General features: G+C 51.6%; 2 protein-coding genes across 3 annotated transcripts; one reads left to right on the forward strand and one right to left on the reverse strand.

The window, feature by feature from the left end:
• Positions 1-19,117: 19,117 nt before the first annotated feature.
• LOC124985802 (putative protein TPRXL) lies at positions 19,118-39,605 on the reverse strand. The gene is made up of 5 exons (XM_047554406.1): positions 39,601-39,605; positions 38,791-39,312; positions 22,989-23,029; positions 22,133-22,300; positions 19,118-21,852 (listed from the first exon to the last, which is right to left on the reverse strand). Exons 1-4 carry the CDS (start codon positions 39,603-39,605, stop codon positions 22,200-22,202), a joined length of 669 nt encoding a protein of 222 aa, XP_047410362.1. The 3' UTR covers positions 19,118-21,852; positions 22,133-22,199.
• Emx2 (empty spiracles homeobox 2) lies at positions 39,070-46,095 on the forward strand. Of its 2 annotated transcripts, XM_047552548.1 has the most exons (3): positions 39,085-40,345; positions 42,256-42,440; positions 44,591-46,095. In XM_047552548.1, exons 1-3 carry the CDS (start codon positions 39,937-39,939, stop codon positions 44,756-44,758), a joined length of 762 nt encoding a protein of 253 aa, XP_047408504.1. In that variant the 5' UTR covers positions 39,085-39,936; the 3' UTR covers positions 44,759-46,095. The 2 variants fall into 2 exon arrangements, with proteins under 2 accessions (XP_047408506.1, XP_047408504.1); XM_047552550.1 differs by lacking the exon at positions 42,256-42,440 and having other exon boundaries at positions 39,070-40,345; positions 44,591-44,694.
• Positions 46,096-70,104: the final 24,009 nt, after the last annotated feature.

Below are 70,104 nucleotides of genomic sequence, written 5' to 3' on the forward strand. Positions count from 1 at the left end.
CACCCGCGTTATTGTGCTCATTCTCCCGCAACCGCCCAAGTCCACATTCTGCTCATCTTCATCTTGCAGGTGACCGAGGATAGGTCGTCACTCACCCAGGGACACTGCCGGTTGCTTTGCAGTTCACTCTCAACCATTGGGAAGATAGAGTCTGCTGAGTGGATGCACCACAGATCCTGTCAACCTCAGGGACTATCTAGTCCAGAGAACCTGTATGAACCCCAAAGCCCACGCACAAAGCAGCATCCTGAGCTTGGCATCCCCCACTAGAGTTGCGAGGTAACCACAGGCATTTATTTTGCCTTCTATATTTGCATCAGTCCCGGCTGACACTAGATTCTTCTGCAAGATTTGTGAAAACAACCATTTTTCTCCTGCTTTAAGAGTTTTGTCAACTAATAGAAGGTCCCGCGGGAATCACTGGTCTCTCTTGATGTGAATTGTGACTTCTGCAGCTCTTAGCTGGTGTCCCTGGTCTGGCTAGTCAACCTGCAAGCTGGTTCGTCCATTGGGAATAAGGAAGTAATGCTATTCTCTTAAAGATCCCTTGGATGCCAGGCCAGTGCTGCTGGTGCAAGCAGGAGCTGCAGATGCAGGTCGCCTGTGTAATTTTAGATTTTCTAGTGGCCACATCAAAAAGAGGTAAAAAGAGGTGAATCGACACACCCGCACACACTCACCACCTTTAATTTTCATAACTTGTTTCACTTAACTCACTATCTTCAAAATATCAGCAGGCCAACATCTGGCCCATAGGCAGCTGTAGTGAGATCCTTATGTTTTAATTTCGCATCGAGTGTTCACGATCTGGTGTGTAGTTTGCACTGACAGCACATCTGGATTTGCACTAGCCATGTTTGGAATGCTCCACAGGCACACGTGGCCAGTGGCTACCATTTTGGAAAGTCCTGTTCAAGGCCCTTCTCTGGCCTCTGCAGGTCACTGGGCTGCCTTTGGAAACCTTCCCTGCCCAAGTTACTCTCGCCCGGTGTCACCGACGGGACTTGTGTTTTCCCTGCCAACGTCCATCTCGTCCTTCGTCTCACTGCGGCAGGAGTTTTTGTAACGAGCACAACAGAGTGAGATACCGGGAGGTGGGAAGGCCTGGGAGGGGGAGGTGATGGGACAACGGGAGAAGCCAGGTCATCCCCGAGGATGGGCAACCCTGGGGGTCCCTGAGCCAGGGCTCTGGGCACCGTACGACCTGGACAGTAAACCAACTCAGAAGGTCCCCTCAGCACACCCTGCTCAATCTGTGGCCTGAACAGAAACACCCTCATTACAAGGGAGCCCCACCTCTGTGGCCATTACTTACATTTGATAATTATTAGGTGGAAGGGCTGCAATCGTGCATGGGCTATGCTCAGAGAGACATAAAAGGGCCCAAGCCAGGCTTCCACCTCCAGGGGTTGGGACCGGAGTTGGAAGCCAGTGTTGCCTGGCTTCTCCTGACCGCAGCAGTCCCTGGGCCTCCTGGAAAGGGCCAAGGTCAGGCCAGTGGTGCTGCAGCCCTGGAGGACCGATGAGGACCAGGAGGGCCCCTGTAAGACTAGACTGGGACCAGTGGGAAAGGTGGTGGGCCTGCTCAGATGCCAGGCTCACAGGCCCTCCAGCACATCTGGGGATGGCAGAGACCTTCACTCTCCCTTCACCCCAAGCCCCCAGATGGTACCTCCTTTTTTCTGGAAGGCAGTGGCTGGAGCAGAACTCTGCATTTCAGATGGCCTGGGTTCAAATCCTGGCTCTTCCACTCACTATGTGAATTCAGCCAGTACCTCTCTTAGCATTGGTCCTCCTCTGACTCCTTGCTGGGGTTTTCTGAGCATTAAATGAGGCAATAAATGTGAGGCTTAGCATCACGCCAGGCTACCATTATTATATTTTACAGGGGAGCAAGCTGGTTCCCCAGTACTTTAGCCTGTCCAGGATAGAGGCATCCTATTATTTTTTTCAATTAACTCATTTTGTGAGTTAAAAGCACAACACTAATAAAAAGCTATGCTGATAGAGAACAATTTGAAATACATCGTTAAGTTAAAAAAGGAAGTCCAGGTTACTCTATGACACGAGCCAACATGGCGCCATATATATGCCTTGCATTTGAAAGGTGGACGCAGCATTGGTAAGGGGTGACGGGGAGGCGAGCCGGGGACAGGGTGCCCGAGAGGTTGACTTTCCATTATCCAGGTCCTAGTACTTACATTTTACTAGGAGTGTGTATTACTGCTTTTTGAGGATGCATTACTCCTTCAATTAAAAATAAACGTTAACCTCTCACACCCATCACAAACGGTCGCTGTGGAAAATGTCCAAATTCTGAAGAAAGCACGGGGAAACGCAGGGCCATTCTACTGTGCAGTGTTAGAAGATCCAGGTCCCCCGGGAGAGATGGCTTGTTTGTCCCTAAGTTCATTTTCCACGTTTCATCCTTTCAGCATCTGTCAGGAAATAAATCAGGCAAAAAGAAAACATCAAAGGAGCCATTCATACGTGTACATGTAACCTGCCTGGGCTCGCTCGTGCATGTACATACAACACACATGCACCCAACAAACAGAGCACGTCCCGTGCTCTCACTCGGGCAAGCTACACATGCACCCCTCAGTCAAACCACATCACACCACATAGCAGCAGCGGGTCTACCTCCACTTCACCCGCCTGTGTCCCAGCCCCCCAACGCACTTTGCACCCACAACTACACACGAATTCCAACTAAGCCCTGCATCACACGCCCCTCCACCAAAGCACCCACACACACCCCAATAACCAAAGCACTTCATACATGCACCAATAGCCAGGGCCATACCTACACACACACACACACACACACACACACACACACACACCAATAACCAAAGAACTTCTTACATGCACCAATAGCCAGGGCCATACCTACACACACACACACACACACACACACACACACACACACACCAATAACCAAAGCACTTCATACATGCACCAATAGCCAGGGCCATACCTACACACACACATACACACACACACACACCCCAATAACCAAAGCACGTCCCCATCACTCATCCACAACCAGAAGAGCTTTGCTCCCCCAAGCGAAGTGCTCCAGTCCTCCCCCAGCAGCCAAGATGGTTCCTGCAGCCCCCCACAGCCCCAGCGCGTGGGTTTGCTTTCTGCAGCGGCAGATACTTGAACACTAAGACACTAGGCTGCGACTTTCTTTTCAGATTAATGAGCAGAAAAAGATTGGAAGAAGGGGGGCTGAGAGTGGCGGGAGAGAGCAATTACACCCAAATCTTTTCTCTGTTGATTAGGGATTCCTTCTCCAGCCTGCTTTGGCTCTGGCTAAATCTTTTTCTAATGAGATGTGGCTTATCCAGATCAGGGCGCTGAGAAAAAAGTTGCAATTAACTTTAGGAAGAAAAGGAGTGAGTGAGAAAGAGGAGGAAGTGGGGGGGGCAGGGCCTGTGAGTGGGGGCAGGGCGGGCCAGACAGGCAGTGCCAGCCACGGAGGGGCTTCTGGAAGATGGAGGGGCACAGGCCAGGCCCACGGGGGCCACTAGCCCCTCTGAGGCCATGGTTTTGGGGTCTTGGATTCCAGAGCTAGAGAACCCCCAAGAGGCCTCCATGTGGCCTGACCCACTTCAGGCACAGGTAAGGCTGGGCAGATGGCAGGTCTTCTCGGGTGGGGTGCCTCCTCCGGAACGCCACCTCGCAGTTGCTTCTCTCCCTTTTGCTTGCCCACACTCGGAAGACAGGGCCCTTGGTCACCTGACAGGACAGCATGGCCTCTTGTCTCAGGAGCTGCTGGGGTCTGGCTGCCCCTGGCAGCCAGGAGCAATGGTCCAGGAGAGGCCTGGGGTACAGGAGCTGCTGCTGGGGTTGCCCAGGCTGCCTGGCTCTTCCCACCTGGGAGTGGGGTCCTCAGTTTCATTTTCATGAGCCACGTGAAAGGGCAGAGAGGGAGCTGGGGACGTAGCTCCGTGGGTAGAGTGCTTGCCTCGTATGCACAAGGCCCTGGGTTCAATCCCCAGCACCAAAAAAAAAAAAAAAAAAAAAAAAGGGGGCAGAGAGGGGCTAGGACCCCAAGTGGAGAAAACGCCTGCGACTCCAAGAGCCAGCAGAGACCACCTTGGCGCGCCTTCCCACGTAAGGCTCGCGGGGGCCACGCCACAGCTGCCCACCAGCGGCTGCTTTTCCTGGCGCCACGGTCTTCATCTGTAAGAAGGACAAAGGGGAAAGGCAGCGGGCTCCATAGCCTCCACCAGTCCTGACACCCCTCGAACAAGCAGAGCCATGGCTTCTGTGTGTCCCCACTTGAGTCACCAAGCCTCTGTCCCCTGACTTCCTTTCTCTGCTTTGCACATCTATGGGAGACTTGTACCTTCCTGCAAGTTCTTACCCAGGAGGAGACCCGGTTGGTCCCTAACCAGTCATAAAAATCCAGCAATGCCTAAGGGTGGGCTCCAGCCTGGCACTCGTGTGGCCTCGGGGGTCTCCTGTACTAGGTGGATGTGGGTATGCAAGTGGAGCTGGGGACCTCGAGTTTGGATCAACTGGAATTGGGCAAGAAGGGGTGGGTGGAAGGGAGGAGTGGGGCGCCGGCTTCATCCTCTTCAGTCACACATGAACACACAGCCATGTGTGCTAAGGGTCCAGGCAGGTCATCCAAGGCGGGACTCTATTCTCCTAGTCACGGCCTCGGTTCTTCCCATCCCCATCATTTTATCGATTGACTTGCTGGTGACTCCGTTGGAGCCAGTGAAGCTGCCCCATCTGACGAGCTTGTTAGATGTCCAAAGAAGGGCCCCTGCGTGTGTGTGGCCACCCAGGGACACACGTCTCCCTCAGTGGCCCCAGACTGTGGGACACAAGCTGAGCCCATCTTTCCTATGGCTGCGTTCTGAGAATCCGTGAGTCCCCACGCACCTTTGAGCCTTGCAGCCTGGTACCCGAGTCTGGTCAGCCCTTCCCTCTGCCCAGCCCTCCGTCGCGGGAGCTGTGGGAGACGCTCCCGGCTTTCTCCCATCTCTCTCTGGCCATCGTCAATCCAGTGATCATATGTGTTAGAAATACTAGCTGGAGCGCTAAGTTAGAAATTCTTCTTAAACATATAGCAAGGTCAGATGAAGGGAAAAAAAAAAAAAAACTCAGAAAACAAAACACAAAACCCCGAAACAGAAATTGGACACAGAAGGGCAGATGTAGACTGAACAGGAAGTGCTGGCCCTGAGCTAAATGAAACAGCTGTCACCATTGTTCTGGACCTGGGCCTGCCTTTGCAGGCTCCATGCGGCCCGGCTCAGAAAGCAGATGTTAATAATTACAGCACATGAAACGAAGGGCACAGGATTAGGCAAGTGACGAAAAAGAAATGGTACCAGTAGATTTATAACTCGCTCAGCAAATCTGCCGGAGTTGGGGTGGGGGGTGGGCCAACCCCCTTCCCAGCTCAGCCTGTCGGGTCCCAGGATGGTCTCAGGACGGGGGGTTGTTTATGTTGTTTTATGGCGGAGGTCTCTCCTAGCTGCTGTTCCAGGGACCCCGTGACGGTAGGACCACAGCCAACTGTCTCTAACCTACTGGAAACAGTTAAAACCTGCGATATTCAACCTAAGCGCCAAAAGGGGATCTCAGTTTGGGCCTGTCGTTGGGTGGCTTACTGCTAAGCGGCGACTTCGGAGGACACGGGGCTTTCGCTTTTACTGCAGGGTTTGTGTTCAAGATCCAGAGCTGAAGTTCTTTGCAGTTCAAGCTGATTCAAGTTTTCAAGTTGGCCAGCGGCTCGTGCCTGGAGGAGGCCAGGTAGCGCTGCGCGGGGTGGGGACACAGCTGGGACAGTTGCAGAAAGGAAACGAGTCAAGTTTGTGGGCTAATTACATACGTAGGAAAAGCAGAGTCTCCACATGTTTTCTGAACATTCCTCTGTGCTTTTCCACGTGAGTTGTAAAAAGCAAAACACAACAACACAGTCACATCTACCCTGAATCCTCCCCTCCCGCCACCCGCTAGCAAGGACGTCTCTTGAAAGGTTAGAATGAAGGTAAGGCATGTGTTTGCCATCTTTCTGCCTGATATGGAAACCATATGCTTAAATACACTAGCAAACATACTTAATATAACACTCTCTTTTATTAAATGTGGTTTTATAAACGCTCTCCCTAGCCAGGGCACCTTTGCTGGGCTGGGGGCTGGAGCTTGGCAAAATAATCTTCCCGCTGTTCCATCTATTGATACACATTTTTGGAAAATGAGTCTCGGACCCTTGGAAAATAGACTGGTTCTGATTATTATTGCAGGAGGGAAGGGCACGCGAGGGCATCTTTTTTCCTCTGATAAATTAAAAGAACTGTAATGGGTGCGTTCTGCAACCTGCAAAAGGACAGAGCCATCTGTGATTCATTTAGCAGCCCCTTACCGAAGATTTATTTGATTAATTCAGTCAGAAGAGAGAGAATATGGATTTTCCCTCTTCTCGGAAAAGCACATACACACTCGCACACGCACCCACCCATGGGTAGATATCTTAGGAATGAAAAATGACTAATCATGTTATTGGAACCGGGGATCATGGGGCCTTGGTGGTGAGATAGCAGGCTCCCGCCCTGCTGATGGGAGGGCCGGCTTCAGAGTGGATTTAATATTCTCAGGCCCAATGCCACTGGAGAGGGCCCAGAGAGTAATGCCAGAAGGCTGGAGGGCTTGGGTTAGCCATGATCACTGGGTGCCACGCACTGCACTGAGCTCTGTATGATTATCTCACCACCTGGTTCCAATGTCCTTGCCAGAAGGTCAGTGGGGGTGATAACCCCACTGTTATCATCATCACTATCCAGTCAGGGAGACTGCCCCCTTCCCAGCATGCCTCTGCTCCAAAGTTCTTTCGCTTTATTTGGATGGTATTTTGCTTTCTCTGTCCTCCACCTACACCAGGCTCACGGTGTGGAGCTCAGGAAGGGGTCATCTACATTATCTGCTTTCTGATCTGTGGGTTTCAGTTCAGTGTTGACCAGAGAATGCCTCTCTTTTAGGCTTATTTCTGGTCTCCAGGAGAGCTAGCCTCCCGCAGCCTTGGTGGTCTGTAACTTATGAGACCCGTCCTTTCAAACACCATAGTCACTTCCTGGTGGATGGGTCCTCAGAGCAGGCACAGAAAGCAGTCAAAGCAGGAGAAGTTATAAAATCATACAAGATAAATGTACATGGCTGGCAAATGTGCCCCTTCTTCCTCTCCTTAGCTCAGAGCAGACATTACTAATTGATCCCAGCTAGCCCTCCACTCTTCTCAGCCCAGCCCTCTGGGTGGCCTCAACCAACAGGTCAGAATCAGCACCTGAGCTGAAAGCCGGAAGCAGGGCTTTTGGTTGAATGTTTCATCTCATAGAGGGAGAAACGAGCCCGGGGGAGAAGTTGGCTACAAAACCAGGTAGGAAGTAAGTGACCCCAAGCCTCCCTTTCCTTTCCCACCCTCTTTCTGCGGCATCTACGCCAGTGAGCTGGGACCGAGTCAGGCACAGTGCTTGTAAACCTCTGGGTTTTGCTGGGTCTCTGCTCCCTTTCCCAGTAGAAAGGCACTGGAGCTACTTGCAGACCTGGTAAAATCTTTCTCCTGGAAGAATGCAGAAGACTGAAGTCTCTTTGTTATTTTAAAGTAATTAACCCCCACACCAAGATGGGGCGGGGGGCCTGAGCCCATAACATTATAGCCCAGAGTCTAAGATTCTAGAAAGAAATGGAAGATTTTACTGAGGGAAACTCTGGGGTCAGCAGACACTCCCCACTCCCTCAATCGCCTGACCACAGGAAATGCCAGGATCAAAGGCAACCGAGACTCAATAGGCTTAAGGTATTGAGGGCTTATAGCCGCTCCTGACTTTTCTGCTGGGCAGTGTGTCTGTCTCTCCGTGGAAAGAACAACAGGGTTTTGAGAAAGGAAGAGGGCGTCTCCACATCCAGATTTCCCTCCCCAGCCCCTTTCCTGCTGACCCCGTCTGGGACCTGATGGTCACTGCTCCTTAGCCTGGGGCAGCTCAGGGGGACTTGGGCTTGCTCCCTGAACGTCTGATTGGCAGAACAAAAAGACTTTTCACAGGAGAAGGGACACTGTGAACCAGGGCTCTGGTCCTAGAAGCCAGAGGGTGAGACTAAAGGGCACCTTGAGAAAGGAGGTGTTGGTGGTCAGCTCACTGTCCTGCTTGGCCAGGTTGCTGTGGGTGGGAGGGGACCTGCTTGAAGCTCAGATGTGAGTTTGGGGATCATCCTCGCAGTGCCTGGGAGCTCAAGTGGCTCCTGCTGTTTCTGCCATCCCTGAGGAGGCTTGGGAACACGGTGTTGAAGTCTGATCTCTACAATCCTGTTTATACTCTGAATTTCCATTTTCTATGAAGAAAAGTGTGCCAAACGAGTCCCGCACTAGCTCAGCCCAGTCTCTTGAAAAGAGCACAGGTATTGAGTTAGTAAGGTCCTAAAGAATGAAGGATTTTACAGGGATCAAATAGAACCCCTTAAAGGGTCTTGCAGACCAAACATCATTTGTTGAATAAAGATGTCTGTCTCTATGGCAGGAGTGGTTTTCTGGAACGTTCCTGACTGAGGGGGTGATTGGACAGCTCAGAGAAGGAGCCAGATTGAAGGGGTGGGTGATGAAGAGAGGTCCTTGTGCCATTTTGGATTCCACTTGGGAATAATGAGTGAACTGAAGTGTGGATGAGTCGCCCCCTCCAGCAATGAGAGTCACAATCAAACTCAGGAGCTAAGCAGATATTCACTAGCCGTGGGACCTTGGGCAAATTAGAAGACGTCTCTGTGCTTCAGTGTCCTTCTTGGTAAATAGGGGTAATCACAGCACCTACCTTATAAGTTTGTCATGAGGATTAAATGAGGTGAAGCACTTAGAATAGCGACTGACACGTAGTATGAAGAACACATGATCTCCTGAGTGCCCACCAAGGACATGTGGACAGGGAATGTGGGATGTCCATACGATGAGATTTTATTCACCCAGTGATGTATGGACACACCCCAGAAAGCATTACATTAAATCAAAGAAGCCAGACACTAAAGGCCACATACTATCCTGTTCTGTTTAGATGGAAGATCTAGAATAGACAACTCCATAGAGATACAAAGCAGATCAGTGGTCACTCAGGGCTGGTGGGGAAGGTGACAGCTTATGGCAGGTGGCTTCCCTCTGAGGTGATGGCGGGTGCCCACCTCCAGGTTCACCACTGACTGACACTGTATCTGGATGAACAGTGTACTCTGTGACTCTCTGGATAAAGCCATTATAAGAGGATCCTCCTTTGGATGGTAACAGGGGTGTTACCATGATACCTTTATAATAATAAGAAATTCACAGTTTTCTAAAGATACTTTCATTCTCACTTTTCATAAGGTTGCAAACACATCTACATCAAATAATAACATGATTATTTTTTTAAAACTTGAGGTGCCCTTAATGGGAGGATCTGATCCCTGTGAGGCACCCATAGGTGTGTTCAACCACCCTTATTAGAATTAAGTACTTAAGGCCAACAACTGTGTTATAACGGGCACCAGAGAACCAAGGGCTGGCTGGAACTGACTCTGCCGCTCACCAACTGCACAACTCAGGAAAATAACTTCCCTGGAATTCCATGTTTTTAGCCATAAATGAGAAGATGGTGGGTGGGTTCCCTCTCTGGGTGTCCTTCAAACCAAACTCTTCAGAGTCTACGATAGTGGCCTAAATCCTTATCACTGGCCAAGGGAGGCAGACCTGTCTCCTACAGACTGGAACGTGCCCCTTCTGTCCCAAGGGTCTTAGGCTCTAGAATCTCAGCTGGAGAGGAACTTGCTATTACAGCCAACAGATTCTCCCCCAAAATTCTGTCCACCAGAACCTGTGGATGTGACCTTGTTTGGAAGTAGGACTTTTGAAGATGTAACCTAGTTGCCATGAGATCATTAGGATGGACCCCAATGACTCAGGTCCTTCTAAAGGGATGAGAATTTGGAAGTAAGGACACATAGAGACAGAGGAAGACGCCTTGTGACCAGGGAGGCAGAAATTGGAACAATGGAGCTACCAGCCCAGCAACACCAAGAATGGCCAATGCCCACCAGCTGCTAGGGGAGGCGGGTAGGGCAGATTCCCCCTCGGAGATGCCAGAAGGAACCAGCTTTGGTCTTGAACTTCCAGCTAAGGGTGTACCAGTCCAGGGCTCAGGGTTGGTTGAGATTGTTCTGTAGATTCTTGAGCATTTTTGCAATTTCTGAGTCTAATGGAGATGGTGGAGTCCCTCCCAGCAGGATCACTCGAGATTCCCGACACGTCACATTCCTTTGCAGTGATCTGAAATGACATCAGCTGGACACAGCGATGCGATTTCTCCCGAGGGGTCAGAGCTGCCCAGATGGCAGCACCGCAGCCAGAATTTACTTCTTCCAATCGCAAAGCTGTTAGCACACGATGACTCCTCGGACAGACGCTTCCAAACTGCAGAACCCAACGGTAGGGAGAAGCGAAGTAATTGAATGTGATCTTGGTCCCTGCTCCTTTGGAGCCGATGCACTTGCTGCAGGAGAAAGACAGTCCATAGGGACACAAAAATGACCTTCTTAGGCACTTACTAAATGGTCCCTATATAAACATCCCACATTAGGGTGCTGGTTTGATGTATTTTAATACACCCACCCACACCTCGGACTTCTGGGGGGTCACTAGAACCACAGATGTTAAAGAGCATCTATTGGCAGAAACGTGCTCATGGTTCACTTATTCATTCAACAAGTGTTGGTTGAGCACCTACTTTGTTACGGCCATATCCTGGGTTCTGGAGACAGCAAGGAGCAGCTGAGACCCATGCAGGCAGATTCCATGCCGTTCCAGAATTTATATCCTATCTGGGGAAACGACTACCAGCCAACAAGAAAAGGTCAGATGGAGGCAACACACAGGGTGCCATGGCTGACTAGCAGGGAGAGAGGAGGGAGCTGCTGGAGCGGGTGGTCAGGAAAGGCTGCCTGGAGGAGGTGACCCTAGAGCTAAGACTGACCAAGGGGTGATGGGCAAGCCGTTGAGCAACCCCTGCAAACGATTGTCTTTCGAGGGGCAAGAGAAGAGTCAGGAGGCTGGATTTAAGCCTAGACCTGGCAGGTCAGAGCGTGGCGGGTACCCTAGGACGACTAGCTTTTTTTTAGGGCTGTGGAGGCTGAACGGAGGTACTGCAGTCTGTCTTGCAGCTCTCAGGAGGTCAGTGGCAAAGCCAGCGCAGAACCCTGGGCCGGGCTCCCTGGACCGTGCCCTTCCCAGGCTGTGTACCTGCCTCTCAGGAGATGTCCCCACTGAGTGCGTCTAGGGACATACAGAGGGCGTGTGTCTCCGTCAGCAGGGTCTGGAGCATTTCTGGAATTCCTGTGGTGTGGATGGTGCTGCGCTCAGAGCCAGCAGGGAGGCAGCAGAGGAGCCACGAGGGCCCTCGCCAGCCCAGGAAGGGCAAGCAGAACACCAGAGAGCATGCGCGGGAGGCCTGTGGACTCCCGGGAGGAGAGGCCGCTGCGGCCGGGTGGGGGAGTCATCCATTCCCAGGCAACTTCTCCACCCCTGTGCCTTTGGCCCCCAGGCCCTGGCACGGGATGGGGCCGGTCCTGACGGCTGGAGCCCCAGGCCTCCGCCTTGGGCCTCCAGAGAGGCCCCGCCTGTCAGCCCAGAACGTGGGAACGTGGGAGCAGCCGGGTCCTGCGCACTTCTGTTCCTTGTTGCTCCGCCATCCGCTGCTGGCTTTGATCTTCGCCCCACTCGGCTTGGCCTGGTTTGGAGGTCTCCTGCTGCGACGCCTCAGGACTGGTCTCCAGCTCCCGGGACTCTCCCTGCCTCTATCATAGTCCAGATCTGGCCTCCTGCTTGCTGGCTGCTGAAACAGGACCCCTCTGGGGCCCAGGGGGCGGGAAGAAAGAGAAAGGTAGCTTTGGGCGAGATTGGGGAGGGTTCTGCAGCCAGCGCTGCTCTGCCATGCGCTGTGATGGCAGCCGCCGCCCTGGCCAGCCGAGTGGAGTGTGGGACCGGATGGCGGTGGCTGTGAGCAGGGGTCAGGAGTTTCCAGTTTAGACCATTTCTTCCCTGGGAAACCATGGTCAAGCTCATAAGCCACTTTGTGCCTCAGTTTGCTGATCTTTAAAATGGGGATGAGAATAGCCACTTCCCTGGACCAATTGCAGTAATACATGTGCAAGCGCCTGGCGCAGGGCCTTGCTGATTTTGTTGCTGATGCCTCAGTGGGCCTTGGGAGGAATCAGGGCCAGACCCCAGGAGCAGAGCCGCAATGGTTCTCGGAACCTCCTCTCTGCCCTCTGCGTGGTAGGACTCTACCTCCCCTTTCCCAAGTCCACTATCTTCCCCCGCTGGCCCCTGACCCAGTGGGGTTGTGACAGCCTCAGAGACTAAACACAGCTGCTTCCTTCATCCCTGCCCAGTCCTCCAGGCTCTTTATGCTCCAGCTTCTCCTGTTTGCAATTGCCTGATGGAACTTGCAGATCCGCTCAAAGTCCTCCATGGATCTCAGGGACTGCAGAGGAAATAGCCACCTCCCCAGTCTTTATTTAAGACCCTTTGTAATCTGACCTTTGTCTTAGCATCTCAATCTTCTGTGGGCCTGGGAAAGTCCAAGCCAGTGCTTGAAACTGAGTTTCACCGCACTGAGCCGTGAAGCCTTAGGAAATGCGTACAATCTCTGTGCACCATGGTTTTCTTATTTCTAAAATGGAAAAGATTATACCTGCCTCGTCAACTTCACAAGAATGCTTGCGGACGCCACGAGGGGAGCTGTGGGTGCTGTTTGTAACCTGGAAAGCCACTCACTGTGTCTGGATCACACCGTGGTTCCCTCCCTGGGTGACCCTCAGCTGCCACTGTCCAGGTGGGGCTATCATTCCGAGCCCGGGGCGGGGATCAGTGTCTCCGGGGAGGTCGACCTGTTTCCTCCACCGGAAGTGCCCTCTTTCCCGTGTCCTGCGTGGCACCTGCCCCACTCCCTGCCTGTGTCCAGCCGGCTCCCTCCTTGGGTGGGGAGCTCCTGGGGGCAGGGCCGCACTGGCCAGCCCTTGCTTTCTCACGGCAGGTGCGGGTCTCCCGAGGCCTGCTTAGTGACCCTCCACGTCTGTCTAACGGGTAGCCGGTTCAATGAGTGACCCAAACGTTCACACGCACAGCTGACCAGAGTGTCTATGTGGGAGGGACCCAGGGCAGAAACCTGAGCCCAGGTCAGGGACGGGGCCTGACTGGACGCTGTGCTATGCTGACCGGGTACGTTAACACACACACACACACACACACACACACAGTGCCCCTCTCCCTTGGGGACATGGGAGTGTGTGTGTCCCACAACCAGCCCAGGAGGTGGGGGTCAGTCAGTGCAATACCTCATCCTGCTAGGGAGTCTCCTAAAGTGCCTTCCTGGGGTGGGGACGGGAGACCGGGTGCAGGGCAGCTGGGAGGGGCCTCCGTGTGACCTGAATCCTGTCCCACATGCAGGAGCCCTGACGCATTATCAGGGACTGGAGGACAAAGAACAGAGGCCCTGGGGACATCTGCGACCCCTCTGTTCCCTCCCGTTCTGGGCGGCCAGCGCTCCCGCTGGTTCTCAGGGTGTCTGGGTCTCGGCGGGAGCCCCTGGCCCGCCCCCGCTGGGATTCCAGGGCCACACATTCCTGAGGCAGCGGAATCCCGGGTGTTTTAATGCCTGATATCTATCACCGCATGGAGTTTTGTTTTATCATGAGGCCACTGGAAAGTTTTTTGATATCTCTTTGAAACAGATGTCAGCAAAAGCTCCCAGCACAGATCAAGGGCAGGTTAAGGGCTTTGAGATGGGTCTGAATGTCCCTTTAACATCGTTCAATCTAATACCCAAATATACCTCGAGTCATTACCCTGTTTTTATAAGAAGCTCTGAACCATATGTTCGGGAACTAATTAAGCATACAAATCAAACCCCGGGATCAGGTGGCGCTCTGTTTAAATATCTTAACCTTTTATGATTATCTTAATTTAGAGAAAATTCAAAACACATTCAGAAGTCTTAGAAAATGAACTCAGTAGGAATTTACTGGCCGGCTGCTTCTCTTGATGTCAGGATCCTTTCTTCCCAGCCCAGCCCAGGTTTCTGGGGAAGTCCTGGACACTTGCTCTGGCTCCCCAGATGGTGGGAGAAGGGGCCACACCTGACTTCACCTCCCGGGGCGGGGGCTTTTCCCAGAGGCAACCCCCACCTCCTGCTGCCACCCCCATGTCCCCGCGCCTGTTGGAGGAAGCAAGGAGCAGGCTCTGCACTTGGAAGTTTTATCTTCTTTTTTAATAAAATAAAACATGAAATTAGTTGGTGGGAAATATTTCTGCAGCCCGTGGTGTGCAGGGAGCTGTGACAGGGAACTTGGGGACTGAGATGGGAATCGCGTGGGTCTGGCTCCATAGTTCCACATTGGTTGCAGGTGGCTGAGGGGGAAGACCAGAGCAGAGGAGTCACCCTCTTTCTTGATTCTATTTCTTCCACAGTGGGAAGTGGGGGCTGAGGCTCCATCTTCTGCCCTCCTCAGGCAGAGGAGATGCTCAATCCAAAAGGCACATCTGAAATATATATCTTACCAAATCCAACGTCTAATGACAAGTCTTACAGCCTTTCAGCTGCTCCTGCTACACATTTAATTGAGCACCTACTATCTGCCAGTTCTATTCTAGGAATAGTCTGTACAAGGGCACTAAACTCCCCTCTGGTACAGGTGCCGAGTTAGTGCAGCAGGACTGGGTTGGGTCTCTTTTCATTCTTAGGACAATTTAACTCTTCCAGTAGGACTTCTGGACAAACTATGGGATGCCCGATCAAATTGAAATTTCAGCTGACCAGTACATACTCTTTTGCTTTAAGTATATCCCAAATATCACATGGGACAGAATCATAGTAAATAACTATTCATTAATTATCTAAAGTTCAAGTTTAACTGGATGTCCTGTGTTTTTATTTATTAGATCTTGCAATCCAGCTTTAGAAAAAGATCAGAGTCCACGGGGATGAAATCTCCATCTTGGATGCTATATACTAATTCTGGAGAAAGGCAAGCAGAGGCAACCTCATACCAAACCACTCTGCCTGTGTACTTCCCTTAGACCTCCCCACCAGTCCCAAAGGTAGGTTCTGTTACCATCCCCATTTTGCTGATCGGTGATCTGAAGCTCAGAGAGGTTAAGTGATCTGCCCAAGGTTGCCCAGCTGGACTTTTTAGCCCAGCTCTGCTGGACTTCAAAGCCTGGACACTCATTTCAGGGCACCCCAGTACAAAACTGATGTTATCTTTCCAGCTTTCCCTGGCTTCTCTCCACTTCTCCTCTTTTTCCAAAATGTTCAAGGAGAGATGCACTCCCGTCAGATCAATGTCGCTGCCCTAATGAAAACCACCACCCAAGCCCACGAAGGACGAGCTCTGTCGGACCCTAATGAGAATGGTTCCGATTATGCAAAAAGCAACCTCATGGTTATTCTAATGTTACCAGTAAATATAAAACATTTAGAAATACTTGGCTTGGGAGGCTTTTTTTTCAAGTACAGATGTCTGACTCTCTGCCAGTTTGTTATTAAAAATGCTACGGTGGTTTGGGTACAAAGATTGCTGTAAAAATAAAAGCTGATGTACCCCGAGCATTCGCTTTGACTTTGCGGGGAAGTCGGCAATGCAGAGGCCGGAGCAGATGGTGAATAGCGGTGGCCCTAAAAGTGGGGACCCTGATGTTCATAGCTCAGTCCCTGCCCCGCTGAAGACCCTCCAGGGGTCTCCCCTTGCTCCTCCAGCCCCGTCTGGTGACTCACCTGCATCTGCACCCGCCCCGCCTCTGCTTGGCAGGCTTCTCCCAGCTCCCCTTTACCTGGCCCCTCTTTCCCGTCATCCTCTGCCTCTGCCGACCAGCTCCTGTGGCTGGGTCTCCTGCTCCTGCCTCCCATCCCTCTGTTCCATCGCTCTGCTGGTTTCCTTTGTTCCCCTCGTGTCCCTCTGAGATCATCTTGGTCTTTCTCACCAGTAAGTAAACCCTGGGGAGGCCTTTTCCTTACTTGTTCTGTTCACCAAACACCGAGAGCAATGCTAGCCACATACTAGTTGCTCGATAAACATTTGCTGAACCAATGAATGAATCTATGGAAGCACCCGAAGTCTCGCCCTGCCTCGTCCCCTCTGGGGTCACGGACCACAAGAAAAGTGGCAGCTTCTACCGAGTTTAATCAACTCGTGGAAAACCCTGGGAATTGAGGAGTCCTAAACCTCTGAGAGTGATGGTTTTGAGTCCTGCAGGAATTTCCAGGTCAACATTCCAAATTGCAGCAAGAAAAATACTTGGTCGCCCCGGCATTGGCCTCCGTGTAGGAGAAGTTGAGAGAGAAGATCTGGGGGTTGCAGTGCGTGGACATCATCCTGTCACTCTGCTCATCCTCCGGGGACGTCTGGCTCTCGGGGGGAGGCTCTTCAGGGCTGGCTTCTCAGCCGGGCTTTCGAGGCTCTCTCAATTCGTGCCTCGCCCTCCTGCCCCGCTTCCTCCTGACGCCTGTCTAGCAGCCCGCCTGCCCTGGTCCCGAGGACCACGTGCGCCCTCCCTTCCTGCCTCCCCATGCCCGGCCCGGGTCTTGCTGTGTCTTCCCCCGTCCCTGCATGTCCAGACGTAGCCACCGTCGCCACCTGGCTCACCGTTCACGTTCCCCGCCCCCCACCACGGCCACCCCGTCCTGGTCGCCCCTCTTCTCTGAAGGCCCCAGGCAGTTTTCCTTTTCCTTATCACCGTCCTGGCTTCAAGCTGCTTCGGGGCAGGAACTGGGCCTCACCTTTGCGTCTTCCCTGGCCCCTGGCAGGGTCGACTCTGGACGAATGAGCTGAGGCTGTTGCTCAGGACATGCCAGCTTGGTCACTAGCTGTGGGCAATAACCGTGTAGTGTCCGATGGCCGGAGTCCATCACTTCACCTCCCCGTCCCCACAACCAGAAGCAGCGACGTGGCTGGTGCACTGGGCACTCTAAGCAGTGTCTACACCACCCCTGTGTCCAGATGAAAGGCCCAGAAAGCAGCCTGGCCCTTCCCTGGCCCACTGAGACGTTTTCCTGTTGGGTGGCCAAAGCCTGAAACTGCTGAATTCCCGGGCGCTCTGCAAACCTCTCCCGTTCCCAACTTTCTCAACTGTTTTATTCCAAAACTCGGTCCAAGCAAGAAAGTCCCTCCAGAAACTCAAGTGCTAACACCGAACACATGAGTCAGAGAGCCAGAGAGCCACGTGGAAACAACGCCCTGCTTTTGCAGGTAGGTGTTGTCAAACGTGTGAGCAGGCAGATGTTGATCCCAAGTGGGCTCTACACAGAGGACGCCTGTCACCCGGGATCCCAAGCCACTTGCAAAAGAGGGTAACCGGTTTTGGAGAATCACACACCCGGGAAGCAGGGACCCTCCCTTCCAGCCTGACCTAGAGATGTGGAAGGTTCTGCAGGCTATGTGGCTTGAAAACGAAGCCCAGCGCCAGCCTTTGATCTGTCCAGGAGAGTGTGTGTTCACGACAGCAGGCCGCAGGTCGCAGCCGCTGGGCTAAATTTAAACACTCCCCTGGTGCACAGAATCTGGATTCATTACTGTGTTTCGGGACACACGGATCATTCGAATCTCTACATATAGGACACAGAGATGGGTGCAACAGGAACAGCTTTTGTAAGGCTAACCCGTGGGGTCTCAGCTGCCTTAGGACCATACTCCCATTCCAAAAGCGCTCGCTGCTGGAGAGAGCGGGTGAGCTGGGAGAAAGGTGTCCCTGCGCTCACAGAAGACTGCGCCAGGAGGAAGCACTCCATCACTGGCGAGTGACACTAATATATTCCATTAGATTTGCTTATCATGTTAAAGAGCATATTAAAAGGAAATGTTTGGAAAAGGGATGCCATGACGCGGGATGATGGATAGAGAATTCCTAATTTGGAAAAAATGTGCTAAGACGACATGATTGATGTGAGTGACCTACTTTATTTTATAAGAAAGTCTTGAGTTGCCTCGGGCCCATTGGTACACATATTTGGAAAAAGTTGTTTTTTTTCCACATTAAGTTTTTATTAACATTTTCAAAAGAGCAAAAACACCATAGAAGGATATAAGTTTTGACTTGTCAAGGCAGATGTGTTTGTAATCATTTGCTGCTTGGGAAAAACGTGTCCCCTCGCTAGAAGTTCTTCTGAATGAGGAGTGTCTTGCCAAGGGAACACCTGATGCGGAAAACATGAAACCCTTTCCTGTGATAAAAAGTGACAGGGGGAGGGTGTTTTTATTTGAAACCACACGGATCCTCTGCCACTTGGAAGTAGTGACTGACCTCTCACAATGATGAATACCTCCTGGAGACCTGCAAGGGGCAAAGAATCAGGACTGAGTCAACCATTCTCTTCCAACCTCTGATGATGGAGCACAAAGCTGAGAATCCCCGACATCAAAGGAAACTCCTCCAGAAGTCAGGACCTCTGGGGTTTGTCCCGGCAGCAGAAGGGACTGCTGGAATCCTCCAGGGGATTGGTGGCAGACAACACCCTGTTACCCCCAAACAATGTCCCCAGTGGGTTTAAGAATCTAAGGAATGCCTGCGGTGATAGGTTTACTGCAGAAAGTGGGCTGTAAGGAGAGAACAGCATTCAAAAGAAAAGGTGGGAGAATCAATGCAGCTGGGCCTTCTAGAGGACATTTGTCAACTGTCACCAAAGCCCTGATTGCTACATATCTGGTTCTAGAAATTCTCTAGGAGATGGAATCATGAATCACCACAGAGATTTAGCCCACAAGTTGTTCACTATACAACTATTTATAGTAATAAATAATAATAAAGGATGGACTCAACCTAAATGTCAGAAGCTAAGGAACTGCTTAAATAAATTCATACACTAAATGCAGCCATCGAAAAGGTAATCTAGAAGAATAATGTGGAAAAACCTTTATAGCATCGAATTAAGTAGGAAAAGTGGGTTACAAATATTATGCATGTTATAATGCACTTTGAAAATCTATATGCACATATATTTACTGCAGCAGTTAGATTTAAGATGTAGGTATTATGATACTTTTTTTTTTTTTTTTTTTTTTTTTTTTTTTTTTGCGGTGCTGGGGATCAAACCCAGGGCCTTGTGCATGCAAGGCAAGCACTTTACCGACTGAGCTATCTCCCCAGTCCTATACTTTTTATAGTATATATGTGTATGTATACGTATTTTAATGAAGGACAAAAATGAATGTTAAGTGACTGTGAAGAGTAGGTTTTATAAATACTCTTCCTTTCTTTCCTTCTGGATGTTTTCATTTTCTACCCGAGACATGCTTTACGTTGGTAACAAGTAAATCAGTTAAAATGGAAAATCTAAGAGATGCACCAGTTACTTAGTGCTCACAAGAGAGCTCACAAGGATTCCTAGACACAACCTAAATGGTTTTCTCATACAATAATAATAATTTATAAATACAAAATGGAAAATTAGTCCATTCTGGATAGCAAAACCAAAGGCTAAATCATCCACAAAACTGAAAATATAATGACTCATTCATACAAGATCCATCTAAGACTATTTAGTATCAAATAATGAAACATATCAAAGAAACTCTAAATAAATTACTGTTTCTGTTTTGGATAACTAAATATTGTGAAGGTTTCGATTCTCTCCCAAGTTTGTTTATAAATTTTAGACAATTTCAGGGAAGTTTCTGATTAAAATAGCTGGCAAATGGATTCTAAACATTATTTCAGAATAGATACATAAAAACAATTTTTCTGAAAAAAGAAAAACCAAGAGGAAGCTTGCTCTATTGAATTTTAAAAGATATTACCAAGTGAGAGTAATTAAGCAGAGATAATCTAGGAATACCAAACAAATAATGAATAAAATAGAATGCAGAATAGAATAAACTCATGGAATAAAATATGGATACCTAGACTTTGATAAAGATTGAATTTCCTGTCCATGGAGAAAGGCTCAATTGTTCCATAAATGGCTTTGAAATAATTGATTACTCATTTGGAGGGGGAAGCAAAAGTTTTGTTGTTTTGTTTTTACTTCATGCCACATTTACAGAAAAAAAATGCCAAATGTATCAAAGATACATTGTTAAAAATTATAAAAGTTATAAAGGAGGCTAAAGAATAATAATTTCATAATCTTGAGGATGAGAAAATCCTTTCTTGAAAAAAGACGAAACTCAGAATTCATAAGGGAAAAGTTAACAATTCTGCCTACAAAAATATTTAAATATTTGGTCAAGGAAACACACATTATAATCAAAGGATAAATCAGGGAGGAAATACAAGTAGTAGATGAGGGTCTTTGCTATATAAAGTGCTGTTCTAAGACAAGAAAAAGACCATCATATGCATGAGGCCCTGGGTTTGATCCCCAGTACCACAAACAAACAATAAAAAACAGAAAGAGATCGTTTCAACAGAAGTATTGGAAAGATACAAGCAAGTTTCTTACACAAGAAGAAATACAAATCATCACTAAACACGCTAATAGTCAATTGAAATATTGAACAGCAAAATGTTATTTTACTTACCTCTGTTCATTTTAAAAAGGAATAAGAGTCAACATATTTAGGACTTGGAGAAAGACTTTTGATACAATGATTTCATCCCAGGGAATTGACCCTGTGGGGACTCACCAGATGATCTGGCAGAGCCCGGTGGTACCAGGCTGTTGAAAGAATGAGCCAGAACTATGCTCTGGTGGAGGGAAAGTCTGAGAGATATTGACAAGTAAAACCAGAGAGTAATGAATCTTTGCAGCCCCAATCTCTCTCTCTTTCTCTCTCTCTTTGGTACCAGTGATTGAACCCAAGGGGCTTAACCACTGAGCCACATCCCCAGATCTTTTTTTTTTTTTTTTGAGACAGTTCTCACTAAGTTACTTAGGGCCTTGGTAAGTTACTGAGGCTGGCTTTGAACTTGTAACCCCCTTGCCTCAGCCTCCTGAGCTGCTAGGAGTAGGCATGTGCCAACATGCCTGGCTCCATGTCTCTTTAAGAAGCAGATGGACTATTTGTTTTTGTTTGGATAATTTTTGTAGATTTCGACTTCATTTTGACTTTTTATTTTTTGTCATGGTTTTTTAGGGTCATGGAGGCTTTTATAATAAAACCAACACACATCTGACAAATTTGCCCGTGGGGGCGGGGGTGACCTGCCCACGGTTGACAGCATGTGAGGACCAGAAGGAGCTGGCTCTCCTGATGCCCAGGTTCCTGGTGCTCAGCAGAGTCCCTCCGTCCTTCTGAGGGGCCCACAGGGCCACAGCATAGCCTCTTAGCCAAAGGAGCCCCAAATGCCCAGAAGACGCCACCAGCAGCCACCTGTCAGCTTGCAGATCACCCCAGACTCCAGGCACTGGCGACTAGGAGGTGCACATGCCAAGGCAGGGGTTTCCTAAGCCCCAGGGGGAGGCCTGTGCCTCAGTGGTGACTGGCTGCTCAGCCCCTGCTGGTGTCAGCTGGTCCACATGCCTTGTGCAGGTGTCTCTGGGCCCTGCTGGACCCCTGCAGCCCAGGAGTGGGGACCGGGCCAGGGATTCGCATTCAGCACACTAGGAACCCTCCCACAGTGGGCAGGGAAGGCCTTGGGGGGCCAGGCACGAAGGGGAGGTGGAAAGGGGCAGCAGCAGGCAGACCCATCTCTGCAAGTGTCCAGCATCGGCTTGTATTTCCAAGGGCCTTGTCTTCACTTGTCCACCCACCTCCTCAGCTGACCTTCAGGATCATTCATCTCAGGAAGAACAAGAGTAACTCTTACTATTCCATTTTAGAGACCGAGAAACTGAGGCCTAGGAGGAGGTTGAGCCATTTGCCTGCTTGCAGAGCTGGGACCTGTGGATGAAGAATGAAAGGCGGGGTCAGCCGGGAGCTGCTCCTCCGCTCCTGCCACACGCCTCTTCTCTTCTCTTCTAGGTAAACACACACCCACCCTTGACTGTGGGTGCTTCTCCCACCCACACCCTGGTTGATATGCCTGACATTTCATTGATTCACACCCGCACTCCCACAATCTAGCCAAGCCCTGGGTATACAGCAGGTGCTCAGCAAGGTTGCTAAATCAGTGCACTGACCAGAAGGACCCTGAGTCCATCTCAGTTGTCCTGGAGCTCACCGTGACCTTGCGTCATCCTTGCTCCCACCTGAGACTTCTCCCGTGCTGTGACATGGGTACGACGGAGTCACTGGGCCCTGAAGCCACCTGGCAAAGCAAGGGGCTCTACCAATTTTGTTTTCACAAGTAAGAGGCTAGAGGACCAGCGGCCGGTGTTGCCCAAGAGATCTAGAGGCAGAGACGGCAGGGAAGTGGGGAGGATCCCCATGGTCAGTTCTGAGTTCATCTTTCTCTCAGTTTCACCAGCTTCAACATCTCCTCTCCAGTGACTTGCTTTGGCCATGAGCAGCCCCTGAAGGACAGGGACCTTGCCTCCTGTTCCTGTCCCTAGCACATGGCAGGTGCATATGAATGAAGGCATGACGGTGAGCTCTTGTCACAGCTCAGGACTGGAATGACATGGTAGGCCACACTGTCCAACTCCCTCCCTTGGAGCCCCAGACATGGCAGACTTGACCAAGGGTGCAGAGAGAGCTGGGACAGATCTGGGTAGGAGGCCTGAGCTGGTTTTCAGAGATCGGATCAGCCAAAGTTAAGGCCAGCTGGCGTGGTGTGGTTCGGGAATCAGGGGGACCTTGCTGGAAGTCACCTATGTGTATTAGAAACCCCATACTGATTATCCCAGAATCTCCATCACCAAGGGGAGAGACATAATGCTCTCATAATGACGTCATACCTATCGCAAGGATCCTTGAGGCTACTTAACGGTGAAATAATTATAGGTGCCCCAGAACTGGGAGAGCAAGCGTTTCTGTCCAACATCCCATGATGCTCTTAAAAAAGGTTTCACTATAAACTGCAGGTGGGGTGGGGAGAGGCGAGATTTCCAAGCCAGGATACCATGTTTTAAGTCTACCTTTTATGTGTTGGCACCATCCCAGCTGTGTGTCTGTATTGCTGTAGAGACACATTAACACAACATTAAAGGAGATTAAAAGAGTAACAATTGTCATCTGTAATCATATTGCTATAACTAAATTGAACTCACATGCATGTGTCTCCTTGTTTAATGACACCCACGATAGGCAAATGCATTATCATCAGCAGCAATTAAACAATCAAGAAGGACACACTGCACTCAGTAAAAATGCCCAGTCCACGCCAGACACACCCGTTCCCTTCTTTCTGGAAGAAACACAGTTGTCAGCTTAGTGGCTGACAATTACAAGTGTATCTTTCCAGAACTTTCCTTCGAGTTCACATCTAAATATACATAGGTAGCTACATAGTGTGCAAATACACAGATCCACAGACGGTGTTTATTTCAAACATTAACAGGATCGTATTATGTCTTGTTCTAGAACTTGCTTTTCCCCCTTCCTAGGTCTTAACAGAGCTTTCCATGATACTACAGACAGTCACTTCCCCCTTTATAAATAGCTACATAGTTTTCTGTAGTATGGAAACATCCTAATTTTTTTAAAACTAGTCTCTATTAAGGGACAGTTAGGTTGCTTCTGATTTTTCAATATTCCAAACAAGGACTACGTAGAGCCTCATCCTGCTTTAGGCTCCCTGCCTCCTCCCATGGCTGATCAGTCTTTTCATTCACATCAGCTGGATGTCCTGTGGGGGAACATCAGCTCCCACCAGGGCAGAGGTTTTGCTCTATCCCCAGTGCCCATACCCATGCCTCGCTCAGCACATGGACACAAGAAATGTTTGTTGAATGAATAATCAACTGGCAAGGGGAAGATGTAGCTGCAAATCATTTTAGCAATTACTGCTCGCCTAATTTCTACACTTTACAAAGCCTTTCGACTCCCTCCCTAATGCCATCCGATGCTCAGAACTGCTTGTCAGGTTGGCAGATCCTGCGCTGTCATTGCCCCTGACCTCCTGATGAATCCTGGCCTGGAGTCAGGGCTTAGGAGTCAGAAGACAAAGGTTCAGAACTCTGTGCTGTCATTTCTCTGTGTGTCTTTGGAGAATTTACTTAACCTCCACGAGCCCCAATTTTTTAACCTGTAAAGCAAAGATACACATACTTCCCCTTGAAGGGTTTTACGACAGTTACTGTGATTGCCATGCAAAGTATTTGCACACAGCAAGCACTCAATAAAAGATTGTTCCCTGTTGTTCCTTTCTTGCTGTCTGGGGCAGCCACCTATCTCTTGCTTGTCACGTACCTACCAATAACAAAACACCCCGCTGTTTTCCTTAAAGGATCTCCTGGCAAACCTACAGGAATTTCCTGGGAAGAAACACAGGAAATATTTGCCTGTCTCTTTAAAAGGTGATGTCAGCACTGTTTTCCTGAGCATTTTATATTTGAACACTTATCACATGAAATAACACTGAGTTGACTAGTTCCCCAACTAGTTATTGAGAGAAAGAACCACAATCGATTAACTTTGTTAAATGCAGGTCAATCAACTGCAAGTTTCCTTATAAATGGTAAATGCTCAATATGGGTAGGATAAAGAAATGATCCACAAACACCACAAAAGTCTGGTCCTGTATTCCAGACTCCTGAGGGACAGGCCTCCCGACCCACTCTGCTCTCAAAAGCCTCCCGGAGCCAGGCTCCCCATCCAGTGGCTGGTGGAAGGCACTGGCCGCCTCTCTGCTCAGCACTGGGTTCATGCTTTAGCCTGCTCGCAACTCAGCCAAGCTGCCTCGGGCCTCCTTCTGCTGGGCCTGTGAGTCTTTTAAACGGCCTTTCCTTTTCCCTTTGGCATTGCAAGTCTTGCCCATCTCTAGTCCCTTCAAATAATTCGAAAGTCCAAAATAATCAACCCACCCTAGTAGAGACTGGTATGTACGCCACTGGAGCTCTTTAAGGGCTGGTATCATGGGATTTGTCATTATTGAATCCCAAAAGCCAACACATGCCTGGCATGGACAGGGGTGTGTTTGGGGGAACACTTATATTGCTTTTCAGTCAGTTTTCTTTTTATTTTCACGGCACACCACCTCTATAACCCAAGCCCAATTTACTTGTGTTCTTCCCAAGCTTCAAATTCTATATTTTTTATGAGTAGGTCTTTAACAGGTCTTTTGGGTGGAATCTGAATCGCCTTTAATGGCATTATTTTTATGAGGGACAACATGCTCAATGCCAGATGATGACTAGAGAGCAACTTTTGGAATTTGTGTGAAAGTTAAGGTTTCCTATTTTCCTTCCAGCCTTAGTTTAGATTCTTTTTCTTCTCTCTCTCTCTCTCTCTCTCTCTCTCTCTCTCTCTCTCTCTCTCCCCCTCTTTCATTCAGTACTGGGGGTTGAACCAAGAGATTCTCTACTACTGAGCTACATCGCCAGCCCTTTTAATTTTTAAATTTATTTTAATTAGTTATACATGACAGTAGAATGCAATTTTATACACTATATAGATGGAGTATAATTTCTCGTTCTCCTGGTTGTGCATGATGTAGAATCCCACTGGTCGTATAGTTATAAATGTACCTAGGTAATAATGTCTGATTCATTCTACTATCCTTCCTATCCCCATACACCCTCCCCTCCCTTCAGTCTCCTCTATCTAATCTAAAGTAACTCTATTCTTCCCTAGTCCCCCTGCCAACCCTTATTGTGAATTAGCATTCACATATCAGGGAAAATATCTGGCCTTTGGTTTTTGGGGATTGGTTTATTTTGCTTAGCATAATATTCTCCAGTTCCATCCACTTACCAGCAAATGCTATAATTTCATTCTTTTTTAAAGTTGAATATGATTTATATATATGATTTTATATATATGATGAATATTATTCAGCCTTAAAAAAGAATGAAATTATATATATATATATAACATATGATACCATACTTTTAAAAATGCAAACCAAAACTACTCTAAGATTTCATCTCACTCCAGTCAGAATGGCAATTATCAAGAATACAAGCAACAATAAGTGTTGGCAAGGATGTGGAGAAAAAGGTACACTCATACATTGCTGGTGGGAATGCACAATGGTGCAACCATTATGGAAAGTGGTAGGGAGATTCCTCAGAAAACTTGGAATGGAACCACCATTTGACCCAGCTATCCCACTCCTTGGTATATGTCCAAAGGACTTAAAATCAGCATACTACAGTGACACAGTCACATCAATGTTTACAGAAGCTCAATTCACAATAGCTAAACTATGGAACCAACCTAGGTGCCCTTCAACAGATGAATAGATAAAGAAAATGTGATTATACACACACACACGCACACACAAACATGATGAAATATTACTCAGTCCTTTTAATTTTGAGACAAAGTCTCACTAAGTTGTCCAGACTGGCCTCAGAGTTGCCATCCTCCTGACTCAGCCTCCCAGGAGCTAGGGTTAGGTTTAAGCAACCCTGCCCAGCTCAGCACAGTAGTTCTCCAAAGGACCCTCGCCCTGCCAGAAATGCAGGACCTCCCTTTGAACAAATCAGAGGAATAGCACCAAATCTGGGAAATTGGGGGTCCCAGCAGGACCTTCAAATGACATTACCCTAGGAAGGATCCAGCCCCTTGGATTTAACCGGCTGCAGGGAAGGGGGCTGCTCTGCTCTCCCTCTGCACAGATCTCCTGTGGTGCAGTCTGTTTTCACTCAGCCTATTAGGCTTTTAGAAACCTTTTGCTTCTCCACCTCTCCAGTTTGGTCATTTGCCACAGTATCTTTTTCTTTATTAAGGTGTAGCCATTTACTATAAAATACTTTAAAAGTCTTAAGTTCAATGAGATTTCACAGTTGCATCCACTCCTGTAACCATTACCCAAATCAAGATACACAACATTTCTGGAATGCTGGAAGGCTCCTTCTGGCCCCTTCCAGTCACCCCTCCCCAGGAGGCAGTCACCTTTCCAAATCTTGTGTCTATAGACTAGTTTTGCCTGCTACGAACTTCATAAAAACAGAATCACAAAGTCTCTTCCTTTCCTTTCATTTATTCACTGGAACAACAATAACAAAAAATTGTTAATAACAAAAACAATGAAAAAAGGTATAGACATAATCTAATTTCTTTTCTTTTCCATGATGTCAAGAGTTAACATTCTAAAATGTTTGGCAGTGGTGGCTTCTGTGTAGAGGGAATTTGGGTTATTGTTACCGACCTTTTTACACAGTGTGGTATAATATAAAAATATGCACATAATTTTGTAATAACGAGGGGGAAAAAGTTTTTGTGGAGGGATATGGCTCTTATGGAAAAGTGAAGAAGGGGGTTCAGAAGGGGCCTGATGGGGGAGCCCTAACCTTCTTAAAGGCTGAGAACACCCATCCTTGGTAAGCTCTTGCTGATGATGGTGTCCAAGTGGGGGCTTGGCTTACAACTTTGAAGTCACAGACCTGTCAAGTCATTTCCTATCTGGGTTCTTCTTGATCTCTTTGGACATGGAACCATTTGACTAAAGGATTCCTCCTACCTCAAATTCTTCCCTTGGACCTTTGCAAAGAGAAAGCATTATCTAAGGATAAAATACTAAGTTATTATAATATTATAAATGTCTAAGTTAAAATATTATGAAAGTCATGAAACACACACACATTTGATCCCACATTTGAGTTTTACTGGTATCTGTACGACAACAGCAATAAAGTCAAAGGAACAATCATAGGTTGTGCCTGGACCCCGTGGTCTCTGAACCATCTGACTGCAGACAGAGGCCACACCTGCTCTGTTTCCTCAGTGACCCGTGAGGCAGACAGGTGCACACACGGAAAGGAATGAGGTTCAGAGAGGCAGGAAGGCAGAGGGAGTTTGGAACCCTGACGTCATAGTCACCCTTGAAACATGAAAAGGAGAAAACAACCCGACAATTTCACAACAGACACCCCAGGCCTCCCTCCGTTGTCTAAATGGTCCTGGATGTGGTAATCTACAAAACAGGGAGGCTCGGAATGGGCCAGCTGGGCGGTGCCAGGGCTGCACAGACTGGCTGGGTGGTGGGCAAGTTGCACAATCCGGCTGAACCCATTTCTGCCTCTCGACCATGGAGAAATAATGGCGGGGTCCACCTCCCAGAGCTGGTGGGAGAGGTGGCTGGAGGGAGGCACGGGCCAGTGACCCACCTACCTACTGTTTACCATTTCCCGTGGACCCGGGGTCAGGGGGTAAGCGCTCTGAAGAGGCTGTGAGATCTGAACTTCTATCCTATGATCGTTTTCCTTTGTGGGCACCAAAGAGCCAAGTGTCATCTCTCTCCTCGCCCTGTGGGTCAGGCTTCCTCGGTGCGGAAAAGGTGGTATTTTGATAGGAAATTTGAGGTGGGGGAAGAAAGGAAAAGCTGTTGGAGTCTACAGCCCTGGGTGGAATCCTGCCTCTCCCAGTGTTTGACCTCGGGTGAATTCCTTAAGTTCTCAAATCTCAGTTTTCTCATGTGGAAAATGGGAAGAGTCTTCACTGGGTTCAGTGGATTGCATCAGTGGGTTGTGCTGGAGACCGAGTGAGATAATCCTGGTAATAGGCGCTTAGCACAGCCCCTGGGACAGGAGCCATCAGTGACAGAAGTGGATTTTCTATCATGCGAGATGCCCTGGCAGCGGGCAAGAAATGAAACAGGCCCTGTCTTCTTTCCAGCGCACCTGAGAAGTCTTTTGCATGGGGACTCAGAACAAGGGGCAGAAATATGGAGATCCACTGCTCACACCACTCGAATAAAGACTTCCACCGCACTGCGCATGGACAAGATGGTCACCTGGGTGAGAAAATGCTACAGATGGGTCAGATGTGGCCAAGCCCACCAGGGCAGAGCCACACGGTTGGCAGTGCCATCCACTCCTCATCTGGAAGGCTTGGCCTGCTGCATGTTCAGACACCTTTCCAGACAGCCGGGCCCAGAGGCCTCATCACAAGGACAGGGGATGAGGGTGTTTTTTGTTTTTTGTTTGTTGTTTGTTCATTTTTTTTTAGCAACAACAGGGTATTTTTCTCCCACTTCCTGCTACCCCATCCCCCTCCCTAGCTCACCATAGCAGGTACCTGGGAGCCTGTCAGGGACAGAGCAAGGGGGGCACAGATTGCGTTCCTCCACCTCTGCAACACCTTTCCCAAGCCTGGGAACTGATTGGGCCAGGCGCTTTGCTGAACCGAATGCCACTCAGTTTTGCTGGAACTGGGGTTCCAACCTGAACTGGTTTTGGTTTCAGTCGAATTTCACTGTTTCGTTCTATAAGGTGTTCACCAGGTAACCATCGGTGGAAGGGGGGACACTATTTTTAAGAAATAAGGAAATAGCCCAGTGTCAGATGACAGTCTCCTCCCCGTCCTGATCCTCTCTGGGGGTCCCCTCCCACCCCAATTCCTCTTCCCAACTCCTAGGCCTCTGAACTAGCAGTCTCCTGTTTTAGGGTAAGGCCAGTGGGACTCTCATTTCTGATACTTTAGTGGCTCTCCTGTCTACCTGACTCCCGGCTCCCAGCCCTGCCTTTTCCCCCCTCTCTTCTTAAACTGAGTCCCTCTCTTGATTCTGGCCTTTTAAAGAGGGGATACCTTGCATGCATGTTTGAAATCCTGATTTTATTTACCTGGGGCCTGCTTAGCTCCTGCCCTCCTAGGGGAACTCCCAACTGCCTACCCACCTTAGCCCTTAAATTGATATGGAGAGCCAGGCTTGGGTAGGGGAGGGCCGGAGCTGCTGCAGCCAACTGACCTGTGAAGCAATGCTTTCCTGGGGCGGCCACTGGGCTCCCTGAGGAGGCCAGCAGCTTGTCTGGAGCCCGGGACGGAGGTGAGAGGCTTCTGCTGTTCGCCCAGATGCCTCAGTGAGCGTATGCTGAGCTCCCCAAATTCATTTTTAATTCATGACATCAGTTTAGGGACCATCTGAACCTCTAAACTGTCTCTCACAAAATCAAAACCACTACCACAGCAGGAGTGAGTGGAGACCAGGCAGTCTGTGTCCAGAATGTTGTCTCTTGGGTCTCCAGAAAAGGGACAGTTGGGAAACCACTTTCCAGAGGGGACCTGCTGTCCCTTATGGCAGAGTTTCTCCTGCCTCACCTTTGTTGGGAGATGAAACCAGACATAGTTAGAAGGACATAGCTGGTCTCAAAGTGGTTTCGATTAGGACTTCATAAAGTTACATTGAAACAACCAAATATGTACTTGCAGGAAGATTAAAGGGTCCCTTGAAGAACTTCATAAGTCCACTCAGCCATGAATACAGTATAAATGTATACCTAGAGTGGTGTACAATACATAAATGCACAATGAAACAGGTTAAATAAACAATATAACAATAATGTAATACAGGAGCTAGTTCTATATTAAACATGATAGGATGAAATCGTATATGTTTTATATGTTAAAAGGTATATTGATAAAATGCATCTTATATGTTATAGATCATGTGTGTGAAATGGAATGCCCTCCTCTGAGATACCCAAGGTGCTGTGCGGGAGCATCCTACAGCCCAGAGCTGGTTCAGTACATGGTGCTGCAAAGGATGAAAAACAGCCACCACTACTCTCCTGTCTGTCTTCCCAGGTTGATGCTGTGACCCCAACCCTTGCCCTATCCCAGCTCCCCACAATCCCACCTGTCTTCCAGGTGGGTGTAAAGATTCCAGAAGACCAGTTGCTTATTGGGGTAGGAGGTAAAACGATGATCAGATTCCAAATTGGGGGTAGGGTGCAAATGTTAAGAATGACAACTGAGGACAGGCTACTGAAAGTCTTGTGTGGTGGACTTTTGGTGCCGGGATCAGAAACCTAAGTGTTCTGTCCCAAGCAGTAAAACAAGGTAACAAGTCATTTTCAACGTAGGCATTTCGGCGCAATTTGGAAACTGAAACGAAGTTTTAAATGCAGGACCCAACGCTCTGGAGGCCTTTTAAAGCCGCGGTTGGAAAGGCAGTTAGGGGATGGTGGATGGGCTGCCGGGAGACAATTCAGAGCAGAGCAAAACTCACTTAGAAATTGGATGTTAACTGCTCTCACGTGTAAAGCAGCTCAATGATAATTGCCGCATGTGTTTACTCTTTCCACGCAGGAGAAATAAGAGCGACAGTTCGACAGAAAAGTTACACTAACGAGTGACACCGTTTAAAGGGGACATGTTTCAGTGTCGATGTTGACTTACTAGCCACCTGAAATGGTCTGTGGGGATTGATTTATCTCGAGTTGTCCACAAGCGGAAGCTCAGGATCATTTGGAAGATGGGAACGGGCGTTCAAGGGAGGACTGCTTTCGAAGGGAACGCCCAGCACCCCTCCTGAGAACGGCCCGGGACCCCAGGGCGCTGGGCGCCTCCGGTCCCGGGCTCAAGGCCGGGCGCAGGGCAGCCAGCGCGGGTTTCGCGCCCGTTTGCAATCTCGTTAGCTGTGCACTGCGGCGTCCCTTCCCCTCGAGCGCCCTGCCGCGGAGTGTGGACAAGCCCTGTCGTCTGCGGGCTCTCACCTCAGAGTCAATATTATCTCAGATGGGCACAATAGACTGGAATGAAAAGCTAATATTGAACCAGCGCGGTCCCTGCCCGCGCAGCGCCAATGCCACCCTTCGTCGCACAGCCCCGGCGGGCAGCCGGCGGCCCGGCTAAGCGGAGGACGGAGGGGGTCGGGCCAACTCGGGGCCCCACCGGGGATGGGGGTTCATTTTGGGCTGGGCGCGGAGGCTGCGGCAGGCCCCCAGAGGTCCCCTCGGCCCCCATCGTGGCCTCTTCTCGTCCAGGGAAGGGCGAGGAAGCGAGGGGCCGAGGGGAAGCGGGGCACGCGGCGCTGCCTCTTGCTCAGAAGCCTGGGAGATGGAAATAGGGGCCCTGGAGAGTGAGCGGTGTGGAGGGCAGAGTAGGGCTCCTTACCTCGCTCCTAGGAGGCTCGGCTGCAGCGGACATGTGTATTTAAAGGCCTCCAGGACTGCAGGGGGGCGGGGGTCTTCGTGTGTGTGTGTGTGTGTGTGTGTGTGAGAGAGAGAGAGAGAGAGAGAGAGAGAGAGAGAGAGAGAGAGAGAGAGAGAGAGAGAGAGAGAGATTGAGATCTCGCCTCTGTGGCCCTTGAGAAACTCCCAGCCCCAGTCCTTTCTGGGCTCTGCGCTCCACCAAGCAAGGCAGACAGAGGAGATCCTGCATTTTTCTTTCCACAGCACTGATAGCACAGTCTGGTCACCATCAGGCGTTTCAGGGTCACTTTGAGTCATCCACACAAGTGATATGGGTACACCGGGCACTTGGAGTCTCAGGTCAGCATGCAGTTCTACCCTGCGTGCTCTTCATCTCCCCAGTGGTGGCCAGGTTACCAATGGCCCTCCAGTGCTAAATCCTGGCTTGGGTGAACAGGAGGCAACCGGGGATAAAGAAGGCAGGAGGCAGGGCCTGAGTCTTGGACAGCAGCCTGGAGGACAATGGTGGGTGACTGCCTGTGAGGCAGGAGTTATGGTCTGGCCTCCTGGGTGTGGGGTTCCATGGTTTGGGCACGGGCAAGAGAGGCCGGGGGCTCTTCCCTGCCTTTTCTCTTGGCTTGGGTGCAGGTGCCTGGAGACTGGGTGGGGAGGAGAGGAGGAACTGTCCCAGGGTTCCTCCTGGAGTGACCATAGCCAGAAGTGGAGGTACAGCCACTTTGTTCAAGTGGAGGTACAACTTTCTTCAAGATCCCTGAGCCTCGGTTTTCTTACCTGGAAAATGGGTATTACTGCTCCTTCCCTAATTAACCACACCAGACTGTAAGGTTCCGTGAGATGATGGGTGGGAGAGAAAATATTTAAAGCTGAAATTCCATATAAGTGAGAGGAACTGTTAAGTGTTTTTTGAAGTCTTCTGGGCATCCTCCTGGATGTTCAAGGAGACCTCTTCCCTCCTCCAAAAGGAAGACTCCTTTCCTCTTTTCCTTACAAGGGCACGATCCCCTTTCTGAACCCAGTCCAATCCTTGGAGTCCAGAAACTGGGAGGTACTAAAATAAGAGAGGATTAAGTCCCTAAGAGAGGAGCTGCTGGGTCTCTGCTTTCGAAGGTTGTAGGTGGAAAGGTGAATTGCCTCTCTAAAGTCAGCTAGGAGCCCCTTCCTGTCCCAGGCTGCGGGCGGGCCGCAGTGGTGGAGAGCGCTCTGGAACTAAAAGATGAGAGCTAGCAGAGGGTGAGGGCGCTGGGTTTCCCACCCTGTGCCCGCTGTAGGGACTCGGGCAGCGCCCGCCTGGCGTCAATAGGTACTCGTGACCTGAGGGAGACGCAGCTTCGAGGGCGATTGCTGGGGTGAGGGGAGTGCCACACTTCCACGCACACAGCTCCTCTGCCGGGGCACAAGGGTGCCGGTGTTCCCTTGTCTCTGCGTCCCTGTGTGCACGTCCTTATTCCCTTGCCTTTCCTTGCTGGGTCTTAGGTTTTCATTTGCGGCAACTGAGGGAGAAAGAAACTGGGACCTCCATTTGATTCTGTTTCTTTGCCTTCAATAGTGAGTCAGGATAGTCGACGGATTGACGAGTTTTGACGCGGCAAAGAAAGTAAAACCCGACGGTGCTGCTCGTGCTGCTGGCAGAGCGCGAAGTTATGAGCGGAAACCTTGGGTCTCAAAACCGACGATCTCCCAGACCCGGCGCTCTCACGTTCCCGCCGCAACCAGAGAACAGCGCCTGTCTCCTGCAGCCACCCAGATCAGCAGAGGCCAGGGCTAGGGTCGAGGTCCTCCTGCCAGGGCTCGGACAGCCGGGTCAGCACTGAGAGCTTACAGAAAAGCTGAGGGCGGCGCTCGGGGCCGCCTTCACATCACACGGGTTTCCAGCAAACCCTAAGCAGATTCCTCGGCTTCGCCTCACCGGAGGCATCAGGTTGCTCCGGGAAGGATGGGGGTTCATGCACTCCAGGAGGCTGGGGCGAGTCATCTGAACCGCATCTCTGCTGTCCATTTGTGTCCTTGGAATGTGTTGCTGGTGATCGATCGCCGCTTCCCCAATAGCCAAGACCCTCTGTCTGGGGCGTCCTCCGCCAGCCGCAAGGGGGCGCGAATCTGGGCGAGCCGCACTCGGTAACCCCAGCTCTTTCGACTCTACCGGAGTCAGGGCTCCGGCCAACGGTCACAGGGCCATTCTATGAGCCACCGTGGTTGGGCGGGGTAATCTGAGACCTCAGGCATAGGATTGTGGCCGATTTGCGCGATAGTTGGCCATCTTGCTGGTTCAGGTGGCCAGAACTGCCTAGTCCTTAGAGAAGGACCTGTCTTCTCCTCCCGGTCCCCTTTCGGAAGGAAGCCTAACTCTTAAAGAAGCTGGAATTCCAGCGTGGAGGAACTCTGGAGCAGAGAGCTGGAGCTGGTAGACGGAGGAGGGACGCGTTTCCAAGTGCTTCTCTCTCCTCCAGCTAATGAGCTTCCTTAGTCTTTTTTTCTGTGGCTTGGATTGCGGTCTTTGCGAGATGTTTGTAATGGGGTGACCGGGTCTCCCGGCGCACCGGCTCAGGGATCCGAGGGTAACGCGCTCGCGCGGGTGCCTCGCCACTAGGCGCCGCTGCGCGCACACCGATCGAGGACTTGGGCCGCCGCGCCCGCCTGTCGAGAGGCCTCTGGGGAGGACGCCAGGAAGGGATTTGCCGTAATAATTTTTTTAAAAAATGTTTTAAAGGAATTAATTCTACTTTTCGTTCCCCACCACTTCCCTACGCATCCAGAGAGGCCGAGGTGACTGGGAATCACAGTAAGTTGGAGGACTTCTTAAGCGGTCCCCAGGCCTCCCCATCACCGGACCTTTTGCATGTCTTGGACCCGGAAAGGGCTCACCCTTCGCTGGCATCGGCGCTTCCCTCGCAGCGCTGCTGGCGCACAGTAAGGACTTATGGCTCTGGTTCACTGGGTGGATCCAAACCGGGGCGACCTGGTGGCAGAGGGAGAACTTCGGGTGCGTCTGACAGCACAAGGCCACGGGCCTAACAATAACTAAAATTCTGTGGACGCTAACTGTGCCAAGCCGACCTATTCCTCTCGTCGGCCGTCAAAATAGTGATATTTCCTTTTCATAGAAGGACAAACAGAGCTCAAGAAGGTGGTCAAACAGGTAGTGACACCAGACAGCCCCCATGCATCTGAGTTGCCTGAGGCTGTGCACCCACCCCAGATATTGCTCAGGCCTAGCAGGAAGCAGGTAAGGGAGAGAGACCCGGATTTGTTCCTCTGCAGCACAGGGGACTTACAAAAACTCAGTTATCAGAGAGATCAGAATTGTCAAAGTTCCCCAGGAATCACTGCCCTTTGATGCCTCCAGAGAGCCAGGAATACAGGCTTCACTCACCCCAACAACTCTGAGGAAATTTGTGACCTTTGGGGGAGCATGGAGGAGTTGGCAGAGTGTGAGGCCAGCATTAGTGCATTCATACCTTTTTATTGTTCACAGTCTGTGAACCCCAGGGACAAGCGCTGGTGGTGGGTAGGTAATAACAGCAACATCCAGTACAGGAGATTTTATTGAAGTTCATTTTGTGCCAGACATTGAACACTTTGCTTATCAAACCAGTCCAAGGATCAAGGTACTATTATTTATTCCCATTTGAGGGTAGAGAAAACAGAGGCACAAAGAGGTTAGATAACTTGCCCAAGGTCACACAGTTAAGCTGTGAATGCAAGCCTCTTTTGGCTTATTATTGTAATACCTTAATAATATGGTATAAATACATATGGTAAAATTCACACTGTACTGTACAATTCTATGAGTTTTGAAAAACTGGTGTAAGTACCATCGCAATCATAAATAAAAACGATTCTATCACTCCCCGCGCCCCGGGGAAACCCAGCTTCATTGCTACCCTCCACTACTTCCCAGGCAGCGCTGACTATATTTTACTTATGACAAAATGAGGTCTGTGGTGTTGCCCAAGGTCGTTCACTAAGTGACAGATCCGGATCAGATCCTTAGCATGGGTCTGCTAGGCCAGCTGCTGTGGATTCCTGAGTCCACAGACAGGCAGCGGCTTGGGGCACACACCCGCAGAAGGGAGGAGGCCCCACTGCACGCACAGGTTGTTGTTTAAATCAGACGCCCACTTCTTGGGCGGCGGAGAAACAAAGCCAGGGGCGCATTTTGCATCGTTCAAAGCCACGAGTAAAGTGAAAGGCAGCCGCATGGATCGCTCAGGGTCCGAGCGCAGACCTGAGCACCCTGGCGCACCTCCGCTGGCCCGTGCGGTTAATGAGTTACTCTGCTAGTTAATTCTCCCGCACGTCACGTCGGGGCCAGCGCCGCGAACCTTCCCGGGAGCCTCAGGTCCCAGCGCATGAATTAGCATAGATTTTACCCAGCTTCCAGGGCTTCCGCACCGCCCCTGACTCACCGGAAACGCACTTCTTCTTCCAGGGGGCCCGAGCTCGGCTTGGGGTTAGCGATGCTTACGGAGAAGGAACTGTCATGCCCTGCTTCCTTCAAGAAGGGGGTCACTAGTCACTGCTGCTTTCTCATTCGTGCCCACGTCACCCCCCCCCCCGACCAGAACCCTTGGGGTGACCCTATCCCTAAAGGGCAGTTTGCAAGAGGCGGTTGGGAGCGGAGGATGCCAAGGACAGGAGTCTGGCCTTAGAGCAGTTTGGCCTCTGCTCCTGCCAAATGTCCCCCATCGGGCATGAGGCTAAGGGGTCCAGCGTTCAGTCTGTCACTCACTTAGGACACTTTCTCAGGATCCTGGCCAAAGAGGTGAAAGGTTAAGGAAGTATCACATAAACTTTAAGCACTTACGGCTGAATTTTTTAAAGGGTGAAAACACCCTTACGTGTCATACACTTCTGGGGTCTCACCCAATCTCTCAGACAGGACTGCGTTCCCTTTGCCCTCAAGGTCAATGACTTCTATACTTCGAGCGGAGATCACTAATGCTAACTGTGCAATACATGGCTATTCTCTCCCCCAAGGTCTGCGCAACACTTTAGTGACCCTGGTTTGGAGCCTCAGGGTCTCAGGCCCAGTGTGGAGACATGGTACCCCTTCCAGCTTTCCTACGAGGGTCACACAGAGACGTGCCCCCTCCTTTTCTCCCTCTCTCACTTGCCACAGGCTCTAGGATCCACAGTCTACCCAAATTGAATGTCTCCAACTTCAGAAAACTCAGAATGGATCCCTACCTCCCTGGGGCTTGCTGGCTGGCACAGCTCAAAGACCTTCACCCTTCCCCAAGGCTTTAGGCTCCCTGCCAGTGAGGGCTTGGTGGGGCCACTTCCATAGCTCAGTGGAAGGAAGGATTTCTGAGCTGGTGACAATATTTGGGGGGATAGTGGTTCAGGTCTGAGGAGAGTGTAACATTTGAATACACCCCCATCCCAAGATCCAATGCTCAGAATCTTTGAACTTGAAAAAGGTGTGTGTGTGGTGGTGGTGGTGGTGGGGCGACATAGCAAGGCCATAGGGAAGAGACAAAGGGTACAAACTGGACCAAGACTGGGGACTGGAGCTGGTGATGCAGCTATTTGAAGCCTGAGGTGGGGGAAATTTTTCCCATTATGAAGGCAAAGATGAGGCCTACACCTGTTGTGAGTGTGTGTGTGTATGCACGCGCGCACCCACGTGCATGAGTGTGTACATGCACATGATCTCTGTGGCCTCCTGGCGAATCTGTCTAAGCCTCAACAACACCAGAAAACACCTCTCTCCCAACTCCCCTTTTTCCTAGAGGGTTTCTCTCTTGGAGGAGTTTCTGGACAACCCCCCAGCTAGCACAACACTATAGGTGAAATAAAGTTCAGAAATTGACACAATCAAGTACACAGCTACAGATGAAGTCAGGAGAGGTGAAGAGGAAGAAAGGGAAGGAAGGAGCTGAGAAAGCTGGGAGCCTGTCCTCAGACCAAGACCCTTGGCTGAATCTGGTGGCTTCGCAGCCTCCTGCTTGAGGACTTCACTTCTTTCCCATCCTGAAGGACTTCTAGGTCTTACGAAAACCAACCTAGTCTTCAAACAGGCGTTTCTTCCTCCTTAAGATAAATGACATGGACCTGAGAGTAATAGATTTAAAGGACGCCAGAATTTTTTTTTATCATTAATTGTAAACGTGCAAAATACCTGCTGGTACTTCACTTTAGAAGAATGTAATTGGCAAAAGGGTGGGGGGAGGAAAAAGGAGAGACGGCTGATGAATAGATAATAGATCTTTAACCACCAATAAACAGAGAGCAGCGCCAGCAGCCTGGGGGATGTGATCATAATTATGCCGCTACGCGAGCCAATGGGGACGAGAGAACTCGGCCCTAAAATCATCCCAAAACCGAAGGCGAGCTCGAAAATGCGGACACGGCTTGGGACCGGAGACACGTCCACAGTCCCTAGTTGCGAGTTCTGGTTTTGCACAGCAACCCAGCTCAGGGACAACAGATGGCAGAATAATAATAGATATAATAATAATAGCAGCAATAATAATGTCAACACTAATAAAAATAATACCGACAACGGAACTATAATAATAGCACCGCACCAACTGCTCCCCTAACCTTGGTTCCCCGGTCCCAGATATCTCAGAAGAAATCGTTTTGGGGAAGGAGGTGAGCACTGTCCCAGACTGAAAAAGCGAGAGGCTGCGGAGTGACAGCCGCCGAGAGGTGGAATCGCACCGCCCGGGAATGGTTGGAGGCTCTGGTCTCAACTTGCAAACGAACAAACCGGGTCAAGGATCGCGAACGCGCGGACCCTGGGACCTCAAAGCTACGGATGGTTGGAGGGGTGGGAAGACACCCTCCACCCCCCACCCCCAGCCTAAGAAACCGCCGGGAGTTTGCTGGGGGTGGGAATTGGTCTAACCCAACGGCGCCTTCATTCCTATCCCGGAACCAGTCCCCGCCCGCTTACCCTCGCCGTGCTCCCGGGGCGATCCCAGCTCCCCAGACGCGGAGCCGCGGGGTGCAGCAGCGGCGGAGCGCTGGGCGCGAGGAATCTGCTTGTCTGTCTGTCCTACAAGCTCCAGCGCAGCAGGCTCGGAATCCAGGGGGCTGCAGCGGAGGCGGCGCGGGCCGGGGACTCTGCAGGGACCGGGGTGCCCCGGAGGGAGTGGTGGTGGTGGTGGAGGAGGAGGCGGTGGCTGAGGGGGAGGAGGTGGGGAAAGAGGAGGAGGAAGAAGAGGAGGAGGAGAAGAAGGAGGAAGAGGAGGAGGAGAGGAAACCGGAGGAAGAGGAGGAGGCGAAAGAGGAGGAGAGCAGCCTCAGCGGGCGCCGGGGGAGCGAGTGAGCTCGGAGCGCAGGGCGAAGGCACGAAGAGGTCGGGGGACCCGGCGGGCGGCAGGAGGCACGGCCGGGGCAGCGGCGCCGACTCCGTTCCACTCTCGGCCCGGATCCAGGCCTCCGGGTTCCCAGGCGCTCGCCTCCCTCTGACGCACTTTAAAGAGTCTCCCCCCTTCCACCTCAGGGCGAGTAATAGCGACCAATCATCAAGCCATTTACCAGGCTTCGGAGGAAGCTGTTTATGTGATCCCCGCACTAATTAGGCTCATGAACTAACAAATCGTTTGCACAACTTGTGAAGAAGCGAACACTTCCATGGATTGTCCTTGGACTTAGGGCGCCCTGCCCGCCTTTTGGAGAGGAGAGAAAACTTTTTTTTGCCTCCCCCGAGAAACTTTCCCCCCCTCTCCTCCCTGCCTCTAACTCCGATCCCCCCCTCCACGCCATCTCGCCAAAAAAAAAAAAAAAAAAAAAAAAAAAAAAAAAAAATCACCCCAATCCACGCCTGCAAATTCTTCTGGAAGGATTTTTCCCCCTCTCTCCAGGTTGGGCGCGTTTGGTGCAAGATTCTCGGGATCTTCGGCTTTGCCTCTCCTTCCCCCTCCCCCCTCCTTTCCTTTTTCCTTTCCTTTCTTTCTTCCTTTCCTACCCCCACCCCCACCCCAAACAAACGAGTCCCCAATTCTCGTCGGTCCTCGCCGCGAGCAGCGGGCGGCGGAGGCAGCGTGCCGCGGTCGCCGGGAGCAGGGAGCCCGGGGCGCCCGCTCCTCGGCGCAGCATGTTCCAGCCGGCGCCCAAGCGCTGCTTCACCATCGAGTCGCTGGTGGCCAAGGACAGTCCCCTGCCCGCCTCGCGCTCCGAGGACCCCATCCGTCCTGCAGCGCTCAGCTACGCCAACTCCAGCCCCATAAATCCGTTCCTCAACGGCTTCCACTCCGCCGCCGCCGCAGCAGCCGCGGGCAGGGGCGTCTACTCCAACCCGGACTTAGTGTTCGCCGAAGCGGTCTCGCACCCGCCCAACCCCGCGGTGCCAGTGCACCCGGTGCCGCCGCCGCACGCCCTGGCCGCCCACCCCTTGCCCTCCTCGCACTCGCCACACCCCCTCTTCGCCTCACAGCAGCGGGACCCGTCCACCTTCTACCCCTGGCTCATTCACCGTTACCGATATCTGGGCCATCGCTTCCAAGGTACGTGCCACGTCGCGGGACTGCAGCGCGCCACTCCCGCCGCATCCTTCACTGAGCCCGGCCTGCTCCCGGTGGGCACTTAGCGAGGCCTGGGCGGAGGTTCCGCCGGCTCGTGGACCCGCGCGTCCGCATTGAAAACTGGGCAGCGAAGGGCGGCGATGGTGTTGATCCCCGCTCTCCGAAACTACGGCTGGCTTGGGGTTCTGGCCCGCTGGCCGCTTGACCCTTTCAGAAGGGGTGCGGACGGAGTTGCCCCGTGTGCGCTTGAATCTGGGCACGCCGGAGCAGCCTGCTCGGTGTGCCCTTCGCCAGGGAGCCCAGAACCCGCTATGTCCCCGACTCCCGGTCCCCTCGGTCCGAGGGGCGCGGACAGGGCCCGGCCGCCAGGTCCACCTCGGACTGCGTTCTGCTCTGTTCACCACCCATTCCACGCCCCTTCAGCCCAGACCCGCGACTTTCAGTCTTCGACCCTTCAGCAGAGATCAGGGGACTTTTGCGACCCCGGAGCAAAGTGTGTTTCCCCCCTGCTTTTTGGAGGCCCAGCGAGGGGCGGGAACCCGAGCGGGTAGCAACCTCCGGGGCTCGGCTCTCTCGCCGCGACCTGCTTAATTGGGGCGCGGAGCGGCCCCGGCGGGAAAGCAGGTTCGGTCTGGTTTTTGTTTTTCTTTTTCTTTCAAAAGAAATGAACCAGGTCGAAGTCGGCCTGGGAGGGTAAGATCTGTTTGGGTGTCTTCATTTCTTGCTATGTAAAAATTTTGTTTTTCTCTGGGTGGGGGTTGGGAGGAAAGTTAAAACTTCGAAAAAAGCGGCGAATAATTTAGTTTGCCGATCCGAGTCGGATCTGAGTTCGTCGTAGACCTACCTCAGGCGGCAGCTGATCAATACTGAGCCTTGTCTATCCATTAACCCTTTGCATTCCTGCCAGAATCTAGAATTGGGTAGATGTCACACCCCTCCCCATAGTTTTAAAAAAACAAACCAAACCCAAGAACTTTTCGCCCTTACTCCTGAACAGACTTTGCCTCCATTCCCGCCTCGACTGTCGGTTTGTTTTCTTTGTTTGGTTTTTTGGTGAATTGATTTTCTACCCAAATGAGTGAACCTGAAACACTGGATTTCCTCTCAAAGTTCAGGGCTTCCCTTCTCCATTCTCTGCCAGCCGCCCTGTTGGTCGCCCCACCAGACCTGGAGCAATCAGGATCTTCCCCGGGCGCAGACAGTACTGGCTCGTGCTGGCAAATCCGTGTAACCCCTGGGTTTCGATCCCCTTCGCTGGCGTCTCTCCTAGTTCTCTGGAGCCGGGGAACCCCGGAGCCAGGTCACCCGGAGGCAGCAGTGGTAGAAGCCGGGCACACCCGCCGAGAGATTTTTGTCGCAGTCCGGCTGCAACGACTCGTCGGGCCACTGTACTTTCTCCGAGGCGTAGCAAGACAAAATTTTTTGAATAAGTCCGCGAGAAAATTCAGGATAGCGGCCCGCTGCCTCTCCGCACTGAGGTCAAAGTTTTCTGAGAGGCTAGAAAGAAGAGAGTGATTTCTTTGGGTGGTGGGCACCAATCTCTCGACCGGTCTCTGCTGCCCCTTCCTCTACCTCGGGAGTTGGAGCGTGAGGGACGCGGCTCCAGGGCGGTTGCGGTACCCGCCATGGTCCGGAGCCGGGGGACTGGCTCCACTCCGGCAGGGCAGCTTCTGGTTGTGCGCGGCACAGGTGGATCCGCGGCTGTCTGGGCCTGGCAGCTGAGCCGGCATCCCCTTGGTGCTCCCGGGGAGGGCCAAGGGCACACGCAGGTCTCTAGCGCCGCGGACTAGGTGGAGGCCTTGAGCTCTCTGCCCCGCCAGCCCGGCTCGGGAGAAGCGCGCGACCCTGACCAGATCGGCCACCTAATGGCACTTCTGCTGTGCCCCCTGCAGGGAACGACACAAGCCCCGAGAGTTTCCTTTTGCACAACGCGTTGGCCCGAAAGCCGAAAAGGATCCGAACCGCCTTCTCCCCGTCCCAGCTTCTAAGGCTGGAACACGCCTTCGAGAAGAATCACTACGTGGTGGGCGCGGAAAGGAAGCAGCTGGCTCACAGCCTCAGCCTTACGGAAACTCAGGTGAGAGCCGCCAGGAGCCAGGACACCCCATCTCGGAATAGGCCCCTCACCCCAAATCTACAGACCCAGGTATTCGGCACCCAGCACACCCACTAATGCTAAGCTCAGAGAGAGCCTTTGCAAAGGGCCCTGCAGTTCCTTTCAAGCCAGGGCTCTGGATTTATGACTTCCCTGCTGCCTGGCTTCCCTGGGCTCCAGCAACCCGCTCTATGAGCCCAGGCCCTGAGCTGCTGGTTCTGCCCAGTGCTGTACAGGCCTTGGAGCCTCTGGCTAGATACCTCTGTAGTTTTGATAAGACTTTTGGTGAGAGTCATGGGGTCCAGGATGAGGGAAAGTGAAGCAGGGAGTCTGTCCGGCTGGAGAGGGTAGAGAGCCGGTGACGGGAGAGTTCTGAGCGACCCAAGGCCCAAGGCTGTCATCATAGGCCCCAGTTACTCTTCTGAAGGAAGAGGGGTCTCAGAAGCTGCAGGCCAAGTGTGCTGGGTGCAACTAAAATCAGAGAAATAGAACTTGAAGATTGCAGAGAGGACCCGCCTGGGGGACAGGCCCTTCTGCTCGGCAGGGTCCCGAGGCTTGGGCTTGTCCCAGGGCGGGGAGGGGGCTTAGGGCTACTGTAGGCGCTACTGTACGCGGAGCCGCAGGGCGGGGTCAAAGTTCCCAACAAACAGTAACGTTTTCGGGCAGATTAAGTTGTAACACTTTTTCTGGGAAGCGCAAAAAGGTCGAGGCTTTTGTTTTTAAAGCGTTCCCCCCGGACAAAACCGAGGAGGGCCTCGCGCGTTTGTGCGGGGCGGGCACAAGGCGCGGCCCGGCTGATTTCTCCTGGACAGGCGAGGCGGCGGTGGTCTTTGTCCGCCTCGCTGCCCACGCTGCCTGGAGTCTTTGTGTGCGTGTCAAGCCCCGAGCGCACCGACGCGCGCCTTGGGCGAGCGCCGGGGGAGAAATGAACCGTCCTCCCCCTCAATTAGCAAACTCAAAGCAAATTAAACTCAGCCTTGTTCCCGCTCAGCTTTTTCATGGGGCACTTTGGGGGACTGAGGCATTGGGGAGAGCAAGCGGACCCGTGGTGTCTTAAGAGAGGGAGTGGCGCTGGACCTCGAGGGCACTGCTCTCGGGATAGGACTCCCTGGGATGTGGAGGTGCGGTAGTCGCTGTCTTTCCAGCCAGGACCCACTGCGGGGAAGCTTGGAGAAGCGTGACGGTTTGGTCTGGTTGCTGAGTGGAGACCCACCACCCAGTTTTCCCAGGGGGCCATGGAATCTCAGCTGACTCCAACCTTATTGGTCCCTAGACCTCTAGCAGTTGCTCTGGGAGGCCAGGCTGCCTGCCCTGTCTTGTGGGAAGTGATGTGGCCCAATCTGAGGTCGACCCCTGGCCTGTTCTGGGCTGGACAGGAGGAGGGAAGATGGGGGCTCTCTATTTCCCCTTCTTCTCTGTCAGTTTCCCTTACTTCCCTCTATTCCACAGTCTTTCAGAAGCTTTCGCTTTTGAACCCCATTTCCTGGCAGGAAAGGGACGACTGGGTTGGTCCTGAGGCTTGTATGCCCCACTGCCCATTAGCTTCCTCCAGCCCCAGCCCACTTCTGCTCACCTGTAGGGTCCCCCAGCAAGGAGGCAGTGACTGAGACAAACCCTGATCCTCTACCCAGCGCCTTACAGAGGAGGTTCTATAGTTAGGCTACTACGAAAGACCGGCAGAAAATAGAAAGCACTTTGGGCCCTGTGGGAAGTTGTAGCCTGAACTGAGGTCTTCTTGCACTCACTTGTTGGAGAAGTTAGGTGCATATATCTTTTAAATTTCCCCTACTTCTTATTTTTATAGGGGTGCTCATTCTTTGCAGTCTGCTCTCAGAGGGAAGTAGATACCTGGGAGGGGCAGGCAAGAAAGGGTTTCCTGTGCTGCGGGCTGTGGGGCCCTGGGGAAGGATTCCCTAGGGAGGACTCAGAAGCCCCGGAGCCTGGCTTCCTACCCTCTCACTGGGGGCCCTGCTTCCTGAGGGGAGGCCCTGGGAGTCCAGCCTTTAGGTGTGCATCTGGAGGACTGGACTCTCAGTCTTGGACTGGGAGCTGCCTGGGGAAAGGGATCAGGCACTTGGTAACCACGGTGCTGCGAATGACCTAATGCACAGGACCTGCTTCTGCCCCCACAGGTAAAAGTATGGTTTCAGAACCGGAGGACGAAGTTCAAAAGGCAGAAGCTGGAGGAAGAAGGCTCAGATTCGCAACAAAAGAAAAAAGGGACACACCATATTAACCGGTGGAGAATCGCCACCAAGCAAGCGAGTCCGGAGGAAATAGACGTGACCTCAGACGATTAAAAACCCAAACCCAAACCCACAGAAACGGACAACATGGAGTAAAACAGAGACAGGGAGAGGAGGGGAAGAAGGAAAAAAAACCTACAAAACAAAAACAAACCGCGCACACATTCACCGAGAAAGGGAGAGGGGATCAGAGAGCTACGGCAGGCTTCGCAGACTTTGGACAGCGAGGGCGCTGGGTCCCAATCCAAGATCGCGCCAGGATGGCAGAGGATCCAGGCTCCTTCATCAACTTGCAACCTTCGTCTAAAGAGGCAGCTGAGTGAGTGAGTGAGAGAGACAGAGAGAGGGAGAGAGAGGGAGGAGGGGGGAGAGAGAGAGGGAGAGAGAGAGGGAGAGGTAGAGAAAGAGAGAGATCTCCAGATCCAAATGTGGTAGAGCAGAAGGCGCACTCTGACAAGGAGAGCTGTCAGTCAAACACCAAACCAGGGAGACAAGATGATTGGCAGGTATTCCGTTTATCACAGTCCACTTAAAAAAATGATAATAATGATTTAAAAACCATCCCAACCAGGCACAGGACTTTTAATTTTGCACTTCGCAGTTTTCCCCAGTCTTTAAAAATAATTAGTAATAACAAGCGAAATTCCATATCTAGCCCCATCCCACACCTGTTTCAAAAACTTGAATTGCATGTAGCAGTTGTTGGGCGAATGGTGTCTAAAGACAAAATGAATTGTAATTTTATTTTCTTTTTAAAGACAGGTTCTGTGTGTTTTTTATTTTGATTTTTTCCGAGAAATGTGCAGTCTGTAAACACTTTTTGATACCTTCTGATGTCAAAGTGATCGTGAAAGCTAAATGAAGTAGGCTCAGCGATAGTGGTCCTCTTACAGAGAAACGGGGAGCAGGATGGGGATGGGGGTGGTAAGGGAGGGTACCCCGAGAAGAATCAGGATTTGTGCTAGGGAAAAAAAAACCCTAAATTAATTCTATTTCTTGGACATTCCCTTTCCTAACATTCTGAGGCTCAAAACCACCAAGTTAACTTCTCCTCTTAGTGGTTGGAGAAATTGGCTGAGTTCAACCATTCATCATAATGTCCATTCAAAACTTTAAATCTGTCTATTGCAAAAATTGAAGGACTGTAGTTAGCGGGGATGATGTTAGTGTGGCCAAGGACATGCGGCAAGTTTTCAAGCACTGAGTTTCTCTTCCAAGACCATAGACTTACTAAAGAGAGCGACAAATGCTTCCTTAATGTCTTCTATACCAGAATGTAAATATTTTTGTGTTTTGTGTTAATTTGTTAGAATTCTAACACACTATATACTTCCAAGAAGTATGTCAATGTCAATATTTTGTCAATAAAGATTTATCAATATGCCCTCAGAGTAGTTGTCTTGGGAAACTGAATTGGATCTTTGTAGAAAGTATCTCTATGAATTGAGAGTGGTCCTTTCCCAATTAGGTTCAAGAAACCCTGGCTCCCCACTCACCAATGGGCCATGTTATTGACTTTGGGGGCATTTTAAAGAGATATGAAAGTGGAGAAGGGAGTTGATTAGGTCAAGTAAAGCCTTTCCGAAAGAGAGGAAAAGTTTTCCAAGCAGACTTGCCTGTAGGTTGCATGTCCTGCTGGAGGACAGACGTTCAGTTTGAACTTCAGGTTCAAAATTTGTACTTCTCTTTTACCTCTGTGATTTTTAAAAAAAATTTAGATGTATAATTGCAACTGGAAGATTATTCTCCCGGTATTGGGAAAAAACACTTAGCAGAATCTGAATCCTGGGACTTCTAAACTTTGTTTCTAACTTCAAACCCCTTAAGTACAAGGTGCCCCACCCCCTCTCTCTTCTTTCCTTCCCTCCTTCCATTCTTTCCTCTCTCCCTGGCCCCAATCTGCCAGAGGTGATGGGATGAACCCAAAGGCCTCAGGAACCTTATAAGGCAAGCATTCTGAGAAACCTTCAACTCTTAATTTTAACATTAAAGAAAAAGTTGTAACCATTCTTGGAGGAAACTTAGCTTTTCCCTCCCTCCTTCCCCCTTCTGGGGGTATGAGGTTGTTTTTGCATGCTTCATTTGCTTCTTATCCTGATAGGCTGCATTAATCAGTTTTATTTCCATTGATAGAGAAACCTCGTCTGTTCTGTTCGAGCTACAAAGCGTCCTGCGAGCTTTTGTGAAAGTGCAAATCAGTTTAAGCAATTATCATACCAGGAATATGAAGGGGAAAGAGGAGGCCCTGCCCAGTGGTCTCCTTTAATCTCTTAATCCATGGATCCAGGGGGGCTGCCTGGACATAATTTAGGACAATCTCCCCACCCTTTACACTGTGATAAGGCCAAGTTACAATGCAGGGCAAAAATACAAGCTTTGTTAACATCCTGCCTTGAAAAGTTAAGATTAGACATTCTGTGCACGTGTGGGGACTATAGGGCACTATGGAAATTTTCTTTCTGTTTTCCCTCCCCTCCTCAAAAGTAGAATTCATTCTCCATCTCTCCTCCTTTCTCCTCTCTCTCTGCTATCTCCCCACTTTCCGTCTCTGTCCCTCTGTAGACCTGGTTGTTCACAGTGCCCTTCTGCATAGACCCCTCTTGGAAAGTGTGTTGTGCCAGGGTGAGGGGGGTGGGCTTAAGGGAGACTCCGGCTGGCTTCACGGAGGGACAGGTGCAGCCGCTGTATCTCCGAAACCCGAGTGGTGCTTCAGTTACTGGGACAGCAGGACTCTCAGTGACTGCTAGCTGCCCCTTGGCAGGCAGTGTTCCTGAACGCATCCCTTTCACTTGCACTAGTCCAAGTTACCTTTTCTTTCCACCTACCTTCCAAACCCAGAACGCCTCAACCACATAGCTCCCTCCTGTTAAAATTTAGACTGGCCTTTCCAGAAAAAAATTCTCACCTTGGTAAAGGGCTAATTTCTGTAGGAACCATATACTTAAGTTTTTATTTTTTTTAAGTGTAGAAGAGGGGGGTGGTGGTGAAGATTTTTTTTTTTTTTTTTTTTTTGGTAAACGTCCTATGTAGTGTAACAGCAATAAAATCATCAGAGAATACTATTAGCTTTGAGGAAAAAAAAAAAAAAAACTAAAAGCTTTATTACAAACCAAGCTTTGAAAATAGGGGGGATTAGGTGGCTGAAAGGGTCCCACAATGGTAAGAAGAAAAGGTTTCATGCTAATGAGGTTAATGCCCTTTGTATCTCCGGCCTCCACATCTTCATTACGCGCTATCTCCGGCTGCACGGAGCGGCTCAGAGCGCCGCAATCCACTCCAACGCCCCCCTTCCCGGCCCAAAGAAGGATTTGATAGCAGCTCTGTTCAAACTAGATAATTATATCTTTTCAAGTCGGAATTAAGATAAAGAAAGTGAAGCAGAGGCGGCTCGCCTTGATCCACTGCAAACAAATTTGGCGCACTTTCGAGTCCTTCCCCCCCGCCTCAAAAAGGCAGGACAGTCAGCTTATTAGCCGCTCGTTTGCTTTATTAATTCATCTATTTAAAGTGGCAGGATTAGAGCGTCTAATGTGGACGCGGGCTGCCGTGGTGCTGAGGAATATAAATATTTGCGAGATGCCATCCCGCGATGACTATCTGGGCGTGGGGCGCCGCGCAGGGTGCGCGGGACGCGTGTGCTCTACGGCCGCGTCCCCTCTCCAGTACGCGCGTGCTAGCCTGGAGTCTTCTGGGAGCTGTATGCCCTCTCATGTTACGTGGGTGCCAGGCCTGAGTGCGCCTGGGCAGGACTCTATGGGCACTGTGGGCCGGACTCTGCGTTCCTTCCTGCACAGGGCTAATTACATGCATGTTGCCATGTGTTTTTGTGACCCCGATCAGGGATGTAGGTCACAAGTTTGATCCACGTCCTGTTTCCATGTGGGTTACTTGTGGGCCTTTCCTGTACGTACCTAAGTGAATGTTCAAGAGACGCGGGTTCCCAGTTTGGGTTGCCCGGAGAGGGTCAAACGGAATATACACAGCAAGTGGGCCGAGGCGACGCTCCCCTGCGTGGCACACGTGGGTTCCGTGTGCGTTTCTCGCTGGGTAACCCGTTCCTCCGCGAAGGCTGCAGAAACTCCAGGGGAGGCAGAAGCCTTGGACCTCGGTCAGTTACCCTTCCTAACTCTTACTCTGGGTGTGCGGTACTCCCTCCCCGCTCCCTCGGACTCTACCCCTGGCAGCCCAGCCAAATCCGAGCGGGTGCGTCGGCCACCGCCGGGAACCTGCCGGGCCACTTTTGTGCTGGGGGCGGATTGTGGCAGCTGGAGAGGCCCGCCAAGCGGGCCAGGCAGAAAGGGAACTCGGGCCTGAGCGAGGCTTTGGAAACCTCGGCTCCTCCCCGTCCCCAACACGAGTCGCAGGAAACAAAGTCCTGGACGCCAGGGCCGATTGGGGAGGAACTCTGGCTGTTCGGAAGCCTGGCTAGGGTCCCCACTCTGAGGTGGTGGAGCTATGGCTGGGTTGCCCACGTGTGGGCTGTTGCAAGTCGGTGTCAGGGTGAGTTAGGGTGAGCGTCTGTGAGAGTGGGTTTGCAGAGATGTGTGTACTAGTGAGCTGTGATACAGCTGTCTGCGGATCGTGGAGACGCAATTGTGTGTCTCACTCAGGACTTCAGTCGGTTTGTGCCGGTGATGGTGGAGGTGGTGGCTGCTGAGGCCAGTGCTACTTGTGTAGATGTTTCGAGTGTGCCAAGATGTCGGTCTTTCATTTCGTATGCAGATTGTTTTGAGTTAGGGCAAGAACGTACATTTGGAGAACTGCTGAGTGCCTGTGAAGGTGTGAACATGCAGTTTATTGGATTTGTGTGCCAGGGTCTGGTGGCCCAGTTGAGTTTTGTTGAAGTTCCATCTCAAAAGTGGCCTCAGGGCCTCAGTGTGAGTGACTTGCGGGGGCACTTCTTCTGTTTGGGTGGGGCTTCTGTGAAGCTCATCCTAGTGCTCAGCACTAGGGCAGCATTTGTCTGTCCTGGGACCGGGTGCGCGCGTCTTGTCAAGGGGATCGGGGTGTTGCTTCCGACTCACCTCCGATCCCGAGTTTGGCAAACCACCGTTTTTTTTTTTTTTTTTTTTTTTTTTTTTAAACTGCGCCTTTTTCTAGTCGGCCTTTATTATTCCGGCAATCAGCGATTGATTTATTTGGGTGCCGCCGCCGGGCAGCCGCGGGTGGGGCAGAGGATGCGGGCCTACGGCGTTGGGCCACCGCGCCCGGATGCAGAACTGCGTCCGCGTCCGCGGCTCGGCCCCCTGATTTATTTCCCCCACTAACCAGCCCCGTAGCGAGCGGGAAGTGGGAGTTTTGAGAACCCTCTGACCCTAGCCATGACCCCGCTCCGGGAGGCAGCTTCTCCCGGCACGACCCTGCGCACCAGGAAACCTGAGGCGGAGCCACACTTGAAAGCGAAAGGTCCATTCATCAGCCGCGCCCCAGCGTCTAATTGGCCTTTTGTTTATTAGTGCCTGTTGTCTGGCGGGGGAACTTGGGAGGGCCCTGGGGCTGCAAGTCGGGGTGCCTGGGGTGGGCAGAGGGCCAGTGCCCGGGCCCAAGGTCTCTTTAAAGCAAAGGTGCGTCGCACTCCTCGGAGGGGGCGCCAGAGAGCGCCAAAGATCGCTACCACGTGCGAAAATGCGCTCTCGGAGGTTGGTCGCCAGGTCATCTGGTCTGGTAGTGGGCCTCGGAAGCCCATGGCTTTCTCCCTGTCCCACCTCCACCTGCAAACCAAACCCTTCTCTCCCCTCCGCGCCCTCGAGATTGCGGATCCGCCTTCCTGCCTCTCCCTATTTTCCAGCCGAGACGCTGGTTTGGGGCTGAGTTGGGCTCACATCCTGCCATTCTTCGTGCATCAAGTTCATTCTCCCTTGTCGGTTTCTTATCCCAGAGAGACTCAGGGCTACCCTCACTAGGCACCAATGGGCATTGTCGTGGAGCCAGAAGCCCCTCTTCTGCTGAATGGGGGATTGAGAGAACTTTTGGCACAGCCAGGGAGGTGGGAGTTGCCCCAACTTTCAGGCATGAGTTGAAAAAGAAGACCAGGTCTCAATCATTCCAAATCCCACCTCCCTGATTCCTACCTCCCATTCCGTGTCCAGTACCCAAACCAAACCTCCCAGTCCCCCTCTCCACTCCACCCTTTCTGCCCCTCCACACACCTGCCAGAGGAGCCCTAGAGTAAGCACAGGGGTCCTACCATAGGCCCAAAGGCCAAGACGCACCTGAGGGGCCTTGGAGATGCCCAGGTTGGCCTGGGGTCGCTTTTGGAAAATGAGCAAAAAGAACCAGCTTTGCTTGGCACTGGCCTGACTGCCAGCAACCTCTGAGATCTAGGTGTCTCAGTCAGGCCCCAGACTGTCCCTGCCCCCAGCACACTCCAGGCCCTATATATAGCCCTGGTCTCTATAACCCTGACTGGACCCTGACGTCAGGAAGAACTTGATCTTGCCTGCTTCACTCCTGCTTCTGAAACTGATCCTTGAAATGAGAGAACAGACTCTACACAATTCCCATGGCCTTGACATAAGGTACAGCGATAAATATACACCACTAATGAGCAATTACCATATAATCACCTTCCAATTAGCTCGCATAATGATGAATTAAACATTCTAGCAGGCGGGATTAGGTTTCTTACTTTGTATATTATTTACGAAGGCTATAGCTTCTGCAAAGAACCAAATATCAAATTAGATGGGGAATTTTCACTTGGGGGTAATTATGCACTCGGGCCAGCGGCTGTGTTCTGGTCACTTGTCAAATGAGGTCTCCTGCAAGGTACTGACCAGTTTATTTTCCCTTTTGCTTCTCTCTTGAGTTTGCAATTGCCTTTCCCTTCCCTTTTACCACCCTGGGCCGGGGGTGGGGGTGGAGAGGGTGGGAGACTGGGGCTGGGCGATGACTAGGCGGGGTTTGGGGAGGGATCTCAGTCTCTGAGGGAGGATGCGCTGCAGGCATGGAGGCCCTCCCATCGTCTGTCTCCGGAACCCTGTCCTCCCTGGTCTCTGGCCCCATTTCTCTCCAGCCCAGGGTGGACCCAGGGTCGTTCCTGGGGGTCCCTGCGCCGCGGGAGCAACCCGAGAGCAGAAGCGGCGGCTGGTTCCGTGAGGCTGCAGAGCGCAGGGCCGGGCGGCTGCCGGCTCCCTCCTCCGCGGGCTTCCCACCGCGCCCGGGGCGCTGCCGCCCGCATCCCCCGGGGCCCGGGAGGCCTCCGTGCGGTCTTTCCAACTTTTACCCCCACTCCCACCCCAGTAACAGCGAGAGGAAAGGTGGCGATGGGGGGACAAGGAAACAAACAACAAACCTCCGCCCCGCCCGCAGCCACCTCTCTTGTTCGGAAATGAATTTTGGCAAGAGATTAGTTCCTAATCTGATCTAACGCGGCTGACATTTGGGAAGAAGATGAAAATGGCAGCTCAATTTCATTCTGAAACGGGGTCACTTCGCGGGGCTCTGCTCCCCTGAGAACGCGGACGCCCCTCCCCCACTCGCCCCTGAACCAGAGGAATTGGCATGGAGCTGGAGGGGCGCCGGCGCCGGGACTGCGCACCCCCGGGCAGCGGGAGCTCCTGGGCTGGACCCTGACCTGCCTGGTTGTGTCGCGGGTCTGAAGCTGAATGGGTTGGGCAACTGTCCTCTGCCACCTGCCTTCATTTGCTTGATCAGAATGGGGTCTCCTGAAGCCCCCAACCGGACTCTTGATGCTAGAGAGCCTCTTTCTTGTGGCAGGAAGGTAAAAAAGTCTCAGGAGTGGCCAGTGAGGTAGTTAAAATGCAGTGTCCCCAAGGCCTGCCAGCTGCTCCCCTCGTGCTCCTGGGGCAGGTATAACTGCACCCAGAGCTGGGTGGCTAGCCTGGTAGAGGGTCTGGCTTAGAGGAATGGTGATACATGGCTCTGGTGATAATACCTCCTGCACTGGCTCCGGGAAGCTGCAGAGCTGGGCAGTAGGAGGCAGGCCTCCCTGGAGACAGAGCTTCCCCTTCTCCCCAGACCAGTTCACACCCACCACGGACCCAGAGCTGGGTGGACCATGTTCTTGGTCACCAGCCCACCCCAGAGTGCCCAGTCTCTGCCCTCAGTCAGCAGTGGCTTCATCCTAGGTCAGGTGAGAAGGGGCAGGTGAAATTGGTTGTTGGGGGACCTGTTTACTCCCTGGATCATGTCCTTGAGGGAGGATTCCTGGAAGCCGGGTACTTCTGAGGCCCTGCCTGTGGGGGACAGGGCCTGGGATGTTAGTTGAAGGCATTGTCATCAGTGTAGGCCAAGGACCAGGAAAGAACTTGTGCCTGCATCCCAGCAGTGAGCATGGGAATGCAGCCAGCTCTGTGTCTGACTTTGGCGTGGAACCTTGCATGCTGGTGTCCATAGATACCTGAATGTGCTTGTACAGTGCGTAGCTTTGAGCATGTGGCTCACATACTGTGGATATGAGTGTGCACGGGGCCCACAGCTGCTGTGGCTTGTGCCACGTATCCCTTCTTCTGGGTGGATGGTTGCTGTGGCCTGGCAAGTGACCTTTGGATTTCAGTGAAGCACCCTGGACTTCAGCCCGTATACAGCCTGTATTTCAAAAGCTGTAACTTTGGTAGGGACATCTGGGTGTTGGGTGTGATGTTCTCAAAAAATGCTTTTATTACTGAGAATCAGCTTTCCTCTGAGCAGTCTCACCTTCCCCGCCCCTTCCAGTATGGAGGATCCAAATAGCAAGCACCTCTGCCACCTTCGACCCTCAGGGTTCCTGAACATCATGCCACGGCTGGTGACCACAGGGACCTATGCACTTGTGAGTGGGGCTGAGCAGCTGGGCGTGCACATGCACATGTTCGGAAGTGTGTGAGTGTGAACATTTGAGTGTGTGTGTCAGGCGACACAGGTGTGATGCTGGGTGAGGCATGACAGCATGTGTTCTTTCCCCCCTTACTGTACTGGGCATTGAACTCAGGAATGTTCTGTCTCTGCGCTACAACCCCAGCCTGTTCTTAATTTTTATTTTGAGATAGGGTCTCCCTAAATTGCCAAGGCTGGCCTCATACTTGCAGTCCTCCTACCTGGGTCTCCCGAGTGGCTGGGATTACAGGCATGTGCTGTGGTGCCTGCCATGACTAAGCGTGTCGGCGGGAGCTCAAGAAGGTGCATGGGGAGGTGTTGCGGCCGGCTTTCCTGGCGACCTCATCAGCCCGGAGCTGCACAGTGGCCCCTCAGTCAAGGCAGTCTGCCCTTGCAAGGCTCACCACATCCCCTCCTGATCCCCCCCACCAAGTCTAAGTGACTGCAATTATGCTCCTCCACAACAAGCAGGAGTGGTGTCTAGTACTGTAGATGGCTTCAAGTGCAAGGCCACTGCTTTGTTAAGTAAATGATGCCATGCAATTCAGATGTTCTTCTCCTACTTGTGAGGGGCAGCACAGAGCACCACGGAGGGGGGGGGGCTCCAGTGCTGAGGCTTGAGAGAAGCCAGCGCACTTTAAAGACCCCTCTTCTCTGCCCGCATCCCCTGCCACCCCATACCCTGCTCCCCTGAATCTCGAGCTTTCTCAGCCGTCGAGGAGATTTTTAGAATACGCTATAGGCCAGTCCTGTTCGTCCCAGTCCCAGGAGGGGCAGAAAGAGGGCGTGTGTAGGCCGGGGTACACTATGTGATGTGTGTGGGGGCCCATGTCAGAGGACCACCAGTTGCCTGTGTAAACCCCTGGAAGAACGGTCTAGAGAGGTCACTCAGCTTTGGCTCCCTTGAAGGCAACAGGTGGGCCAGAAGTCTCTGGAGCCCAGCATCAACTTCACGCTCCTCCCAGGAGCGCTCTTCCTCCCCGGCCCCTTGCCTTGCTCCAATCATCTACTATGTACCAGTCCTTCACAAATATGACGTCAGTTCTGTCCCCACCCCACCCGCATGGGTCAGTCCTTGGTGTCTGTCCTCCCTCCCCGCTACCCTCTCGGGGCTCTCTTTCTAGTGTAGACTCTGGAGCCGTGGGAAGCACCCGGGCAAGAAGAGGGCCTTGAGTTCTCTCCTTCCCAGTCCCCTCACTTGCTCTCTCTGACCAGTGAAAGGGACCAAATAGCTAGGATCTGACGCAGCCCCACCCCTGATGCATGCTCTCTCTGCCATCTCTCTGACTCTGGTCTTCACCCACCCATGTCTCCCTGCCTGTGCTCTGCTTGCTTGGAGTCACGGAGGTAGCTGTGCCCAGCAAGGGTGGAATACAGACCCTTGCCCCTTCTCTGGGTGTCATTTCCTCTTCCCTCCCTCCCTTCCTTCTTTCTTTTCTCCCAAAATGTCTGTCTGTCCATCCATTCATCCATGTAACTTACAGAATTTATTGCACAAATATATTCATATATATGTGAAGCAACATATGTATGAGATTAATTATAATTACTGTTTACTTCAGGAAAATATTTGAAGCAATCTAAATGCCCTTTGGTAGGAAATTGGCAAAATAACTCACCTTAGGATCAGGTGTTTTGTGGCAGTGGAAGAGGCGAAGTTCATGTTCTAAAACGGGAGGTTCTTTAAGATATGTAAATGTTCATTAACAAAAGCAAAAAGAATGTGCAAGGAATATCATCAGTGTGATAGAAATACAAACAAGGTGTTGACTTTATTGAAACTTGCCCAAAATCTTTTTAGGAGGAGACAACAGGAAGTGGTAAGTGGACTCCATAGTGCATTTTGGATGCAAAGAAATGGTTTCCAGCTCCCTCAGCACCTGGCTGCTCCCCTCCAGATGCAGCTGTCTTCTTGAATGCTAATGTCACCTTTGTGTTGGGACTTTTATGGAGTCTTAGGATCCTAGAGGTTCCCTCCAGTGCTAAGTGGACCTATCCCTTGCTCTAACCACTGTACTTCTCTGAATGCGCCAAGGTGGCATTGGCTCAGTTCTAGAAGTTGGTCAGTCCAACTTCACCCCATGAATCCTAATGGAGGCCGTCCTGGAGGTCACACGGCCTGAGTTTGGAAGTTTCCAGTGCTGGGAAGATCTCTACCGAATTTGCCTTGTCTCTTCTGAATAGCCTTAAGTAGGCTTTTCCCTGAAGTTTAACCTGGTAACATGACAGCTGTTTGAAGCCCTGTCTCCCTGCCCACTCCTTCCCATGATTATTGACAAACAACAAACAGGCAAACAATACAAAAACACAAACAGTAGTGCAGATAGTGTAATGTGTATACATAGCCCACCTCTATCACGTTGTGGGGTGAAATGTGTCCTCGCTCCAGGTTCATATGTTGAAATTCTAACCCCTAGTCGTGCAGAATGTGACTTTATTTGGAGATAGTGTCTCTATAAAGGTAGTCAAGTTAAAATGCGCTCATAGGAGTGTTTCCCAATTCATTATGGCTGGCGATCTTATAAGAAGAGGAAATTTGGACGCAGGCATGCAGGCTAGATGATGGGAAGACCCGGTCCTGGAAAGTTACCCAACTCTTGGAAGAGCTCCAATCCCCTTGGGAGAACCAGCACTGCTGACACACAGACCTTGGAGTTCTGGCCTTGTGTGAAAAGAAATTTTGTTGTTTAAGCCACCCCGTCTGCTGTGCTACTTAGTTCTGGCAGCCCTAGCAAGTTCATACGATTATCTGCTCAAGGTCAATCTCATTCTGTCTGCGCTTCCAGGGTTTTTCCCATCTCAGTCTATTTTGTAGGAAATTCCAGATATTATATCTTTTTCCTACTAACATGTTTAGGATTCGATCTTTAATAGTGTTCTTCAAAAGTCTTAGACCCAACACCATGATTCCTTAATTTGTTCATGAGGTAGGTGAGGACTGATTTGTGAGGAGACTCAGGTCCAGCCAGCCTGGGCTCTGGACTCCTGCACAATTGGGCTTCCACTTCCCTTGAACGTGAGAGTCTTGTGGATCCAGGTGAATCAGACTCAGCAGCCCCAGACCTTGGGAAGGAGGATCTAGGTTCTGCCCTCTCCACCCTGCCCACTTCCCTGGCCAGCTTGTACCAGTCTAGTTACACAGTGAGAACACCTGTAGGTTCTGTGAGTCTCATTAAGTAACATGTTCTCAGAAATTTCTAGAAACATTCCCCAAAAGACTTTGTAGAACTGAAAATATATAGGCAATCCTTCTGCTGGCGGGGAAGTGTGAGGGCCTGAAAAAGCCAAAAAGACCCAGACAGAAGATCTGTTGTGCCTTTTTGGAAACCTCAACACTAATGGACCTGAATCAAAATGAATGAATAAGATGAGGGAATAAAAATCATTTTAAGAGCTTCATCTGTGGAGTGTCTCTGGTGTGCCACACTCTTCCCATGCAATGAAGTGACTTCTCATGTCAGTATTGTGAAGTCAAGGTCATAGGATTATCCCCACTTCGCAGATGAGACAATAGACCGTGTAAGTTTCTTGCTCAAGGTCTCAGAGCGGGAAGTGGCTGGGACTGTACCTGATTTGAGGTGAGTGTGACCTGAGGGTTCGTTCTCTCTATTCTCAAATCATGCTGACGCTCTCGTGCCCCAGGCTCTGAGCTGAGGGTTTTACGGGTGCTGTTTCATTTAATCTGCACAGCATCTTCCTATGGTGGATTCTATGAGCAAAACCCTTTGTACAGATGAAGACACTAAGCTTGTGCATTAAAGGGATGGCCTCAAGGTACAAGGTCAGAAGTGGCAGAATTAGGACTGGAGCTAGGTCTGCCTCACTGTAATGTCTAGATTCTTAACCCCAAATCCTTCATCTCAAATCTTCCCTGTCTCAATCAAATGTATTAGCTGTGACTAGGGACCTCCTCATGACATCAGTAGACAGGAACTCAGTTATGGGCCTGCCTGCTCCTTCCCTCAGGTGTGACTGAGGAGGCAGCTTGGACACAGGATGATCCATCGGCACAGGTTGGTGCCTTCCTCCCTAGCAGGGGAAGGAGACCCTCAGCAGAGGCAAAGGAGGCTCCCCATCTCCTCCTCCTGGGCTGTGTTGCGCTGTTAAGCAATTACACCCATGGCAGCTCGGCTGCACCCTAAGCAAATTAGGTGCCGATCTGAAGGTGTAATTAAGCAACAGTGAGTGCAGTTTAGCAATGGCGAGTGCCTTAGCTCACCGGTGGGGCAATCACAGGTGAAGAGCCTGTTCCCAGACCTGGTGGATGGATGCCTGCTGTGTTCCCTGGACCCTCCCTGTTCTAAGCCTCAGCAAAGAGATGCCTCTAAGTCAACTTCTGTTGGGTTTCTAAATATTGGGGAGAACCTTTGGATGTGTCAGGGTGCTAAACATAATTAGCATTCTTGAGGAACAAAATACACACAAGCCTGCTATTGTTTTCTTAATTATATGTCTTCAGATATAAAACAATCCCTTGGTGTTGGTGATGTGTTGATTAATTATCCCAAACAGTTCCTTTTGAAAGTTAGGAAACGTGTCTCTTGACCTCCTTCTCCATTTCACAGGAGCGGAGCTCACCGGTTTCCTCCTGGCTGTGCTGAAAAGGAGGAGGGGAAGGAATACCTTGGGGGATGGGGCCAGGCTGGCTGGCAGGTATTTGGGGGCCTTGCTGGCCTGGGGGTGCAAGTGAGCGGTGCTGGGTGATTCTCTGGCAGACCCAGGGGAGCTGGGTCCACAGCCTGTGGGGAGGGACCCATGCTCTCTTGGGTCGGTGGGGTGACGATGGAGCCATGTGGTTTGTCCTGGAAGCTCGGCGAGCATCCTCGTCCTGTCCCCCAAGCCCTAGGGAAGCAGGCCAAGGTCAGCCAGTAAGGGGCCCAGGTTTGGCCTGAGAGAGTCCACAGACTGAGCAGGGTGGCTTTATCAAGTGTATATGAATAACACTGTGGGTGCTGAGGATGGGGGAGAGGCCCCTGCAAAGGGCCCCGGAGGGGTGTGTGTGTATGTGTGTGTGTGAGTGTGTGCATGGGTGCTTATGTGCGTGTGTGTGTGATGTATGTGCATTTGTGTGTGCTTGGGGATGTGTGAGTGTGTGTGTGTGGGCATGGTGTGTGAACCTAGGGTATGTGTGTGCTAGGAGTACATGTGCATGCGGTGTATGTGCAAGAGTGTATGCACAGGCGTGTGTACTTGTGTTACGAATGTGCACGTGGTGTATGTGTAGATGGGTGCATGTTTGTGCATGTGGGGAGACGAGTGAGGATGGGGAGCTTCCCTCCTGTTTTTTCCTGTGTGCCAGGTCTCAGCCATCCCTCACACGGGCCTGAAGTGCCCGTCTCCGTCCCCCTCCTGGGCACACCCTCCTTGTCCTTCAGGGCAGGCTCACGCACAGGAAGTGCTTGTGGGGCCTCCGCAGCACAAAGCCTGCCATCCTCACCCCATGCTGGTGGCCCATGTGGTCACCTCTCTCCTTTAGGTCACAAGACGGCAGTTGGGAGCAGGGCCAGCCCTTGTCCATGTCTGCTGCCCAGCGGTGCCCTGTTCCCCAGAGCTGCTCCGTGCCTGCCCTGCTCTCTCCTGCCCCCTCTCAGACCTGCCTTCCCGCATCCCCCTCCCCATCACCCCTGCCTGTCTCTCTGTGTTTCTCTGAGCATCTGCCTTTTCTGCCTCATTACCGAAAATATTCGAGGTGGCCCACGGGGATTATACTTAAACTTAATTAATGATACATAAGAGGTCTAAACACATTATAAGGTAAAAATAAGACAGCAAAAAAAAAAAATCAATACTGGGGAAGCCATAAATAAAATAGTTAAGGCTGGGGAAAGTTGGCAGGAGACATGTTAGATCTTATCATCGTCTCTGCCTTGCGGTGACAGCGATCACGGCCAGCAGTCGTGGAATGTGCTCGGTGCTGGGCTCTGAACTTCGGGTGCATCATCTCATTCCATCCTCTTGCTAATCTCCCCAGAGCCAGGAACTCTCATTAACCTTATTTTAAAAATGAGTCCACTGGACTCAGAGTGGTTCCGTGTCTTGCCTGAGGTCACACAGCCGGTAAATGACAGAGCAGGGATTTGAGCAGACGTCTGGTCTTTGGGCAAGCTCATAAGCAGGCTGTGCCAAGGAGTGACAGGCTGGGCCCCTGGGAATGTGTGCTGGGGAGGAGGGAGAGTGGGATGCTGTGATGGATGGAGAAGAAGGAAGGAGGAGGGTCACCCTGATGGCCCAGGAATGTCAAGAGGTCACTGAAGACCATGGTGGGAAGGACACGAGAGGACTCAGGCAGCCCTAGGGCTCATCAGGAGGGCAGGAGAGCAAGCAGACCCAAGCAGAGGGCGCCTGGGTGCTGGTAGCCCCACGGAGGAAGCAGAGTCCCTGTGGCCCCTCCCCACTGAGCGGCCTCTCCAGGGAAGGAAAACAGCCTTGTCTTGGGCACACCTGGCTGCCCCACTGGCTGGCTTGGATTTCAGGAACGCCAGATAACAGGCTGGGAGCGCTCCCCAAGGAGGGGACTGTGTGTGCGGCTCTCTGACCAGGCTCAGTCCCCTTAACTGGCCACCAACCAAAAAGCTACTTACCCTCCCGAAAGCAAGTGAGGGAACTGTATACCCGTGGGGTGCAGGGGCGTTGGGAGGCGAGGCTGCTGAGGTGGTGGGAAGACGGGGCGGGGCATGCGAGTGTGGAAAGAAGGGTCTTTCAGGAGGAAAGGGGAGAAAGCGTTGGTCAGAGTTGAAAGGCAGGTTACAAGGGGAAACAGGATCACTTCCTGCCCCCTGCCCGGGGCAAGTCCTGGGAATCTCTTAGCCATGTGGGTGTACAAATCTTAGCTGGAATTACTGCCTTGGGCAAGAGAAATGGCCAGGGGACCCAGCTGCTGGCTCCTGGGGATGAAACAGGGCCCTCCTAATGGCCCCTTGCTCATGTGGCCTGGCAGCATCTGAAGAACAGGCTTGTAGAATCTAGTTTCTTGGCACCTAGAAGCCAGCTTCCCAACCAGGCTCCAAGTTCACTTCAGCTAAATGGGCCGCTCAGCTCACCTACCTGATGCAAGCTTCTCAGCTTCTGTTTCTTCATCCACAAGTGAGGGGCAATAATACCTAAGACTTACCACGTGGTTGTTTAAATCACGGGAGCCTTGCACGCAGCATTTCTGTAAGTGCGAGGCCCTCTTTGCCTCCCAGCCACTTGGGGAGCGAGGGATTGCCACTGCATTACAAAGAGGCCAGCTTTCTCTTGACCTCGCTCTGCCGTCACCCAGCCCTGTTGTCAGACAGTGTCAATTTCTGCAGTGAGATGAACCTTGGGTCAGAGCCAAAAGACACGGATCCAGCTCCAGCTCTTTCTCCATATGACTTTGGGCCAGTTCCTTTCACTCTCTGGCTTCAGTTTTCTCACCTAGGCTGTGGTGGAGTTGGACCCAAGGATCTTTGCAGCCTGACGGGTCTGTGATGTTTCTTGAACAGCTTGTGGAGTGACCTCCTGGGCCCCTGAGATAGGCCTCGCAGGATGGATCCTAAGCTCTCAGGAAGATCCCAGTGAAAAGGTGATTGAAAAACCTTTTCTCCTAGCACAACCCAGCCTGACTCCTGGGGTGGCTTCTCCACCCTGCATGCTTTGTGAACATTGGGTGGAGAGGATTCACTCCTGTGGTCTAAACAGGCTTAGCCCGTGAACTCACGCGGCACAGGAATGCACAGCGCTGCTTCCGTGAGACGTCCTTGTAGAAATCGTTGCTCTCTGCCCCTGCCCAGAGTGTGGTTGGTGGTCCTGGAGCAGCTGAACCCTGGACTAGCATGGCCAGATTTAGCAAACGAAAATATAAGATGCCCAGCTAAATTAGAATAGCTCTACTAGATCGTTGTAATTTATTAACAAAAGCTGAATAGAGGACATTTATTATGGCCCACCTTGACCCCCCCCCCCCCCCCAGGATGCAGAACACATCTAGCAAACACAGGACACATCCTAATATCCAGGATGCCTGGCTACGCTACCCCAGGGGCACCCAGGTCTGTGACAAGTGAACTGAAACTGCAGAAAAGTTCCCAGTTTGGAAATCAAGCCGCCGTTCACCTGGGATGTTCTCCAATGGGCGTTTGGGGAAAGAGGAGAAAATAAAGAAAAGGTCCAAGGCAGACCTCAGGGCTTTGCTGGAGGAGGGGACTGACTGCATGAAGTTCGGGAGACGATCCCTCTCCTTCCTTCGTGGGGAAGTGCCCAGCAGCCTGCTCGCCACACCACTGACCCGTTACTTGGAGGAGCTGCCCTGGCACCATTGCTAGTACAGTATGGAGCACGGTGAGGACCTGGCTCAGACTCCACTCCCAGCCTCCAGAGTTCAAGCTTGGACCAGCTCTCTTCCTAATTCTTTGTTCATCCACCCTCTCTGTGGGCAGGAGCCTTGAGCTTTGCAGATGAGCAAATTGAGGCCCAGGTCGATTTTGTGCACACCTCTAGGATGTTTGCTTCCCTCAGTGGGCCATGCTGGACAGGCCTCTCCTGGCACATGCACCTTGCCCAGTGCACGTACGGCATGCAGGGGCTGGGAAGGCTGCAGTTTGGATGAATCAGGCGCTGTGTTAGAAACCAAGGGGGTTCTTGGAGCAAGTATTGAGCACTTCTTGTCTCCAGGGAGCTGCTGACAGGCTGGGAGGTCAGGGAGGGCTTCCTGGAGGAGGTGAGGTTCAGGCTGTGGGTTCAGGTAGCTCCCAGCCCAGGGCATGCTCTTCAGCACCTTGGGTTTTCAGGCATGGCACACAGGGGTGCTGGCAGGGAGTTGCCCGGTGTGCCCACAGGCTGGATGGAGGCTCTTGGGTGGGAGAAGAGGGGAGTGAGTGGCCATGTGTGGCTGGAGTTTTGAAGGGCGGGTGACATTAGCTCTTCATCTGCACTATGACCTTCCAAGGCCTAGCTGGGAAGTGAAGGTAAGACCCAGGTGGTGGCCATCGTGTCTGCTGAGAAGCTGCCTCCCTGCCCTCGGCCACTCTTTGTCCCCAGGGTGTGGGATGGAAAGGCCCTCTTCTCACCTCAGGGATTCCATCTGGTTTTTATTTTCATGGATAGTGGTGGCGAATGTTAACTGCAGAGGCAAAACAAAACGAAAAACAAAATGGCAGGCGAAGCGTGCCAGGCTCTGCGTGGGGGTTTCCTTGTGTGGAGTTCCGGTGTCCTGACTGACGGACTCTGGTTCTGGGCTCATCAGCTCAGGGTCGCTCACGACGAGCAGTCTGCTTGGGGAGGAGAAAGGGGTTTACTTTAGCGTCACTGAGAACTTCGGCTTCCAGGGAGAAGATGCGGGTGAGGCTCCCCCATTCCCACGCTCCCCCTTCTCCCCTGCACAGGCTCCGCCCAACGGGCTGTGACCCTTCTCCAGGGAGGAGAGTTTCCTAGGTTCCAGAGCCAGTGGAGGCTGCCCTCCCCATTCCATCTCCCAGCTTGACACTTGATTGTCAGCTGTAAGTCCAACAATTTTTAGATGGGGAAACTGAAGACCAGAGAGGGGAATGAAATGCCCAGAGTCACCCAGCATGGCAGGGAAAGAGGAGAAGTAGACAGAGTGTGGGGTCTGAAATCAGGAAGACGAGGCGGCAAAGCCTGCCCCTGCTGTTCCATGGCTGTGTGACCTCGGATAGCAAAAGCCCTTGCCTCAGAGGACTTCAAGAGGATTAAGATAACACACCTAAGGTACCCAGCTCAGTGCCTGACACAGACAGGGGCTCAGCACCCCAGTTACGCTATTCCTATTGTTCAACTGTGGTTGAACCTGACCTCCTGATTTCCTGTGTGGCCCATTAGTTGAAGGCGAGGCCTTTTCTCTGCCTCAAGTTGGCCAGCAAAAGTCAAATAGCAGACAGCAGGATCATGGAGCACCAGGGCCACTCTGGGTTCCTGTTTTGACCTTCATCGGAAGCCTGCAGGGACTGGGCTTGAGGGAGGCGAAGCTTCAGTGGGGGACAACATTCCCTGCGGGCAGCACCGTGTACCCAGCACCCACAGAGTTGGTTTCCTAACGCCCTTGTCAGATGATTGGATGAAGGATGGAATGTCTGTCCGTGGTCCATTTCTGCAGACCTGTGCTCCTTGGGGGTCACTTCCAAGGCAGAAAAGAGCGTGAGTTTTGGAACCACAGTCCTATTTCCTTGTCTGCATGAGGAGCATCATGCATCCCTCGAGATTCAAGGGTGGATTTGGCACGGAGCAGGTGCCCTGACCCCATCCTCCTGCAGGTGTGACCTGCTTTGAGGTCACCTCTCCTTCCTTCATGCTCCTCATGACGCTTGTGGACAGGAAGGAGACATACCATAATCCCCAGTGTTCAGGGAAGAAACTGAGGCCCGAGAGGTGAGCAACCGGGCCGAGAAGTCATCAACAGAGCCAGGGCCTCAGGCCAGACCTCCTGGCTTTCTGGCCATTGCTCACGCTGCTTCCACTTCAGCAGGCTGACAAATACGGACACAGTGCAACAGCTCAGCAGCTTCTCAGCCTTTTCTTCACCTGCCCTGGGGATCTGCCGAGCTTTCCTGTTCTGAGGCATTAACAGTCCCCTCAGGTTGAGGGCACTTTGGGTTTCGGCCCAACACATTTGGGTCAGGTTCCACAAAAAGAATGGGTTCCCCAGCCTTAGGGTGGGTAATGTGGACAGGGGGCTGAGGCCCCAGGCTGGAAGTCCTGCTCAGGCCTGTGTCCAGGACAATGTGCTTGATTTCCCCTGTGCACCTCTCACATAGCCCTGGACAAACAGGCCTCTCCACCTGGCTCAGAGTCCTGGTGATTAGGATTTAATGAGCTGGCTGCAGAGAGCTCAGCCACTGGGGTCAGTCTTGGAGGCCTGTGGAATGTACCTCCGCCGCGGCTGGGGCTCTGCGTTTTGGTTTGGGGCCAATCTGATCTTCGTGTATCTATTTGGAACTAGCAAGTCCCCCCAGAGCATTTTATCAGGTTGTTTTGAGTTAGGAGTTTAACAACTCACAGTGTAGACGTAGAAGCCTTGAAGGAGAGAGAGTAAATGAAGTTGGCAAGGGACAGCATGCAGGGGGAAAGGAGGAAGTCCCAGGCTGAGTGCTGCAGCAGGGCTTGACGATGTTGGTGACAGCAGGCTGCATCTTCCAGAACAGGAATCCCCCTGTGGTTTACAAAGCCCTTCCCCTCACATAAGTAGAGTTCAGTTGCACGATGCTGAGAGGTAGACAGGGTTTGCCTTCTTATCTTGATTTTACAGACTGTGAAACTGAGGCTCCGAGAGGTGCTGACTTCGGCAGAGATGAGTGTCCTCTCAAGAGCCTTCTGGCCTCAGTGGGACACTGTGGTGCACACTGGTGGTACTCTGCCCAGATCTCCCTGTGTGAGCCAGACTCGGGGGAAGGAGCCAGACTCCGGGGAAGGACCCATGGGGTGGTCAATGGTGGCTGGAGTGGAGTGGGAGGGTCTGGCTTCCTTGCCCCAAGGAAGGACAAATTCTGGAGCTGGGACTTCACCTGGAAGTGTCCCTTGTGAGTTTTCTGTGCCCCAGGCCTTCCTTCCATCTTTGCTGGGTCATTTCCTTAATAAGTCACTATAAGTTTGCAAATGTCACCTCCAGGTCTGTGTCTGACCCCTTCCCCCCAGGCAGGCTGGGCTCGGGGCAGGAGGTATCAAGATGGTGACAGAGATGGCATCAGCAGGAGAGGGGACGCTCCCTCCTCAAAATCTAACTTGGGTCAGGGAGCCCGTACTGAAGCTGCAGCTGCACAGGGGTGGGGCGAGGTCTCCCCAGAACCCGCCGCAGTCTGTTCCAAGCTGGGTGAGCTTGGAGAGCTTAGGACAGGGCCACAGACCACAGGGTCCTGCCTGGGGTCTGAGAGAGAGATCGGTAGAAGAGCGTGCGGGCCATCTGTGACCCGCCCCCTCCCCCTTTTCTTTTTTCTTTTTCTTGGTCAAACGAGTCTGCTCAAGTTAATGGTCAGCAGTAGAAGTGCAATTACCTGATAAGCTCCACATTTTCCATGTTTAAGTGGTTTACATCGTCTTGTAAGGTGTTGAAGATGGGATCCACTCTGGAAGCTTCTTTCTAGTAGTGGAGAGGTGGCCATGTTACGCAGTGTGGCGCACACGGGATGTGGTTCGTCCAGATGAGTTGAGGAGCAGCTGGTTCCACGGTGGGAGGATCATCTGTCATACGGGGAAGGCAAGGGTGCCACGTGACACATGGGCTTCCATCCACCTCTCAGAGTGTCTTTCCATTCATCTTGGTAGCAGATGTGGCCCGTGGGAGGCGCCCTGAAGGGAAATCGTGGATAGTGGTTTCCAACTGTTACGGCCTGTGGTTTGGGATCTGCAACGACTCCGTCTTGTCCTAGGAGATGCTCTTAGGCACAAAACCCACAGAGGGAGGGCAGCAGGACTGGGTAGAGGGAGACATTGGGCTGTGGTGCAACTGGACCCAAGGTCTCTGCTGACCCCACGGGAGCTGGGATGGCCCTTCAGAGATGTCCTGAGTTGGGGTCAGGAGACTGGGCCTTTGTACTCCCAGGGATGACCACTCCCTGGACACTCTAGGGAAGTGTGCAAGCTTGGATAGGCAACTGCTCCAACCCAGGTCAAATTCTGCAGGAGGACTTGGCGTGAGGGATCTGGACTGGGCAGCACAGGGCTCTACGGACATGAGCTGGCTGCTGTTCCCACTCGCCATGGTCTTGTCCTGCTTCATCAGATCTTGGGGTACAGAGTCATTGAAAGAGAGGAAACATGCCTCTTTCAATTCCACTGTAATCGGCGTGAAGTTCTGGAGCACTTTCTATGGTCCCTTGGAGGCACCATGGAGCGCTGAGTGTGGAACAAGACGCTCCCCATCCTCATGGATCTCAGTCCTGTCGGAGAGACAGCTTTTGCCTGTGAGAAGGGAACGGTCAGAAGAGCTGCTGTCCTCGTGGCTCCTGTCACCATGTGCCAGGCAGTGTGCCAAATGTCAGCTCTCTGACCCTCATAACAACTCTGGATGCTGGAGGACCTTTCTCAGATCCTTCACTGACTATTCTGTAAATAGCAAGTGGACAGAACAGGATTTTAACTCAAACATCCTGACTCCAAATCCTGATTTCTAAAGACCCATCCTCTACTCTCTGTGTAGAAACCACTGAGAGGATTCTGGAGCTTTCTGCAGGGTAAGGAGAGGAGTACTGGGAGGACTGTCTGAAGGTGGTGGCCCTGGGTCTGACCTTGCAGCATGAACTTTATAGGGCAGTGGGGTTTGCACAGAAGCTGTGTAGAGAAGAGGCATCTCTTATTGTATCACTGGCTTTTTAAAATGTGCCCTCATCTGAAAAGTCTGCCTGGATTAAGCAGTAGCAGTTTGATGGTTCAATGGAGTCCCCTCTCCTGAGTGGGGGAGGGGCTTTGTTCTCTGCCCCTCTTGACTTGCAGTGACCACCGCATCTCAGCAGTTACATCCTGTCTCCATTGCTGCCCAGTGATGCAGTGGTAAGTGTTCAGCAACTTGCTCACTCCACCTTCTGGGATGTAATCACTTCTGCCAAGTCTGATTCAGGTTAGCAGCATGACGTCACGGGGGGCAGGTCGGGAAGAGATGTGCATGACTGGCCAGTGTGAGCTGGCTCTAGCAACCAGCAAGTGACTCTCGTCTCTAACATCTCTATTTCCAGAGCTGGATTTTGAGAACCAGAGCTCAATTTTTATCATGTCCAGGAAGACGGATGATTCTGTTGGCCCAGGTTCAGCAGGTGATGTCTCGTGTCTTCATAACAGAAAGCTGAGAACGTGGATTTCACTGTGAAAGTCGACTGTTCCCACCAGTGAACACCTTTCAGTGCCTGCCCGGGGATACCATGCAGTCCACCTACCTCCTTCTTCTGTCAGATGCTCAGTGGTCTGGGGTCTGCGTGGGGGTTTCTTCTGCTCTGGTGCCACCATAACCCCTCACATGGGGAAGCACTTCACAGGGCGCTGATCACAGCCATCATCTCAGATGATGGTCCTGTCAGCCCGCCACGCTGTGGTGATGACCATCCCTCTGCAGAGGAACAATCCCAGGTTGGGGAGGTCTCAAGATTTACTCTGTGCCACCTTTGTTGGCAAATGATGGCACAGCAGGACCTAAACTTTAGCTTCTGAGGCTCGTTCTAGTGTATTTTCTTCTCTTTTAGGCAGGTTGAAATATCACGAGTGTTCTAGAAAGCATCATCAATTAAAAGCTGTATAAACACCAACATGCCTGTACTTAACATTTTAATTTAGAGATATTAACTAAAAATGATGTATGTCCAACGTTTTCTTCATTATTTCCCTGTTGGTTTTCTATAGTAGTCGGACACCAGGAATTTTGGGTGGAGAAAGGTGCTTTTCGTGGTGATTCAGCCCCTCCCTGGCCTGTTCATCTCCGGAGCCTCTTCCCAGCCCAGACCCTGCCGCAGCCCAGGTCACAGTGGGGAGGGACGAGGAGGAAATATTTTCAGCCCAAGGTGTTTTAGATCAACAACTTCTTCAGTCAAGATGACAAAAGTATTTATTACAGGAAATCCCTGGCAAGGACGAGCTAATGGTTCTCAGAGAGCAATAAAGGCAAACTCTTGCCGGGAGCATGGGACTTCTGAGGCTGAGCTGCCAGGATCTGGCGGAGCGGCCTCGGCATTCCTGCAGGGGGCGGAGCCTGCTCTGCGGACCCGGAAGTTGTGAACAATGGACACCCACCAACGCAGCCTTTGACTGGAGGGAGATTTATGCCTGTGTCTTCCCTCCTGACCTGCTGTCCTCTCACCTCTGGGCTGGAACAGCTGTTATGTTTGATTCTGCTTTCAGGGGAGATAAACCTGCCATCTGCCAGACACACCCACACACCTGCTCACCCACCCCGCGCTCTGTGAAGCCCCGTTCCTGCTTCCTTCCAGTGCAGGAGCGAGAGGCTGGGTGAATGTTTCTAGAACCTGTTTGGAGGGCTTTTAAAAATACTGATTCCAGGTTCACCCTGCCCCTTCCCCAGTGGAATTCAGTAGCTCCTGGGTGGGAGCGGGGACTCTGAGCAGTGACAGCTTGAACAAGGCCATGGATAGTTCTGGTGATGAGATTAAGTTCCAGAGGCAGCAGGTGGGGACCAGAGTGTCTCAAACCAGAGCAGGCACCTGGGTCCGCAGGGGGTCTGTTAAAAAGAGCACTGCCACTCTTACTCGGGCCTGGGAATCTGCATTCCCATCACCTCTCCAAGCTGTGCTGTGCCATACAGATGTTTGGGGACACCCCTTTGAAAGTCACTGCTGGGGTTAACAACAGTGCCAGACATCACCTGCTAGGCCTTGATGTCATCTTCTGTAATATGGGCTGAGGATCTACCTACTTTCAAGCAGGGCTGTCGTGAGGATTAAGTGAATTGCTATTTGTCAGGCACAGCAGAGTCTTCTTCATACGACAGGTTTGCTACATTGATCAAACACACTGGCAGCCTAAGCTATAGGTTTCTATTCATTTTTCCTTTCAACCTATTCTTTCGGAGCACTTTCCCTGGACTGGAACCATAATGAAGTGCTAGGGTTTGGAGGTCACCGTCTGTGCCCCCCGCCATAGTTCATGCGCTGGAAGCTTCATCCCTGGTGGTTAGCTTAGTCTGGGAGACTCAGAGTCCAAGATCAGGCAGCCCCATCTATTCGGCCTCTGGTGAGGACTACTGGGTGTTAAAGTGGTGGGACCTTTAAGAGATGGGGCCTAGGACAAGGTCATGGGGGCACTGGAAGGGATTAATACTGGTTTTGTGGTGCGAGTGAGTGCTCCGGAGAGCAGACTGTTATAAAGTAAGGTCACCCCACATGGTTGGCCCTTTCTGTGTACAACTGGCTCATTTTCCATTTCTTTGCCATGTTATGATGCAGTCAAGGGAGACCTCACTAGAAGCTAAATAGATGGGGCTGCCTGATCTTGAACTTTGTCTCCAAAACTGTGAGCTAAATAAAGCTCTTTCTTTTATAAGGTATCCAGCCTCAGGTATTCTGTTATAGCAAGAAAAAACAGATTAACCTATAAGTATGGGATAACAAGGTAGTACAGGAGGCAGATGCCATACTTTCTGAGTTTTTGATAAGAAGCAGTGAATTTTCTGGTCACAGATGATGCATTCTCCCAACATGCCACTCTTGGGGCCCTATGTATCTCCCCAGAGCCGTAAACAACAGTAAACAGTATCACGATCGACATCAGAGTCCTGTTCTCTCCTAGTACCCTAGACTTTATCTCCATAGCACCCACCTTGACCTGTACCCACACGTTCCTTTTGCAATGGCTTACCAGTTGCTTCCTCATGGGCTGCACGCTTTGTAAGTGCAGGCTCTGTCCTTGTGGTCATTCTAGCACATGATGCTATGCCAGGCACATCACAGCTGCTCAGTGGAAACTTATTGACCCGATGGGTGGATGGTGGTGCAGTCAGGAGGACCCAGGCCGACCCTGGCCCTTGCCCAGTGCTGGAGCACTTCCTGATCAGCCTTCCTGCCTTCACCTCTGGCCTCCTCAATCCACTCCCTCTGCAGCTGGGGAGATGGTACTAAAAGCCAGTGTTGATCAGCTCACTGCCCGGTTAGACCCTTTCCATGGTACCCTCTTTT

This window comes from Sciurus carolinensis, chromosome 5 (assembly GCF_902686445.1).
Source record: "Sciurus carolinensis chromosome 5, mSciCar1.2, whole genome shotgun sequence".
Taxonomy (NCBI): domain Eukaryota; kingdom Metazoa; phylum Chordata; class Mammalia; order Rodentia; family Sciuridae; genus Sciurus; species Sciurus carolinensis.

Bases quoted from the DNA above. Each gene is read 5' to 3' on its own strand.
- Emx2 (XM_047552548.1), top strand. From the start codon at position 39,937: ATGTTCCAGCCGGCGCCCAAGCGCTGCTTCACCATCGAGTCGCTGGTG. The intron at 40,346-42,255 runs GTACGTGCCACG...TGCCCCCTGCAG, and splicing joins TCTGGGCCATCGCTTCCAAG to GGAACGACACAAGCCCCGAG. The intron at 42,441-44,590 runs GTGAGAGCCGCC...CTGCCCCCACAG, and splicing joins TCAGCCTTACGGAAACTCAG to GTAAAAGTATGGTTTCAGAA.
- LOC124985802 (XM_047554406.1), bottom strand. The intron at 23,030-38,790 runs GTAAGCGGGCGG...GTGTCTCTACAG, and splicing joins GCCCCGGGAGCACGGCGAGG to CAATACAGACACACAGCTGG. The intron at 22,301-22,988 runs GTAGACTTAAAA...CTCTGCCTCTAG, and splicing joins ATGGTGCCAACACATAAAAG to ATCTCTTGGGCAACACCGGC.